Source organism: Sphaeramia orbicularis, chromosome 1 (genome assembly GCF_902148855.1).
Source record: "Sphaeramia orbicularis chromosome 1, fSphaOr1.1, whole genome shotgun sequence".
Lineage (NCBI taxonomy): Eukaryota > Metazoa > Chordata > Actinopteri > Kurtiformes > Apogonidae > Sphaeramia > Sphaeramia orbicularis.
Window position 1 is genome coordinate 52,534,268 of NC_043957.1, and position 55,054 is coordinate 52,589,321.

The 55,054-nt window shown below is 36.5% G+C and overlaps 2 protein-coding genes and 1 long non-coding RNA gene across 9 annotated transcripts; 1 reads left to right on the forward strand and 2 right to left on the reverse strand.

Annotated features, from left to right (window-relative positions):
• Positions 1 to 6,181: 6,181 nt before the first annotated feature.
• fgfbp2b (fibroblast growth factor binding protein 2b) lies at positions 6,182 to 7,568 on the reverse strand. Of its 2 annotated transcripts, none has more exons than XM_030141317.1 (2): positions 6,697 to 7,568; positions 6,182 to 6,535 (listed from the first exon to the last, which is right to left on the reverse strand). In XM_030141317.1, the coding sequence occupies exon 1, from the start codon at positions 7,462 to 7,464 to the stop codon at positions 6,718 to 6,720; it is 747 nt and encodes a 248-aa protein (XP_029997177.1). In that variant the 5' UTR covers positions 7,465 to 7,568; the 3' UTR covers positions 6,182 to 6,535; positions 6,697 to 6,717. The 2 variants fall into 2 exon arrangements, with proteins under 2 accessions (XP_029997177.1, XP_029997169.1); XM_030141309.1 differs by having other exon boundaries at positions 6,182 to 6,539; positions 6,697 to 7,559.
• A 3,652-nt stretch (positions 7,569 to 11,220) lies between these two features.
• Positions 11,221 to 54,794, reverse strand: prom1b (prominin 1 b). Of its 6 annotated transcripts, XR_003936058.1 has the most exons (29): positions 54,144 to 54,794; positions 45,668 to 45,729; positions 44,056 to 44,082; positions 43,749 to 43,954; positions 39,643 to 39,763; positions 38,972 to 39,035; positions 38,782 to 38,871; positions 36,637 to 36,660; positions 34,210 to 34,427; positions 34,018 to 34,092; positions 33,820 to 33,883; positions 33,627 to 33,635; positions 33,346 to 33,505; positions 33,051 to 33,203; positions 30,326 to 30,449; positions 30,056 to 30,159; positions 29,780 to 29,864; positions 28,168 to 28,314; positions 26,903 to 26,974; positions 26,606 to 26,698; positions 24,592 to 24,609; positions 23,807 to 23,860; positions 23,650 to 23,730; positions 22,538 to 22,606; positions 20,164 to 20,253; positions 15,859 to 15,974; positions 15,042 to 15,668; positions 12,200 to 12,233; positions 11,221 to 12,117 (listed from the first exon to the last, which is right to left on the reverse strand). XR_003936058.1 is itself a non-coding variant. In XM_030141270.1 (28 exons), exons 1-27 carry the CDS (start codon positions 54,412 to 54,414, stop codon positions 12,212 to 12,214), a joined length of 2,619 nt encoding a protein of 872 aa, XP_029997130.1. In that variant the 5' UTR covers positions 54,415 to 54,793; the 3' UTR covers positions 11,221 to 12,117; positions 12,200 to 12,211. The 6 variants fall into 6 exon arrangements, 2 of the variants coding, with proteins under 2 accessions (XP_029997130.1, XP_029997147.1); XR_003936062.1 differs by lacking the exon at positions 36,637 to 36,660 and having other exon boundaries at positions 54,144 to 54,793; XR_003936060.1 differs by lacking the exon at positions 24,592 to 24,609 and having other exon boundaries at positions 54,144 to 54,793.
• LOC115424219 (uncharacterized) lies at positions 12,241 to 21,613 on the forward strand. The gene is made up of 3 exons (XR_003936066.1): positions 12,241 to 12,556; positions 17,634 to 17,643; positions 21,601 to 21,613. It is a non-coding gene; the product is annotated as an uncharacterized LOC115424219 (long non-coding RNA).
• Positions 54,795 to 55,054: the final 260 nt, after the last annotated feature.

Sequence of the window (55,054 nt, forward strand, 5' to 3'; positions counted from 1 at the left end):
AAAAAGCAAATAGACCATTATTTCAACATTATGGTCTTTGCAATTTAAACGGCACCACATTGTTTTTCAATTCACAGTTTTATTTTCAAAAAACAATAGAAATCCATCATTTCTACATCCACATCTGGTTTTGTTCACATGCTCTTCCTGTAAAAACTACAGCTATATTTGATTTAATTGTTAATAATAATAATAATAATAATAATAATAATAATAATAATAATAATAATAATAATAATTTATTTGTAAAGCGCTTTCAGTCAAAGTGCTGTACAGATATAAAATCAATCACAATAAAACAATAAAACATAAAAGCTAAAAACATTAACAGTAAAAACACATCATGACTTATAACACCAAGTGAACAAGTGGGTCTTGAGCTTTGCTTTAAAAACATCCACAGAGCATGCCTGCCTTATGTCCAGAGGAAGACTGTTCCAGAGTGTTGGCGCACGGAAGGAAAAGGCTCGCTCACTGACAGTCTTTTTCCTGACTTTAGGCACCGTCAGGAGGCCAGATCCTTGAGAGCGAAGGGCACAAGAAGGTGCATATAGTGTAACCAGCTCTGTCAGGTATGAAGGTATAACACAAAAACCTTTTCAGATAAACAACTTTTCATTATATTGTCACTTACAGTTTTTTATGTTGCAATTTTACAACTTTTTGGTGTTAATTCTACAGTCATTTTTAGGCTATTTTTAGGCTTTTAAGCTATTGTCGTCATGCAGCGTCTGTCGTCGTCTGTTACAAAAATTTCAATCGTCTTCTTCTCCGAAACTACAATTCCAATTGACTTCAAACTTGGTATACAGCTTCTTTATGATGATGTCAACGAAAGTTAGTGAAATTATTTGGATTCGGATCTGATTCTGGATTTGGTGCGACTTTGAAAATTTCCCCATTATAAGAGATAGGAAGTGGATCTATGCAATAACTCAGTAAATATAAATGATATCCAGTGTAAATTTCTACAGTCCAGCCCTGATGGGGAGATGACCAAAACATAATGGCCACATGCTGATCAGGATCTTCTTCTGGATCTGGGAACTTACGGAAAATTTAACATGGGCTCTTATGGGGAAAAATTTTCAATCGTCTTTTTCTCCCGAACTCCAGTTCTGATTGACTTCAAACTTGGTATACAGCTTCTGTATGATGATGTCAACACAGGGTATTGAAATTATTTCCATCCGGATCTGATTCTGGATTTGGTGTGACTTTGAAAAAATGTTCCCATTATAAGAGATAGGAAGTAGATTGATCCAATAAATCAGTGAGTATCAATGATGTCAAGTTGGAATTAAAATTTTTTACAGATCTGATTGGAATATGACCAAAACATGGGCTATTTCTGTAATAGAATAAATAAACATAACTGGGTGATAATAAATGGCATCTGGATACATTTCCCAAAGCTTTTCATTTGGCCGGTAAGATACAGGGCCATTGGTCCTATTTTTTACAGTGTGGAGAAGAAGCCGTTTTATCAGTTTAGCAAGATTTTGAAAGTTCTAAGTGCTCTAGAAAAATGGGCAGAAGGATTCACTCACAGCATATTTTCTAACCATTTCATTGTCAAAAATAGAAAATAATTCTGGACAGACCATTTTAGGCTCAGGGTTTAAAAGAAAAAAGAAAAATATCCTTATCTTCTAGAAGCTGTATTTTATATATGCTCTCAGTTCTAAAATAATATGCCTTTATTTACCTTTGGAAACATCCCTTTATTTCTGATGTGCACATTTTAATAGAATATCTTATATTGTAGCAAAGGAATCCCCATTTTTAACCTGTCTCTTCTACATTGTTGTCCATAAACTTGTGACAGTTTTGTTTTCAGACACATTTTTTTTGTGTTTATTCTTGTTTATACACACCAGTATTGACCACGTGTAAGGTTTACATACTGAATCCCAGTTGCACTTTATTTATTGAGAATAAATCCCATTGTCACAATCATTTCATGAGAAGAGATGCAAATATTTTATTCCAGCTTTATGGGTAAATGGTTGTATTTTGCTGTAAACACAAATTGAACTTATTTAACTGCAATATTTACTCGCTGTCCTGATAAATTTTGAGAACATTTACCAACATTTCATCCTCTACTCACTGCTGTGTTGCTGTGAAGCTTCTTAAAGTTCTTTGTGTAAAACACGGTGCTAATATGACACCACTCTATTGTACTGATGGCGTGCAGTCTTATGAATCGCATATTAAAGGGACAATGCACATTTATCAACATTACTGTGAATATGCCAGTGTTTACAAAATGGCTAATATTCAACTCCTGTGGCCAGATGTTGAATTAGCTGTTAAAATAACAAGATAATGAAAAAAACAATGTTACATATAGATAAACCTCAGTGAAAGCCAAAAGAAGTCAAACAAACATTATGCACAGTACAACAATGCAAGCAAATTATATAATAAGTTGCAAAAATATGGACAAAAAACAGACCTGTTACGTATCAAAAGTGAGAAATATAAAACTTAAAGACACATATTTAAATAATACAGTAAATTCCATCTACACTGTTTGTCAAAACATCTATAAAATGTTCACTTTCAGTTTATTTAGGAAGTATTTATGTTATTTTAATATAAAAAAGTACTTGTGTTTTATACTTTTTCTAATACGAGTATTTTCTACTTCATGCATTTGTGCTCACGTCTCTGTCTTTTCCGTGTCTGACTCTGTCCTACATTGGATTGTCTTACTGCGATACTTAAGCAAGGCATCAATCATTAATGCTATCAATCACACGTGTCTTTTTCCTGCAAACTGTGTGTTCTTCATCTTTTCTCTCTGGTCTTTGTTCATCACTGCAGGTTTTCATCCTTTTTTCTTTGAAGCTTTGAACCTGCTGAGTCTTAGTAAAAGACAGTAAGCATCAGTCCAGTTTATGAGGACGTGTTGTATCCACAGAGTACCAATAAAAATGTTTTCTGTGAATTATAGCCCACAGGAAAATGGGTTAAAGTGTATGTTTACAGTGCAGTTCAAGGAGCGTCTGTGGTTTACATTATAGAAAAGCTGAATGTTAAATCTAACAAATTCAGCTTTCTTCAGTTCACCTTAAACTCGGCCTGTTATATTTTGGTGCAATACTTCATCAAGTCCGCTGACTCTGTGAAGTCAGGTTCATAAATCCGCCCCTCCCTGCTTTCCAGTTTCACGCCTGTAATGAAGAAGTGTCTGCAGGCATGAACAAAGAAGACGAACAAAGGACACCCATATAATGTTCACATGGGCACACGTCCAACAATCCAACCAGTTATAGGGTAATACAATCCTCTGCATTACATACGTTTACAGCTTCAGACTTCTGTGCTTCATTAGCACTACCTTGTGGTAAGTGCAGGTTCTGCATCTCAAACAGTTTTAGTCTCTGTCTATACAACAGTGGTTCTCAATGTTTTTCTGTCGGGCCCCCCTTTGGAGGATGAAAAATCTTTAGGCCCCCCTCAACCCCAACAACATTGTAACAGTGGTGCAATTATAACTTTTATTGAAAAAAACATCAATATTGTACCAATACTTTTTGCTTTTCCTTGAATAATTTGTTGTGCAAATTAAAAATAACTCAGATTTTTGCTTGAATAATGCAAATAAACTTAACCAGACTGCCCCGAGACAATATTTTTCCAAATAAAAATAAGAAATGTGCAATTATCTTACAACTATGATAATAAAGCTACTTTTTTTTTTTTTTTTAGAACAACAAACACATTTTGGTAACAAAGACAAACATTTTAATATTATGAGTGGCTGAAATGAGCCTGTTTCCATTGCACATCTCAAACTGTGCAAAAACACAAACATATCCCATTTTTCTTTTCCAGTCCAGTCCTTGTCCATTCTCCAAACCTGAACTCTTTGTTTAGTCTAGTCACAGATCACCATGGCAGTAGATTTGTTTGTTGTACGTCCCTAAAATGAGTCCGGGGTGCTCCTACGCTAAAACATTACTATGCTAATGTTTGTCTGCTACATGTTCTAACCTGAAGAAAAAAAACAAAAAAAACACCCAGGAGTGATCCCATGACCCCCCTGGCAAGCCTTCGCGCCCCCCCTAGGGGTCCCGCCCCACAGTTTGAGAAACACTGCTATATAATAAGATTTGGTGCAGATATCATGTTCCAAATGTCATTAAATTAAACGTGCCGAGTGGGAGGGAGCAAGACAGTGGTTTCTAACCTTTTTTGGCTCATGACCCCATTTTAACATCGCAAATTTCTGGCGACCCCGGATATTCAAAACAGGCCTTTTTTTGCTCAAATTAATTTGTTATTGATCATATAATAGTTTGCTATACTGTGTTGCAAATAAATATTATTTTAGATGACATTATAGGATATATAATGTATATTATTCTGGACGGAGGCAGAAAAGCCAGGTGTAGATTACTGCACAAAGTGAGAATTTTATTTTCCTTGGTCAGGATATGTACAGTCAGTCCATCTTGGATTTACAAGGCTGACAATTAATACTGAAAAAAAAAAAAAAAAACAATAACTCAAACTATGAATTATGAAAGAGCTGCAGAATCTCAATGAACATTAGAAAGATAAACAGAACCACAGTGCCTCAGTTTCAGCTTCAAAGTTTGTCATGTCGTTTATGTATTGGAATTGTCTCTATCACCTCACCATATATTTTTATCAGTAAGTTCTTATTTTTATTTTTACTTTTATTTGTATTTGTATTTGTATTTGTATTTTTATTTTTATTTTTATTTTTATTTTTATTTTTATTTTTATTTTTATTTTTATTTTTATTTTTATTTTTATTTTTATTTTTATCAATTGCTAGAAATTTCAGGCGACCCCACGTAGGGTCCCGACTCCAAGATTGAAAAACACTGGTCTAATTGCATGATGACTGAAATGAATCTTTTTTTTAACATATTAATTTTCAATATATTTGATGCATAAACCTCTGCAGCTATGGATAACATTGGCATCGTCTATTTGCCTGTTTTTTTATTCACTTTCTTCTTCTTTTGTAAATTATATTTTGAGTTGTAATGTTTGTTTTACATGTGAACTTGTTTTATATGTGAAACTGCTTGCTCCTGCCATTTTTCCTGAAATAACAGACCTTGTATATTAATAACAGCCTCCTGGATAAACAAAAGACAAAAAAATAAAATAAAATAAAATAAAATGTTTTATCTTAACCTCCTGAGATCCAGCGATGCATTTTTGTCCTCTGCAGTGGACAAAAGTTTCACAGCTTTACTTGAAAATAAATAAATGAATGAATGAATGAATGAATGAATAAAACACTATCCTGTGCAAAGGACATGCCATAAAGAAACATAAATAAATAAATAAATAAATAAAATTGCATCTGAAAAAACTGTTGCATTATGTTGTTTACAATCAAGACAATTATTTAATGTAAAAATGACAAAACTCTCAGGAGGTTAAAGTAGTTTTGATTGTAGTTTTTTACTTTATTAGTTTTGGATTTTTAGTTTTATATTCGTTTTAGTTTTTCTGATATTAAGAATAAACCCATGACTTATTGAAGCTGCACAGATGAAAGCACGGTTTTCCAAAAATTGCTCATCCAACAGCAGAGCTCGGTAAATTAAGAAGGGAAAGGACACATTAAATCTAAGTACAATTCTGTTTCATTTTACTTAGAGTCAACAATGTTTTATCCTCTCTAGTTCTAGTTTTAGTCATAGTTATTGTTATATAATGGAAATATTAAATAAAGTTCAGTATATTTGTTCGAGCGGCGTGAGTTTATTGTAAATAATTAGCTACATGTTGATAATGAATGGAGCAACTACACTCATGGTGGCTAATTTTAAAGTAGTCCAGCTTTCATCCCTCATTTCCACAGTGGGCAAAGGTGTGTGTTTATTTGCCTCGAGTCGTTCGTTTCCACTCGTCTCCGGCTGCCACACAGACCTCCTCTGTTCCTACATACGGTAGCTCTTAGGACTCAATTCATCAGGTCATACAAAGAAGTGTTTAGCTCTGCTCAGACACCTTCTCAGACTCTAGCTGTATTATCTTTACTGCAGTCTGACTTCACTTTGTGTCTGAGCCTTAATAGCTTCCTGCCATGTTGTTACAGCCAGCGATGAAAAGAAAACAAGGAGCTCTTTGAATGAATGTGTGTTAAAAAAAAAAAAAAAAAAAAAAAGGAGAAACTCAGTAACACTGGGAAGCAGAGTCACCGCTCTGACTTTATTTTTTCTTCACCATCATGTTTTCATTTCATTTTTGTGACAAAAAGAGAGAATATTACTTCATATACAAAGAGAATCGCATGCCTGCCACATTTTCTATGCCTTGCTGTGTTCAAAGTTACATTACCACCACAGAGACTTGACAACAGACTTGACAATCGGTCATCTTCATTAACTGTAGTCAGAGTATTTTGGGAGATGCTCAGCCTGTACGGAGTCAGATCTCATAAGGTGATGAATTGGCTCCAAACACTCCCATCCAGGATCCTCAAGGTGTCAAAGACAGACAGGTAGAGTTTTGACAGGTTCCACCGCTGTGTTTTCTACCTGAAATAGACAAGATTTGTTTCTACTGGCAGGTTGAAATGGAGATAAAAGTCATAATGAACCCAAACTTCAGGCAGAACAATTTCCAGCGTCACTTCTTTTGCATTTTATTCAAAGAAAAAGCCTCATTTAAAGTATTTGTGTTTTTTTTACTCACATGCGTCTGCGGTGTGTCCTCTCAGTTCTGGAACCAGCTGATGAAGTAGGTGCAGATGCCGTGGAAGCTCCTCCAGCAGTACTCTGACGCGATGCGGGAAGCCTTGGAGTCAGGCTGCTCTGTGGGACGAGTAGTGGTCTTCGCAGGCTTGGGGGTGGTTTTCTTGGTCTGGGGCCCCTTGCCTGGCTGGGGTCTGACTGGCTGGGGCTGGGGCTTACCAACCGGTTTAGGAGTAGAGACTGGCTTGGTCTGGGCCGGCACCACTGGTTTACGTGGCTCCTGAACGGGCTTGGAGGGCTTGGGGGTGGTCATCTTGGGGTAAGAAGAGAGGAAGGTCATCTGGGCCTCGTCGGGGTATTTCTTGCACATCTGAGGGCGGTAGAGTTTTTGTCCCTGGCAGGCGTTGTTTAGCTTCCTCAACTCCCACATCATCTGGGTGAAGAAGTGGCGAGGGTTGAGGTTGTAGGCGCGGCACAGGTTGGGTTTGCCCTGGAAGTCGCAGTAGTAAGACTGTGCTGGGTTCTGACCTTTGCAGGAGACACGCAGACGGGTGTAGTCTCCAGCTCCAGACACCACCATGGTACAGGAATCCTTCGCCTTGGTGTTGAACCTGATGGGCTCATCCCAGACGCTGCGTTGCTGCTGCTGCTGTTGCTGCTGCTGTTGCTGAGGCTGCTGCCTGTTATCATTGCTGTTGTTGTTAGTTTGCGCATGCGATACACAAAGCGTTGCCGCCAACAGCAGCGACAGCCTCACTCCGATTCTCATGGTGGAGGTGAAAGATGGATGTGGCTATAGAATAATGTGAGCGCACAGTCTCAGGCTCAAGGTGTGCAAGGGCAGAAAGCATGTGAGTGTGGCTTTATAAAGCTGAAGTCCACAAAGACGGTATTATTCAGGTGAGCTCCAACTTCTCCAGCTCTGACTCCTCCTTCACACCACACAAACACACACATATGACGACCACATGTGGCTTAGGCTCAGCCCTGTGTGGTAAACTGAAAACTAAAAGAAGTGATGGGCAAGATGAATGGGGGATGGGGGAGAACATAAACTTAGGGAGGAGGTGGAGGAGGAAGAGGGTCAATGGGTCTGTGGGAGCTGATGGGGGGAAGGAGAGTAACTAGGAGGCCTGAAGGACGGCACACACATAAGGCCAAATGTTGCGAGACATTATATAATCTTGCATAGGAGGTTCTTTGACTATTGATGAGGAGAGAGGACGAAGAGTGCAGAGCCAAAGTGCAGCCTGAAGTTATTTGCCAAAGAGTTAAATCTGATCTGTGAACCTGTGGTAAAAAAAAACAACGTAAAAACCTTATCATGTCCATCTTAAAAGGTAAAGTTTAACTTTCTACTGATTACTGAGGCATACAATTGTACATACATGAATCTAACCCACTTCAGTTCTTGTGAGATCCTACAGTCTCTTAACCCTTTCATGCACACTGGTCACTCCAGTGGACAGCTATTCTACAGCTGTTCTCTTGTATATTCATAGATTTTGTTGTTCTTTTCGTTGTTGTTGTTTTTTACACATATCTTTATTAAAGTTTTAAGACACTACATATCTTTTCTGGCATGAATTGGTAACATTATGTAGATCTCTCCTGAGCATAAAGCCCCAGAATCACAAGCCCTCTCCATAGTTTTAACACAGTTTATCAGTAAATACATGTTTCTGTGCGTCAAAAATTAACGTGTGGTGTCCAGCTGAGTGGACATTTTTGCAACTTTATGAAAAATAGGTTCATAAGATTTTTTTATTTTATTTTTTTTCATTATTTTTGTTATGTATTTTTTAAAAATGTTTAAATTATTATTGTTATTTTAAAAATTATTATTAATTATTTTTCAGAAGAAAATTTTTCATCGCATTATTTTTTTTCATGCCTAAAGAGGAATAAAAACACTCAGGAAAAAGTTTTGATTAAGGTTCTCATAATTCGTGCATGAAAGGGTTAAATCAATTATGTTTGGCTGTATGAATTTATACAAATTTCTTTCACATTCAAACAAACAAAAATATTCTGTATGGATACCAATCAAAAATAAAGTTGAAGTTTAAATACACATAAAATATGCAGTGTATACAGTATATTCTATACATGACGTACAATAAATGATCGTATAATGACACTTTGTCATAATAGTAAGGGAAATCAAATATTGTAATTACTGTTTATTGACAGTTAATAAGGAAGCTGGATATAAATTATAGTCTTTGTATAGTTTACCCTATCAGTACAGTTAGATAAAAGCCTAGTATTAGTAAGGTTCCTTTTCCCAAACTTAGAGTCAGAACTGAAATTAGGTCGTGGAGGTTTTTTTGTTTTTGATTGGATAAAATATATTATAAAATGGGTGACACGGTGGTGCAGTGGTTAGCACTCGGGCCTCACAGCGAGAAGGTCCTGGGTTCGATTCCAACACCAGTCGATGGGGGGTGGGACCTTTCTGTGTGGAGTTTGCATGTTCTCCCCGTGTCTGCGTGGGTTCTCTCCAGGTACTCTGGCTTCCTCCCACCATCCAAACACATGCACTGATAGGTTAATTGGTTAATCTAAATTGCCCATAGGTGTGAATGTGAGAGTGATTGTTTGTCTTGATATGTTCAGCCCTGAGATGAACTGGCAACATGTCCAGGGTGTACCCCGCCTTCGCCCCTATGTAGCTGGGATAGGCTCCAAGCGACCCCCGTGACCCTAGTGAGAATGAAGTGGGTTCAGAAAATGAATGAATGAAGAATAGAATAGAATAGAATAGAATAGAATAGAATAGAATAGAATAGAATAGAATAGAATAGAATAGAATAGAATAGAATAGGCTGTATTGTCATTACACCAGTCATGCAACGAAATTGCAGGTGATCACTACCTGTGACAGTGCACTTAAATCTAAATAAATGGTAAATGGGCTGAACTTATATAGTGCATTTTCTACACCTTCATGGCGCCCAAAGTGCTTTTACAATTCCTCACATTCACCCATTCACACACACTCATACACCAGCGGGCGACTACTGCTGTGCAAGGCGCTGCCAGGCCCTACTGGGAGCAATTTAGGGGTCAGTGTCTTGCCTAAGGACACTTCGACATGTGGACAGTCGGAGCCAGGATTCGAAACGCCAACCCTTTGGTGATTGGACGACCCGCTCTACCAACTGAGCCACAGCCACGCAAATAACAACACAAAACTAATAAAAAACCAAAAGGTTGCAAATAAGTATGTCACTAAGCAACTAAGGGTGAATAAGTATCTTAAAAGTAAGTGTTCCTAATGTTTAATTAGACTCATAGAATGCTTAAATGTTGCAGAAGAGTAAAAGAAATAAACTATAATAGGTTAAACATAGCGTGCTGCGCACTTTTAATGCCCCTCGGACAAATAGTGTATGATTCTGTTGAAAGTGACTCTATAATTTAGACTAGATTGTCTTTATGTAAAAACTATTACATACATATTTATATTTGAAAGTACTCAGATATTATAACTGCACAAGGCTGTTTGACCTTGAAAAAGAAGGTCAAGGTCACCTGTTTTCAATAGGCTTTTGCTCCATGCCAAGATGCATCCAGTTTAAATTTGGTGCAGAAATGTCAATGCATTCTTCAGATAAGGTGATTATGTTGTTGAATGGACAGACAGACAGACAGAGGACAAAACGATTACAATACCCCTTCAGCCAGAAGTGGGCTAAGGGGTAAAAACCAGGCTAAATCCTAAAATAGAGTCTGAAGTAGAAAAAGGGCCTTAGTAAAGTGTGTTTGTTGTGTTATTTATATATATTACTGGTGGTCTAAAGTTCTGAAGTTCAAAAACATGTTTCTACTTCTGAAACTGATCAGAAAAACAGATGTTGTGTTTAAACACACCGATATCGTAGATGAAGTGAAAGTACACAGAGTGTTTATAGTCTGCTGATGTGTACAAAGTCACACATGTTGGTATAAATGCACATATGCCCACAGTGCATTCAGGGAGGGTGATTTTTATAGTCATTAAAGTGGTAAAGCAGAGATGAGCGCCTCCTGTAAGTGACAAGCGGAATGCAAAAACAAACAAACAAAAAAATCTGTGTATGTTGTCAAGAAAACATGTTCTTTTAAATTCAGTTAGTGTAATCGGCCTCTGATAGGATACGGCAGTGTCACGCCACCCTAACCTGCCACATCACTCCCCACTCATATCCACTGTGAACCTGTCAACCCCTCAAAAACAGTCAGATGTGTGTGTGTGCATGGATTCAGCTCTGCATATGTTACATGAATGTTCCCAGTGCTTCCGGGTTTGCTGTGTGTTTTGGCAGCTGTTGTCAGAGTTTACGTAGTGTTGCAGGGCATGAATGAAAATACACGCTTAAGTACATGCTTTAAAGAATATTAGGGTGATTGATGACCCTCGAAAGCCATGAAAAAGCAATCAGGATTTCCGCAGGGGGTGTATGTTTTTGCTATATGATACACAAGCCAGAGAACAGCAGTTTTATCAGCCGAGTGCAGCCAAGAAAAACACAACGCACACTTGTTGGACTCAAGTTTTTATTCACAGATTTGTCACCACAAACTCCAGCAGGACAGTTTTTGTGTATGTGTTCCTTATCCTGGTCTGTAAGACCACAGAGGCTTCTGGGAGTTTTTTCATACCACAGGATGGCAGAAAAAAAAAACTTACAACACAAGCAGCTAGGCCCTCACTAATGGTCTGGCGAGAAATGCCTAAGACACAATATTTTGTTAGCTGTCGTAAAACCTCAAATGTGTGTGTGTGTGTGTGTGTGTGTGTATGCATTTTGCCTCTTGCAGTAGCATGGACCAGGAAAAACAATGTACTCACTGTACAACTATACAAATGTCTTACGAAGAGCCAAAATTGAAGTGTAAAACCTACCTGGTCAGTGCAACTGTTGAGCCAAAACTGCACTAGTTATATTCAAAATATCCACAGGAAAGAGAAAAGAAAAGAAAAGAAAAGAAAAGAAAAGAAAAGAAAAGAAAAGAAAAAGGAGGGAAATAACTACCAGTACTACTATAAAAACTACTTACAATTTATAAAACAAACATTAATAAAAATATATAAAACTTTCAAAAGTTTTGAAAGCGTAAAAAATGTACACTTGTGTCACCGTGTTAAAACGGATGAAGTCGGTACAAACGTACTGTCTACAGATAAAACTATCTATGCAGGGACAGACGATCCTGGACATTATTATGACACACTACAAAGACTGACTGCCGTGGTTCTGCTGTGATGGGATGCTGGTGTGTAGAGAAAACACTTGATGAATTACAGTTGGCTGGTACCAGAGGTCCTTGTTGAATGGCCTGAAGGGGGGACTGGGGGGTCGGGGTGCCCTCACTGCACAGTGTTTCATAGTTGGTCTTCCCTTTTGTCCTTGCAAGTGTTAAGAATTCCGTGATCCTGCAAAGTCGAACACATGTGGTGTCAAATGTGTGGTGAAATTGACCAATAATGATTGAACAAAGATGAGAACTGTTCTTACCACAATGGGAGGTCAGTTCCAGCTCTCCTGTCCGCTGTGGAAATAGAAGAAAAGTCAGTCATTCTGTCCCAGGTCTACTGTGGTCAAACTTTTCAGAAAATCTACTGTGTTAGTAAGAACAAAGAAAAATGAAACAGAATCCTGGAGTTCCTCGACCTCTGTCTAGACTGAATAAAAGACTACACAGAAGGAGTATTAGGACCGTTTCATACGGTAAAAGTAAACAGTAAAGGTAATTCAGTTCTTGGTGTTAACACAGTTCAGCTAATACCAAACTCCACTGACTCAACAGCAGCATTTTTGTTTTCTGTTTTTCTGCTTTTTACAAACATTATTATTCTTCATTTTATTTTTCATGTAGATTTGATCATTTTTCATTAGAAATAGAACAGTAAGTGTCATCTCAGTAAAATAAGACAGGGTTATGCTTTTGATATGTTTGTACATACGTTTTATGTTTTTAAACGTATTATTGTGTATTATCTTTAAAGTTATGGGAAAGTATGAAAGTTTAGTCATCCAGTGTCTTATGTAATAATCAACCAAAAGGCATATTTTCAAATATACACGTTATATTTTTAACTTTTTATATTAAATTAAAATTACAGCAGAAAAAACCTAGATTAGACTGATGATATACTGTAGATGATCCTTGTCTAAGGAGGTTTTGTTGTGCAGTCATGTTTTGTGTACTTCTGTATAGAATTTGCACAGTCCTCATTTCTTAATGCCAGAGCTATGTCTGCATGCATAGGAATATTTATGTCTTTCTTCTGAAATTTGCATGTACGTAGGAGTTTGTGTAAGAATACTATTCAGTTTTCTGTATTTCTATGAAAACTTCAGAACAGTCTCTATTAAGTTAAGGAATATAGTGATATTTGATGCAGGTTTGACCAGTGAAAGATTTGACAAATCTTCTGCATTAACTGTATAAAATATATTTTTAGTAAATGTGATTCATGTTGAACTGCACAGTCTTTAGGACATTATACTAGATTTTTTAAAATAACATCCATTTTGGTTGATTTTTACAAAATACAGCATATTATTAAATTTTCAACCCACTGAAAGCAATAATCTCTGCAATACTTATTACAAAATGTAGGTTTTGTTGTGTAATTAAGAGAAAGTTTTGTTGCACATCATCATTATAAGTACCATTTCCTTTCTTGATTCCCAGTATTTTAACTGCTGTGTGGATAAAGGAGTGATATTTAGCTTTTTTTTTTTTTTTTTTTTACATGGAATTATGCATTTTAAAACATTTCCCTGTGGTCTACATAAACTGTAAATTCTTCATTAATTCAACTCCACAGGTCCATCTTCAACCCTATTTCTGAGTAATGACACAAGAAAGGTCATTTTGAGCACTGGCCCTTTAAATGCACATGAGCCACTTCACCACCCCACCCCCCAGGTTGACTGTGCTGCTCTGTCCTGTTCAACCAACAACTGAACATTTTAGGTAATTGGACAAAATTTCAGTTTTTACTGCAACCGCTGCTGCTGACAAACAATTATGGCATACTCGGAGAAATGTTCATCGGAATATATAATATTAATGGATTGGATTTCTATAGCGCTTTTCTAGGCACCCAAAGCGCTTCACATTATTCACCCATTATTCATTCGCCCTCACATTCCCCCTCTGGTGGTGGTAAACCACACCTGTAACCACAGCTGCCCTGGGGCAGACTGACAGAAGTGTGGCTGCCAATTCATGCCTATAGCCCCTCCCACCACCACTGAACATTCATTCATACACCAGTGTGAGGGTGAAGTGTCTTGCCCGAGGACACAATGGACTGACTAGGACAGACCGGGATTCGAACCACCGACCCTTCGGGTATTGGATGACCCCCTCCACTTCCTGAACCATGGTCGCCTCAAATTTATATGTGCAAATGACGTGATGTAACTAGTTATACAGGGTGGGGAAGCAAAATTTACAATATTTTGAGGCAGGGATTGAAAGACAGTGTATGAGCAATTAGTTTACTGAAAGTCATGAGAATTTATTTGCCACAAGAAAATTGACATAATAGAAAATGTTTTTATTCTTTGTGTCCTCCTTCTTTCTCAATAACTGCCTTCACACGCTTCCTGAAACTTGCGCAAGTGTTCCTCAAATATTCGGGTGACAACTTCTCCCATTCTTCTTTAATATTATCTTCCAGACTTTCTCATAATAGTTTTGCTCATAGTCATTCTCTTCTTTACATTATAAACAGTCTTTATGGACACTCCAACTATTTTTGAAATCTCCTTTGGTGTGACGAGTGCATTCAGCAAATCACACTCTTTGACGTTTGCTTTCCTGATTACTCATATGGGCAAAAGTGTCTGAAAAGGTATGGATAATAGTGTTAGGTATGATTATGACATCAATATATGTTTGGTTTCAAAACAATTGACGTAGTGCCTGCTGAGAAAAAACAACTAAATGTTCATTGTAAATTTTGCTTCCCCACCCTGTAGATATAACAAATTAAGCAGGAATTACAACAGGTTGTAGAAATCCACTCGATTTTTGCCGGAATGAATATAAAGATAGCTTTGCAGCACCTGGAGGGTTCAAATTCAAACTTTATGAACTATTAGAGTCCAAATATACAAATAAATGAACCAAAGACAACTAAAAGTGGGTTTAGCAAAATATGGCCCCTTTAGAACAGACAAGGGCGACAGATGAAGGATGAAGAAGATGAATGAGATGATGACAAATCAGCAAAGTGGATTAAGAATCAGTCTTCAGGGTGGTTTTGGATGTTGTGTCTCAGATGATGACAGTGGTTTGTCACATGGTCATTAGTCGATGGTAGATGAGGATGACCGATACCTTACTGCTGAAGGAGACTGTTCCTTTGGGTCACCAGTCGGCGTAAGTCGGGGGAGCAGAGGCCCGAGGAAACCGGGTCAGAGTGTCACAATAGGGGGAGCTACACATGTAAACACACACACACACGCACATACATATGGGGATTTTTTATCAATATGTACAAATGTGGAGCGAAGAAAGCTGAACTTGAAGTCACATGGACAGGAAAATCCCTCCACCAATTAACACCATGGCATGCAAGCAGTGAGTCTGCTCATACCTGACAACAGTGAGGTTTCCATGGATATCACACACCTGTTCACCATGGTTACCTGTATTACCCATACTGCAACACAAGAGCAAGGGCGGACACAGGTCAGGTGGGAACGAGAAAGAGAATGGGAAGAGTCTGAAAGTGATCAGGGTGCAACGATCCTCGGAAATAGATGCTCAAGTCGGAAGAACCACGACCAAAGGGACAATGAGCGAGTGAGAGAAAGACCATGCTTATGATTTCAGATGAAAATGATGTACAAAGATGGAAAAGAGATCCAGATTCAGAATGTCGCATTCCGACTAAGAAAAGGAGATGAAGATGTGTGAAGAACAGACAGATATCAAAGTGAAACGAGCCATGGGTACGAGGAGCTGAAGAAGGAGCGGAAATAACATGAGGACAATCGGCCAGTGATGATAGAAAAAAAGGAGAAAAAGAGAAGAATTCATTATATTTTCATCTACAATAGAAACGATTCAGAACAACTAGGAGTAAAATGAAGGTAACGTCTGTCTGTGTGAAGCCTGCATTTGTAAAAACCTGTGTCTGTGTGATACTCACTCCTCAAAGACATCCTCTGTGTCCATCCTCCTGTAATACTTGGCCAGTTTGACAGAGAAGATGATACTGGGAATGAGCAAGATGGAGCAGCACCCCAGGCCGAACCAGAATGTGTTCTGGAAAACAGGTTTAACAAACACAAACAGTGAACATTCACAGGTTTCAGCTTCTTACATTAACTCTTTCGGTGCCAGACAGTTAAGGGGCTAATAAGCCTTAAAAGTGCCACAGAATTTGGCCGTTTTTCAGTATTTCGCGTCGTTTTTATAATATTTGAAGAATCCTGCAGGAAACCGCTCGGTAACATCCGACCGATTGCTAATTAGACTCAAAACACACCGGACGCAGCCGATTCATTATTGATCGTAATTTGCATAATTCATAATAATAATAATAATAATAATTATTATTATTATTATAACAATAATAATAATAATAATAATAATCTTTATTTATATAGCACTTTTCATACATTAAAAACTGTAGCACAAAGTGCTTTACATATCAGTATAAAAATCAGTACCGCCCCCCACCCACACCCACACACACACACACACACACACACACACACACACACACACACACACATATACATGCAAACCCACAAGCTCACACATACTTAAGAAGACTGACTGAGCACGGGTAGACCAGAACAAAAATGTACAAGTAAAAGTAAAGCATCAATTTAGGAGGCGCTGTCTCAGGGAGCCAACCGCACCAGGAGGCAGCCGCCGACCCCGGCAACCAGGCACCAGCAACACAGCCCCGCATCCCAACTAGTGGGAGAGGGCCAACTGGGACCCCCACCCACCAGAAAGGAGCGGACCCCAGTGAGAGAAGGCGCCACAGCCCCCGGAGTCCACAGCCGCCCCCCGGCATGGAGGGCTCCCTCTGATGAAACACCGGAGAATAAGAAACATTAAAAAGATATAAAAATATTATTCGGTCGCGTGACCTCAAATTCCCGTCTGATTGGTCTCAAAAGGGGGACACAGAAAGAACGTCATTGAAATGTGAGAAAGAAATGGGGGTGGATGGTTTGTTTGTACACAAATGTGGCGTGTTCTCCAAAGCCGATCTGATCGGCCCGTGGCACTTTAAAGGTTGTTTTTGTAAAGCCGATTTAATCGGCCCATGGCACTGAAAGAGTTAAAGCAACTGGACACTTTCTCCTTCATTACTCACTCAAAATCATGTACAAATAACTGAATGAACATTTAACCCTATAATGCTGAACGCATTGTATTTGATACATGAGTTTTGAAGCCCTCTACATCAGGGGTCTCAAACATGCAGCCCAGGGGCCAAATGTGGCCCACCAAACGTTACAATCTGGCCCCTGGGATGTTTTTGGAAAGTCAAAAACTTCACAGTCTTGAATTGAATTAAGCAAAATAAATAAATAAATATAAATTAGCTTGAATTAAGGAAAAAATGTTGAATTAGGCAAAAAAAAAAAAAAAAATCTTGAATTAAGTAAAAAAAAAAAATCTTGAATTAAGTCAAAAAAAATCTTGAATTAAGCAAAAAATCTTGAATTAACAACTTCTATTTTTTTCTTTGTTTTAGTGCAAAAAATAACATTAAATTATGAAAATATTTACATTTACAAACTATTCTGTAACAATAAAATGTGAATAATGTGAACAAATATGAACAACCTGAAATGTCTAAAGAAAATTAAGCACAATTTTAACTGTTTTCTGCCCGTTACTAAGTGTTTAGTGTCTTTGTACATCTGATCCATAATGCACATGTAGAAATGATAAGTTGAGGCTGAATATTGTTAAATTTGCACTTATTTTTCTTAAGAATTATCAGTTTTTTCAGGTTATTCACATCTTTTTTGTCTGGATAGTTTTAATGTTTTTTTATTTATCCTAAAACAAAGACAAAAATTTGCAGTTGTCATTATTTATAGGTTATTATATAATTATTCTACTGGTCTGGCCCACTGGACATCAAATCAGGCTGAAAGTAGTCCTTGAAGGAAAATGAGTTTGAGACCCCTGCTCTACATGATCAGTGCGATATTTTATGTCTTGAAAAACCTAATTAGATACATGCAATACATGAATAATCCACCAGGGGGGAGGCATTCGTTCACCAGAGGCCTTTCCAGTGACAATACAAGCAAGTAAGTAGATTATTTGTCCATTTAACAAAACATGATATATGCATACATACAGTTTGGATTTCTATATTAAACATGGGCAAAAAGGTGTGGGCAGAAGTAACAGCTTATTTATGCCCACCCTATTTACAAAAGGGAAAGTTGCAGAAACAAAACAAGATAACAAGACGGTGCAGTTTTAAACAATAATATAGATAAAGAAATAATATAATCTAAGCAAAATCTTGGATTCATACTGATAATTGGCTTAGTTTATACAGATATTTTATATTCATTGAATACCTTAGTTTTAAACACCCTTTTAAATGTGGTGACTGATGTGCATGTCTTTAATTCTCTATCAAGGTTGTTCCATAATTTTACTCCAGTTACAGATATAATTTGCCTTCTGTGTTGGTCCTTGCCTTTGTTTTCTTGAACATACAGGTCCCCCTAAGGTTGTATTTGGACTCTCTGGCTGAGAACACAAGATTAAATAATGAGGAAGGAGGTAGAACTTTGCCAATTTAGAAAAGAAATGACCGATTTGTTGGACATGTTTGTGTTATATTATGTTTTTGTTTGTTCAAAAATAATATTTGAGCATTGAGACCCGATGTATCAAATATGATACAAAATTTGAACTCATACATGGAAATTGATATTTGAAAAAAAAAAAAAAAAGCTTTGGTTGTTCAGAGGGACCAATAAAGGCTCCAGTTTCAAAGAACTAGAATTTTCTGTCAGTGAGTTAATGGTTCAGGCTTTACAGGGTTAAAGGCCAATTCTAGTCAAATGCACCAGCCTGCAGATGAAACTAACTCTATACTGGGCATTTATATCACATTAATCAGACGTTTTTACACTGTCTAAAATAGCTGCAGCCATATTTAGTAGAGAATGCTCTGGTAACATTTGAAACAATAAAACAAACTAAATGTGAATGTGTTCATTTTCACTGTGATGAAATGGAAGTAATACATGAAAGGCTAAATTTGTATGAAAATAGAAAATTAAATGCCGTGTAAACCGCATAATCTAGTAAGGATGTAAATAAAAGCTGTGAAATCTGGGAAAAACCAGGACATTTTGTTGCAGTGAATTCAAATGATATTTTACAGATGCAAAGATGAATCAAAAAAGTTACCCATTGTTTTTTGGTTACATTTGATTTGTGGTGGAAGAAGTGTTCAGATCCTTTACTTATGTTAAAATACAAGAAAAAAACTAAACAACAAGTAAAGGTCCTAATATTTAAAACGTAAAATATTAGTAAACTGTACTTGAAGTATAAAAGTATGTAATGTTTTTTTTTTTTATCCATTTTACTACAGCATTAATGTGTATGGTGCATGTTTCTGTTGTATATATTGTGCTTATTTGAATCCTTTATATACTGCAGTATAATGTAACATACAGCATACATCCCATTCTATAAGATCATTATGTGATTGTTTTTGGCTACATATGTGAAGATATGTGCTTTTCACTGGACAGGAAAGGTACGAAAAATCTGCACAGTAAAAAGTACAATATTTGTCTGTGATGTAGTGGAGTAGAGGTATGAATAATTCTCAAGTTACTCAAATTTTCACAATACATGAATTCAGTATAAATGATTTACATTCCATCGCTGCATCTGACACAAAGATATGAGAGGATACATGCAGGCACGTGTAGGTAATATATGGCAAATGGCACAAATACAGCAAATACAGAGTGTACTGTGTTACATAAAGTACGTATACACAGACACATGTGTGTACATGTACAGTGGCTACAGATGCAGCTGCTGTAGCCCTGATATAAAAGATTCTCTGTTTATATAGACCACAGTCTGTGGCTTGTTTGAGCTCTCAATAAACTCTGACAAACTCACATACCTGATATACAGCTGATATATAAATATAAAACTTTACAACTCCTCTGAGCCCAGAGCTGAAAACACTGTAGAATCAGTGTGTATGTAGCTCCTCATCCTGCCGCAAAACACACTCTGTTTTATCTCAGTGGATGCAGGAGGCTCGAGAACATACTGTTCTCATACATACGGTCCCTTCCTCACTCCTCAAACGCCTGTCAAAGAGGTGTTTATGTTTCAGGTTGAAATCCAGCGACATGTAGGGAGCATTTACTGTATGAATGAGGAAACACACACATACACACACAAGCTCAGTTTTCTAGTGTCTTACCACTGAATCGATTATAAAGCTGCAGGCTACTATCTCCATGCTGTCCACAATGTTACTGATGGGTTTACACTGGGCCACCTCTGCAGTCAGCTGTAGGCAAAAACCACACACATGCAAAAATCTGAAAAATGCAGCTGTGAAAGAAGTGTGTGTGCATGGCATCAGCTGTGGAGTGGGAAGACTTTTTACTTAAGTCCATTCTGATCTCTATTCTCAGTGTCCTTATGCCTTTAAATACAAATCTCCAAAACAATACGTGTTCATGGGAGACATTTGAATAAATTAAAGCTGTTCATCAAATTATTAATAACTCGGACTTCTTCACAGGTATGCCAACAGACTCAATAAGGTGATTCACAAGGCCTCAATAAGTAATGTTGTGGGGATGGAGTTGGACTCTCTGACAGAGGTGTCAGAGAGGCGGATGTTGTCCAAAATCAGGACAATATTAGACAACTCCACTCACCCACTCCATTACGTGCTGGTCAGTCACCGGAGGATGTTCAGTGTGAGACTGATTCCACCTAAATGCACCACTGAACGACAGGAAATCATTCCTGCCTGCGGCCATCAGACTGTTTAACCCCACCTTATCCTCCTGAGACCCAGGAACATAAATATTTTAGCTTTTTTCCATTAAAACGGTTGTCTGATTGGAAACTGCATAATGCAACAGTTTGTTTGTTTTTTCCAGATACATTTTAAAATTATTTTTATTTATTTTTTTCATAGAATGTCCTTTGCAATGGACAGCATTTTTTAAGTAAAACTGTCAAACTTTTGTCCCCTACAGAGGACAAAAATGCATTGCTGGGTCTCAGGAGGATATAACCACATAATTATAATCATACACAATGATATTTTGCACACTTATTATGTACATTTCTATTAATATCATATTGATAATACATTGTCTAGTACATATTGTACAAATTGCTGTTCTAATTTTGTGTCTGAATAGAGTGTATTAATATGTATATTCAAAGTTATATATGTCTATGTTTGAATGTTTAAAGCTTTTCATATGTATATATTTGTATATTTTTCCTTATGTTTTTCTGTTGTATTAATCATTTCTTTTCTGCTACTTTATTATACTTGAATGGAGTGACTGTAACACCCACTAAGTTCCCCCTTGGATAAATAAAGTATTCTGAGTCTGATACTCTGGACTCTTTGGGCTCTTTGCCTTCAATAAACACCAATAAGGCCAAACAGTGATCGTCAACTCTACTCTTTACTCACAGAGGGATGTGTTACTCAGACATAACCACATTTACATCTGTCCCACACAAACAATAGGAGGTAAGAAAGAAAATGCACTCTTAAGGAGCTGTAAATAAGTTACTTAAAGTGTAACTGTATCCCTGTTCTGTGTCAGTCCATCATCATTCACTGCACCCATTGAATGATTCTGAAACTGCCCCTAATGTGCAGGTGTAGATGTGAGGCAGGAGTTCTACAGGTTCATCCATGTGACAGAGAATCACAGCACACTTATACAAAACCTTATAAAGGCCCACCTTAGAAATCAATATCCATTTAAGGATGCATTTTCATTTGGACTATTTTCACAACCATCATAGGGTCTTACCTATACTGAAGCCCTGAAGCATCTAAACCAACTAACATGTTCTGAAGATAGAGCAATTCCGTAGCATGTGTTGTGCCACTATTGTGTTTTAGTATGTTACTTTGGATTCAAACCAACAAACAAAATAACTGATCGAGGCAGCAGTTTTACAGAGCCAAACTAAGTCTGGTGGTTCTGAACAGACTGATAAAGAGGCTTCAGTTCAACCTGTCAGAAAATGAATAAAGTTTGGCATAATCTGCCTGCAAAATATTACAACCTAACACCTGTGATTAGAGGTGGGAATGTTTCAGATTTCATAAAGTACAGTCGTACTTAATGTTTGACTCTGCCTCATCACTAAGGTGGTAAGGTTAGAGAAGATTTTAAAACAGTGGCAATTTGAGCTTTTTTCACCTGTCAAACAGATTTCTTTTCACATTTTTACGTATTTGTCGATTATGTGTACTTATACCAGTATTGAAGAGTTTCATCACAATTAAGCCATTTAACTCCATTTACAGCTCATGTTTTAGCGATTAGCAATATTTTAAATGATACACATAAATATAGATATAGTATAAAATACAATAAACACAAACATTACTTAATGAGCAAAATTAATTATAGAAAACTTGCAATGCAATGTGTAAAATAACTAATCAGGTATCATGCTTCATTTAGTTAACATTGCCATGTTCAATACACTGCATGTAGCTCAATAATATTATCTTTTTTAGGGGTTTAATGTTTGTTTCAAAAAGTCCACAACATCACATGAAAAATACTCCTCATACTCACAGAGTTTTTAACCCATTCTGTGTACTGTTTGAAGTATCCCACCAGGCTCTCTATGTAGCCCTTTGTTTCCTAAACGCCAAGAGAGGGGGGAAAAAAAAAGTTAGGAAATGCGTGACTGCAGTTTTTATACACACTGATTGATGGCATTAGTACCTTTGTTGTATAAACATTTAAGTAAAGCACTGAATTATGTGTCTCAGTGCAGCAGAAGACCACAAAGTTGGCTTTGTTCTTGCTCAGTGGGATCACTGCACACATCCATTCAATCCAAGTAATACTGGGATGTCAAAGATGCAGCTTGCGGGCCAAAACTGGCCCGCAAAAGGGTCCGATCTAACCCATGGGATGAATTTGCAAAGTGCAAAAATTAAACTGAATGTATTAATAGTCTCATTTCAGTTCAGGGGCCACATACAGATCAATTAAAATAATATAAATAAAATAATAATATAGTAAAAAAATATATATATCCTAATAATAACTCAAAATTTTCCTCTTGGTTTAAATGTGAAAAAATATTACATTATGCCTCTAAACAAAGACAGCTTCAAATTTTTCTCTTTGTTTTAGTGCAAAAACCCCCATTAAGTTATGAGAATATTTCCATTAATAAACTATCCTTTAACAATAAAATGTGAATAACCTCAACAAGTATGAACAATCTGAAATGTCTACAGAAAATTAAGTGAAATTTTAACAATCTTCTGCCCTTTACTAAATGTTTTGTACCTTTGTAGATCCAGTTCGTAATGCACATGGAAAAATGATAAGTTGATATTGTTAAAATCACTTATTTTTCTTAAGAAATTTAATTTTTTTCAGATTATTCACATCTTTTCTGTTTGGATAGTTTGCAAATGTAAATATTTTCCTAATTCAATGTTATTTGCAATATAACAAAGAAGAAAATTTGGAGTTGTCATTATTTACAGGCTATTACGCTATTATTTGACTGGTCTGGTCCACTTCAGATGAAATGGGTTGAATGGAAACTAAAGTAAAATGAGTTTGACATCCCGTCAGAGTTTCACATTCAGTGTCACTTTCAGAGTTTCACATTCAGGTCATATGTGCAGTTACACCTTCCATGCTGTACATCAGTGTTTATTTACCTGCTTCACTACATGGGAGGCGTTGTGAGTGATGAGGTACTCGGCTGCATCGATGGCACTCAGGATATTAGTGACTTTGACCTGAAATCACAATCAGACACGTTGTTTTTTGTGTTTTGTTAACATTATTCTGCAGATGCCTTCAGTGTTTTCCTACCGGCAGGTCGCTGGACGTCCTCTGCAGCTGTTTTATACTCTGGCTTAATGTACTCTGTATGAGAAAAACAACACACACTGTCATCAAATACAACAGATACCTACAAATAAAACAAACACCTATTTTAGTACTCCTTTAACCCATAAAGACCCAGTGCTATTTATGTGGCAGTTTCCAAATGAATTTTTATCTGCCGTTAACAATTCTAAAGTGATTTATCACAATTTCTTCAAATATTATCCTCTATATTTTGCATTTTTCACTGTAAACATGTATTTTCCTATACTTTATTTTCTCTATTTGATTTATATGTTAATGAAAACTCAGAGTTTATTTAAAGGTTATTATATCAAAACAGAGAAAACTGAAGAAAAGGGGATTTTTTTCAGCAAAGATATCATTAACTGAACATAAAACAAGTGTGTCCATCCACTGTCATTGATCCAACTCCATGGGTTTTACTGATGAATCAATGTTGTAGAAGATGACGGTGTTTCCACGTTCACCACGGAGCCTCTGAACGTCCAAATGGGTCATATCTGATGACCATGAAAAGATGACAAACAGCATTTACACCAATTATTTACATGTATTGATAGGATTAGTGGATCAACAGGTATTAAATATTTTAGATCAGTAGATGCCTTTGGTCACTGGTGGAGGTTTGGGTCTTTATGGGTTAATAAATATACCCATCATGGCACAGCACAGTACGGCACAGCTGAACCACACAGCTACAACAAATGTACATAACCACTCAATACCAGGGCCAGACATTAACTTACCCGTGCTTTGACATATTTCTGTCACCAAATAATAAATTAAAAGAAGGAAGGAAGAGGAAGTAAAGTTGAGGTCAAATCAAATAAACATATGTCCTTTCACAGGCAAAACATTAGTCTGTGCTGTCTGGTTTGTTTCAACAGCTTGTCATATAATCATGTTATAATTAGCTGATTTTGTGCAATATATTATAGAAAATGATGGAGGTTTGTAATTATTAAAGGAGTGATATTTGATATTTTGCTTTTTTTTAAATGGAATTATGCATTTTAAAACATTTCCCTGTGGTCTACATAAACTGTAAATGCTATACTTGGGTCTGAATTCTTTATTAATTCAACTCCACAGGTCCATCTTCAACAATATTTCTGAGTAATGACGCCAGAAAGGTCATTTTGAGCACTGGCCCTTTAAATGCACATGAGCAACCTCACGCCCCACCCCCTCCAGGTTGGTGACTGCACTGCTCTGTCTCATTCAGCCACTTGTGTTCGTTAATACAACTAACAACTGAACATTTTCGGTAATCGGCTCAAAGTTTGGACATATTTTCAGTTTTTACTACAACCGCTGCTGCTGACAAACATTTATGTCGTACTCAGAGAAATGTTCATCGGAAGTCTTGACCTTATACAGGGGTTGGACAAAATAATGGAAACACCTTAAAAAGTCAACAAAATATAATTTAATATGGTGTAGATCCACCTTTTGCGGCAATTACAGCCTCAATTCTCCGAGGTACTGATTCATACAACTTATGAATTGTTTCCAAAGGAATTTTAAGCCATTCTTCAGTTAGAATACCCTCCAACTCTTTTAGAGACGATGGCGGTGGAAATCGACGTCTTACTTGAATCTCTAAAAGTGACCATAAATGCTCAACAATGTTGAGGTCTGGGGACTGTCCCGGCCATACGAGATGCTCAACTTCATTAGAATGTTCCTCATGCCATTCTTTAACAATTCTAGCTGTATGGATTGGGGCATTATCATCTTGAGGTGAAGGTGTTTCCATTATTTTGTCCAACCCCTGTATGCGCAAATGTTGTGATGTAACTAGTTATACAAGATTTCTGCAGGTATCAGCTAATCTATTTTAATGCTTTTCAATGCCCTTTTTAATGCCACTTTAAACAAATTTAATGCCCATGTCCAACTGCAGATACAGTTTTATACATAGTTTTATGACAGTTTACCGTCGACAGGTTTTAACCAGGTTCTGAATAGTTCCTCCTCCAATCACTTCTGCTGAAACTTGCATTTTCCTATTTTTCTGACATTTGCTGATATTCCCTCCACTCTTTCACCACAGCATGTTGCATTCCGAGCATCCGGTGCTGTGACTTCGTGCATCGGCCATAAACAATAGCCAACTAAAGGGTTCCACCTGTCAATCACCACACTATACTTCCGATCAAAATTATTAAATGTTTATAGAATCAAAATAAATTGGGAATAACAATGCTTTTTTTCCATCAAGTGTACTGAAATTTTTAATGCCTCTGGACATCAAATCTAATGCTTTTTAATGCCATTTAAGGCCTTAATTTTCACATAATCTATTTAATGACTTTTGATGCTTTTTAACAACCCGTAGAAACCCTGTTATAGACATAACAAATTAAGAAGGAATTAAAACTGTTTGTAGAAATCCACTTGATTTTTGCCAAAATGAATATAAAGATAGCTTTGCAGCACCTGGAGGGTTCAAATTCAAACTTTTTGAACTATTAGGGTCCCCAAATACCCAAATAAATGTACCAAAGACTAATAAAAGTGGGTTTAGCAAAATATGACCTCTTTAATGTTAGAATGAGCCTGAAAAGTAAATACAGGTTGCAGCTACCTAAAGAAGACACTGCTTCTGCTGCTTGCTGAATACATGTGCTTTGTTATTGCGTAGTGTAGTTAGTGAATGAAGTAGATGAAGTATTTTTTTGTTGGGAGATGTCATGTGGGTTGTAGTTTCCATGACGTTTCGGTGTGTAAATGTGTGTTTGTGAGACAGATCCTTACCATTGCTTGCTCCAGTGGAACCACCTGTTCTCTATGAATCTGTCGGATGCTGCTGGCGTGTCCCTTCAGGGCATTTTCAAGAGCACCTCGGGGCTGAAAAACAAGCAAACAGTAAAATACATAGATAAAAAACACACATGTATGTACAGACACTCCTGCAGCAACAAGTATTTTAGCCTCTATGGTTGTCAAATAAATCGTATTAGTCCAGCTAATGATTACGCATTAAATCATAATTCAACGCATTATTATTAACCTGAGTATCATCGATGTGATAAAAATAACAATGAGACTTACCAGTTGATCAGCTTGAGCCTCCAGATCAGTAGAGAATGACAAGAGATCTACAGTAGTGACGCCCCTGTTTACCTAAAATGAGAATTGAAGAGATGGAGAATTATTATTATTATTTTTTTGTCATTGTTAAATTTAAAGTTATAGATTTTACCTACGTTTGTTTAGGATTTATGAATTTGCTTATATGTAGAAGTACAAATAATTTTCATTTAATTTAGCTATAGACGTAATAACCATACAAATATGCAAAGAAAAACTTTTCTCAAGTTGTTGTTCTTGTGACTAGTGAGGAAAACGTACGCATTGACACTGTTCTTCCAGACACCGACAAAGTATAATCCTAATTTTGACTGAAGTTATTTTAAGTTAAAATAAACCTTTACCTGATATAATGTTATACAGAATGAAAAATCCAACAACCTGTGACTACAAACATACAATTATAAGCCCACACGTGTTATGTTTAATGTGCTGATCCATTTGGAGCTCATGCCATAAAGCCACAGAGCCAAAATATGCTGCAGGAGATTCATTTTTGGTCACTCAATAAATTTGTATTTCAGGGATTTCAAAAATGTCAAAGAGAGTTTGTTAATTTTTGTAATGATTGAATGAATGGCTGTGTGTGTTTGTTTTTATAATCATTTATTTACTAATGTGATGTTTGTGTCTGTGTTGTTTTTATTATGCACTGACTGGTTGACACTTCTTTAAATTTCGTTGTACATGTTTCAGGTTACAATGACAATAAAGACTATTCTATTCTATTCTATTCTATTCTATTCTATTCTATTCTATTCTATTCTATTCTATTCTATTCTATTCTATTCTATTCTAATTTTGCCTAAATGCATTTATTTTGTTTCATTTCTAAGTATTTAAAATGTGTAAATGTTTTCTATCACATGCATAAAACAAAGATGTGATATTTAAAACAATTCTCTTCTAAATCTTTTCCAAGATAATATTATAACGTGATGAAGAGATAGTAGTAAAACGTGTTAACTGCTTTCATTTATACATAAATCTGGCCTTTTAATGATTTATAGAATATTGGGAGATGAGTTGACATGATTTGGCTTTTTTTTTCCTTGTTTTTTTTTTTTTTTTTAAATGGAGCCTCAGAAGAAAAAGCTTGGTAAACACTTCATTGACTTCTATTAATTTCCTGGAGAGTTAATATATGCTTAACCACCATAATATGCGTAAACCTAACCGTCATTTTCCTGATAGGGGCTGCATTTGTCCATACGCAGTAGTTTTACCTCTGCCATGTACGCTTCATAATCAATGTGTCCAACTCCAGAGTTGGCAAAGTTGATGAGGTTGTCTCTGCCTGCCTGCTCCAGGAGAGTGATGTCCTGCAGATCCACCTGCACACTGTCAAAGACTTTGGACAGATCCTTGTTGTACTGTAAAGAAACACACAGATAAACTCACAGGCTGTCATGCACATCTGTCAAATGGTTACACAGACCTTTATAATGTAAATTTAAATGTAAAAGCAACAGAAATTCTTCATTTCACCATATTTTACAGTTAACTCTTCTTGTTATTTTATCTACTGATTCACTTATTTTATGTTTTAATTTGTTTCATTATTTCATTGAGTTGCTTTCCATTGTTTTTTGTCATCATTGTTTATGCTGGTTTCTGATTGCAGTTTTTATTGTTTACCGACTTTCTTTCTTCTTTTCACCACTGATTCCTGTGCTTCTTCTCAATTAAACTAGAAAAGGGGCTGGCCAAGGGAAAGTTAACATCTAGATCAATAAATGAATTTAAAATCACCTTGTGAAGACTTATATTTTGAAAGTACATTACTTATAGCGTCTTGCACAAGTTTTATTTTTTTAGAAAATGTTTTAAAAATACTTAGATGGCAATATATTCAGCATAAATTGATGTTTGCATTCTTTGTCTGTCGGCGCAATTCAAAGCATAAGTGTGATCCTCTTCTATTGGACCTATATTATACTTATGATCAATTATGTCAATGTAAAAACCTTTCGCTACTCTTTTTACAGTGGTTACAAATATCTAATGAACTGAGAAAAATATATGTTAAAATGTATTAAATTAATGTATTAAGGTATTTGACTTTGTAGATATTATATATGCAATGTATATACTAATAAACATGCTGAATAAACAATTGAAACTTGTAATTATGCCCTCTTGACCATCCGTTACCGTAACACTTAGCAAAATTCTTGCTATTTTATGCAATTATATACTGAAAAAATTCAAACTGTTTACTGTTTTGTAAAATACACACCCTAGGGGACCAACAGTAAATAAAGATTTTACAGTTTTATGAAAATTGGAACCGCACTTTAAGGCAGGTTTTATAAAGTGGTCCAAAAGAGGGACATATATTATTAATAATATTGTAGGGAGAGGGGGTGGGATTAAATAAGTTATACTTCTTCCCACCCCTTTTTGGGCATGTAAATGGAATTATTGTGCTTTTCTTCTGACTAAGATTGTTATGATTCTTGATATTTGTATTATTATGTATGTTTTGCAAGTGCATATATGTTAAATTTCATTGCATGTTTGGAATAAATCACTAAATCAAAACAGATGCTCATTATCTGTCCATCTGTTACCAAGGGGTTTTTACTATTTTTAAGCCAGAAAAGTAGGTTAAAACATCTTTTCCAATCACACATCTAAAAGTGCTCATTATTCCCTGCAAAATGATGTTGTATCATTCATCTTTCTACCATAAATAGTTGTGAAAGGGGCAAACAAAACTGTAGTAAGGCTGACCATCTGTTACCACTTGGCAAGCCCCAAATGAGGCTTTTACTGCAGTATATTCTGAGATGAAATTAATGTTGAATGACTAGTAAATGGTAAACAGACACTTACCACAGTTCTGTTGAGGAAGGAGTTAATGTTGAACATTGTCTCCAGTTGCAGAGCGTGGTACAGGCCGTTGTTCTCGTAGCACTCTCTACAACACAAACACAGCACATTCACACTGGTTGATTATCATTATTTAAGCAAAATATAAAACATAAACACACAAAAATATGCAGTTTCTGGGACATTAATTTCAATGTAATTTAATATGCTTCTATTAAAAAATCGTGGTGAAAATCTGTTCAAATCAAAAATAGGTCAGTAAATGTGTATTATTGTTACCTGTACATGCCTCCCAAAGTCAAGTCAATGTTTGGATTCTGGAACAGCATCCCAGGAAGGAAGTTCTTCTTATTAGGATGAACCAGGAAAGGAGTGTCGATGATCTACATGAACCACACACGGATATTTATGAGCACAGAGCGGCGGTGTTGTCCGTTACGTAACGCTATTCCGCACAGATAAAAGCTTCTCCAAGGAAAACTCACTGAGAGGCAGAGTGGAGAGTAAAAATAAACAGGATTAGGAAGGAAGACAGTTTGTGTTCAGTACCTTGAATAGCTGTCGGTTGGCCAGTGGCTCACACATGAGCTTCTCCACGTTACCACCGACAACAAACAGGGTGGTCACGATGGCCATCAGCACCCAGGCGAAGATAAACGTGAAGCCCACGCCGCTGAGAGAGAAAGCACAGGAGTTTCATTACCTGCTGCAACAGACTTTTTTAAAAAGTCTAATTTAGATGTATGTTACTGTGACGCGGAGATAATTTGTTGTATCTGAGTTTTTGTTAAAATTAAAAGGCTTCAATAAACAGAAATTAGAAGCACACATCCCTCTTTTGGAGCAGCAGGTCTACAATGTCTAGTTTTAGTGGATAAGAGACAAGAAACTAGTGGCAAAAACATGACTTAACTATTAATCCTTTAACGGGCAAGTGACTATTTTTGGTCACTTCCGTATATATTACAAGACAGTGACTGCACCAGTTCAAATGAGGACAGTGAGTTGACTATCTTAGGTCAAATCAGGGTCTGTAAGGTCCACCTCTGCATGAACAGTGAGTGTACCTGCTTTGTTAGGTAACATGAAGTAATGGTACTAATGTAAGGAATGATGTTCAAAGGGAGAATGTGGATGTGGACAGGGGTCTGGATCAGCACTTATGTTGGTCTAATGTTAGAAAAGTGATGTTCTAATGTTCTAAAATACATGTTCCTGTCACTTTACATGTGTTTTTCATGTATTTTTATATATATATATATATATATACTTCTTGTATTTTTATACTTTTTTGCCACTCATGGTAAGGACCCAAACATGTAACATCATTAACCTTGATTTTCTACAAAATGAAAATTAAAAAAAAAAAAAAAAAGTCTCAAAAATAATAAAGTCTTGTTATGTCCTCCAATAACACACAAAGGTTGAAATTTAGAATTTCAGAGTATTTCTATGAGTGCCCTATAAAGGGTTAAGATTTCATAACAAATACTCAAACGTGCATAACCAGTGTTTTTCATAAATATATAATATAGTGCAGAAAATAAAATGGAATCTTCTGTGTATTCTGTGTTGTATCATGTATTTTAGTCATTATTGAGAAAACAAATATTCCACTCAACATTGCATAATACCAACAAAATCTATATCGTGTCATATTTTAAAATGTAAATGTAAATTTAATTATATCAAAATCATATTTAGACATTTTAAAGGTTCAGTATGATATTTAGTGCCTGTCAGTGTCCGACTGCAACTAACTTAATCCCCCTGACTGCAAAAATGTGTTGTGTTCTCTGCTCTTGGCTTTTTACTTAAGGGAATAACCATATTATGTGACAATAATGCACCTTGATGCTGGATACCATCTGCTTTAAAAGAAGAAGAGGAAGCTCATTTTGAGCTACTACAGAAACATGGAAGCACAAAGATTAACTGCTCCATATGTGGGTATACAGTATCTGGCTTATTATAAGGCATTTTTTGTGGTGATTGCACACTATTCATTCATTCATTTTCTGAACCCGCTTTATCCTCACTAGGGTCACGGGGGTCGCTTGGAGCCTATCCCAGCTACATAGGGGCGAAGGCGGGGTATACCCTGGACAAGTCGCCAGTTCATCGCAGGGCTGACATAGTTATGTTTTCGTTAGTGATTACACACTAACGAAAACATAACTATGACATTAACCTTCCATTTCTATAACTAGATCCTCTTAAATTGCACACACTGAATGCTTTCCTGAGGCAACAGTCAACAAAAACACCAAAGCCAAATAGAAACTACAATGAACAATACAGGACAGAGAAAACAATACATTTCTGCAATCAAATGAGGGCTGCAGTCATATTAAACTAGCGTAAAAATACAAAAAAACCCTAAAAAATGTAAGAGCTTAAAAATGTGTTGTGCACAGTCCCTCCCTATAGATAGTGTTATCAAATCTAAAACATCATCATACAGCAGAGGATGTCTTTATTGTTTAACATTTCTGCTATTAGATTGTCCTAAATACTCCTAAATCTGGGCATTTAAATTACCATTAACCCTGTAAAGCCTGAACCATTAAATCATTGACAGAAAATTCCAGTCCTTTGAGACTGGAGCCTTTATTACCTCTGCCAAGTGTAACAGCAGAGGTTATGTTTTCATCAGGGTTTGTCTGTCTGTTTGTTTGTCTGTTAGCAAGATAACTCAAAAAGTTATGGATGGATTTTGATGAAATTTTCAGGAAATGTTGATACTAGCACAAGGAAGAAAAGATTACATTTTGGTGGTGATCGGGGTGGGGGGGGACTGATATGCCTTGGTGGAGGTTGGTCCTTCTGAACAACCAAAAAAAATGTTTTCAAATATCAATTTCCATGTATGATTTTCAATTTCATATTTAATACATCAGGTCTCAATGCTCAAATATTATTATTTTTGAACAAACAAAAACATAATATAACACACGTATCAAACAAATTGGTAATTCCTTTTCAAATCTGGCAAAGTTCTGCCTCCTGACAATCTTGTAGTGTCACTGGAAAGGCCTCTGGTGAACAAATTCCTCCCCCCTGGTGGATTATCTGTGTATTGCATGTATCTAATTGTATACGTCAGGTTTTTCAAGTAAAAAAATATCACACTGATCATGTAGAGGGCTTCAAAACTCATATCTCAAATATGATACTTTCGGTGCTATAGGGTTAAATCCCCCTAAATCTTTTAATTTTGCCTTAAGGTGTAAAATGATTCAAGTTTAGACTTGTTAAGACATCAGTGACCTACGCCATTAGTAAGTTGCCACCAGTGTTCGACAGGCAGCCACGGGTGGTGGGAGTGGCCTGTTTGTCGTAACCACAGGTGCCACACAGCAGGCCAAGGATGTTGAAAGCCAGGATCAAGACAACCATGCAGAGCACCGCCACACAACCGATCCACCTGCAGCACAGACACTTAGATGCTTATACTCTACGAAGCAGAAACATTACATGTCTATTCACTAAAATTAACTTAAAATTGGCCAGACAGATAATCTTGTGAGGCCTAGAATGTGCACACAAATATTAACACACACACAAACCTGTAAAAATCCATTTGGTCTATCTGTGGGTAGTAAGCTTCAATCTTCTTCTGTCCATCATTGAGGAAAATAGTGAAATTGGCCAAAGAGGCTTCCACTGGGAACATCTTGGAGAAGCTGGTAATCTCTGTGCCAATTTTATCCAGCATGCCTTTCACTCCTGCACACACAGAAAGACGAACAGAAAATTAAAAACGAAACCAGGTGCATAACGTGTCAATTCAGAGAAGACAGAATTTATTTTAAAAAGTTGCTCTAACACAAAGTGAAAAAGGACTTACGAGGAAGAGCTGTGGTTTCATCATCCACAAGAATACAAGAGAAAGTAAAAGAAGAAAGAATATACACGTGAAAAACTAAAATGTCTGACATAATCTAATGCCATTACTCACTAAAAAGATTTTGAAAACAGTTTTATCTCATTTATTTTTACTACACACACATACAAATTTACATACACACATTGTTGTGTACCTGAGACAATATTTTTAGTTTGCTCTTTAACCAGTTTTGGTGTGTCATTAAAGGAGGAGTAACCCTGGAAGTGAACAGAAGGAGAGAAAAGGTGATAAAGATAAAGATGTTTTTGACCCAGGGTGAGTTTGGTATGAAACAGTCAAAGAGTCAAAAGGTGAACAAGAGGATGAAACTGAGCTGGAAACACAAACTCACCTTTTGTACAATGTTGCTGAGGTCTGTTTTCAAGACGATGTTGACATTTTCTAAGGCATGAGAGACATCTGGGAGCTGAAGGAGGCAGATAACATCAATATATATACATACACGGAAGATATGGCCAATTAGAATGTTAGTTTTTGTTAATTTCATCTCATTTGGTTGCACAGTAGTAAATTCTTGCGCTACCTTGGAGTAGTCGGCACTGACTCCCAGCTGGGATAGTGTGGAGCGGATGGTGTTGCATGTGTGGGATACAGCTCCGTTGGTGCAGGCCGGGTCAGACAGCGTGTTGGACAGAGACGCCCGTTCTCCGGACAAAGAGGCCTGAAGTTTCCCAGTCCCCTCCTGAAGCACCTCCAGGGACGAGCTCACATTCTCCAGAGCCTCTTTGGTCTCTCGCATTGCTGCAAAAAAAAAAAAAAAAAAAAAAGACAATGGATGAAACTGAATCAGAATTTGTAAACTTGATACATAAGCCCAATAATTTTAATACAATACATACATTTGTGTATATAAATGCACCAAAAAACTACTAATATGACAGAATTATCTCCAGTGGTGGAATGAAACTTTACTGTAACTGTACTTGAGCTCAAGTTTAAAGTCTATGTACTTGACTTTAGTATTTTGTGGAGTTTTAGTGTCGTGGCACGTCAAAACTTGTTTTTTGTTCCTATGTTAATATGCAACAAACTACATAATGGTATAAATATTTATTTTGACCAAATAAACAATTAAAGTACATATTGTTGATGAACAACGACAAAAACCACAACATTCACCCAAGATTTGAGAAAATAGGCGACTGGAGTGTTATCTGTCATAGAATGGCTCATCCATTCACCTGACCTGAATCCTGTTGAACTGATCTAAGATGAAGTGGAGTGAAATGATATATCCTCCTGGCCAAGAAAATATTTGGCCAGCTTTACACGAGACAAGGCAAAGTATTTTAAGAGGTCGTTCATTCCCACCGCTGTCAGACTGTACAACACAACAGTGTAACCCTGTCCCGTTTGTGTGTCATTTGTACTGTCTGACTTTTTGCATCTTGCAATTTTACTGTAATATTCCAATATGCTGTAAATATACATAGTCTGTATAGTTCTCATTACTATTATTATTGTAAATAGCTTTTTTGCACTATCGTATGCATGCACACTTTTTCTTGTACTTTATTCTGTTGCTGCCTTGACCGTTGAATTTCCCCGTTGTCGTCTAATTGAATCGAATCAAATTTAATCTAATCTAATCTAATCTAAGGTTGAAGTTTAAGGTTTAAGTTTATTCAGTCATTTTCCATAATACAGAACATACAATCAATGTGGTTGATTTTAAGTCAACCGAACTTAACAGGCTTAGGCAGAAGCTAAATGTTTATATACGTCTCTCCTACATTCAAACCCAAATCAGTTTTAGGATACCAATCAATACACCCAAAATCATTCTTGCTTGTATCCCTCAAAAATATCTTTACAAACCAATGTTTTGAAAACCATTGTTGACCATTACTGAATGGCACATGTTTAAATGTATATTAATGTATATTAATCTAATCTAATCTAATCTAATCTGAACATGTGGAGAAATGAACTGTCCAGATGCCAGTTCGCATGGTCAAAGGGTTAGAGCTGCTAAGCGAGGATTCTTACACCAGAGTAAAGTTTAATTTATTACATTTTTCTAAACAAAAGCAGACGGTTCGAGCAAAACTTCATCTACTTCCAGATTGCATGGAGGAGAAAAGAATTATTAATATAACAATGATGATAATAATAATAATAATAATAATAATAATTTCTTACAGGATGACCCTGATAAAGACCACAAGCTGAAATATCCTGTTATTAAAGTTTTTATACATTAGTTTATTTGTTTGGTCAAAATAAATACTTTCTTTGATGCAAATAAAGAACATGCTCTCAAAAACCATAAAAAAACAACATAAAAAGTCTGGGCTTTAGTCACTTCTCAAATGACTGTTTTTCATCCCCTTTCTGACCAAACCAAATGAAAATCAAATATCTCCAAATGTGTTGGTTTTGAATGTGTATGATAAACTGAAGGATTAAGTGTTTCTTTAAGGGCTGAGGTTAAAGCTTTCCTCCTTCTTAAGCCAAGTAAACTCTGTAAAATCCTCTCAGATTTGAGCTCATGAAGAGTAAATGTGTTCAACCTTAAAGATCCACAGCAGTAAAATACAACCTACACATTAATGCAGCATTACAATGAATCTAAAAACATCATACATAACAGAAAAACACTGGCATTGACCATGTTATTGCACAGTGACTGCATTAAGGTTTCATACATTTGACTGATACTGCATACATTTATTTAACTCTAGTAAGGTTTTCAATGCAGTCCTTTTACTTGTAGTGGAGTATTTTCCCATTGTGTACTTTTTTAGGAACTGAATACTTCTTCCACCACTGAAAAAGGCTGAGTCAACTCATCACAGGTCCACATCACAAAGCCAAAACCACAACAGATGAGTGTTTACAGGGTTCAACAGCAGTTCAGGATCAGGATCTACAGGATGTGGAACAGGTGGGATCCACTGACACTGGGTCACGAGCACTTGAACACTGAATCCTGATCGGCTCTGATTACCTTTGATGGCACTCTCAACTTTTGCTTTAGATGAAAAGAGTCAGGGAGTGAGAGAGGAAAATGAGACTTTAAAAGGAAAGTGAACGCTCTTTAAACGGTGCCTTCAGCATTCAGCAGAAACAACCGCACAACAGAGAAAGCCGCATACACAAGAAAATCATGAGCTGCTGTAAAGTCCCATCTCTTATACAGTCGTGGAAAAAATTATTAGACCACCCCTTGTTCTCTTGAATTTCTTGTTCATTTTAATGCCTGGTACAACTAAAGGTACATTTGTTTGGACAAATATAATGATAACAAAAACAGCTCATAAGAGTTTAATTTCAGAGCTGAAATCTAGCCATTTTCCATGTTTTCTTGATAATAACCAATATCACTTCGGTTCTTACATCAATATCTATGGCATTGTACTGACAAAAACAGTGCTTTTAGGCATTCCATGTTTTCTTTTCTGTCTGTTTTAGTCACATGATACACACAGGAGTTAGTACTTGATTGCATAACCATTGTTTTCGATGGTCTAATAATTTTTTCCATGACTGTATGAAGTAACACTTGATGAACATCCTCAGGAATTCACGATGCAGCAAATTATAGAACTGTGTGTTATGATAATATACTGTATGTGTATTATTTGATGGTAGAAAAACATCTATTATTGCACATTATACTAAATTATTCATTATTATAATTATAAATAAAGTCTTATTTTATCTTGTTTGTTCCATTTGGTCATGACTCACTCTTTATAACAATATTTTCTTCATTTGGGTGATACCTTATATTCTTCTATGTGGCACAAATGCAGCAGCTCTATGATTTCAGGTATGGTTAACCATCCAAACTGCCCAATGACAAAGCTCTACTAGCATTTAAATAATTCAATAACATTACATAGGCTATAATACATACGGAGAGGAAACACAGAATATGTCATGCTTCAAAACTTTCCATCACAAAAATCAAGCATCCCATATATCAGCGTAAATAGATATTTAACTTTTCAGTGATAATAATAATAATAATAATAATAATAATAATAATAATACATTAAAAACATACTGCTGATTAGAATGCATGAGGGAAAATGTGTCAGGTGTATGTAAACATACAAAAAGTTTCTTTGGAGGAGAAGGGGAGTAGTTAAATCACCTCCTCTTCTTGGAAGTTTTACAAGTTTGATGCAAATGTATCATATTCAAATTTTATACCTTCATTTAGTTTGTTCACAACTATGACTTGAAAGTGTTTTACACATTCAGTATATTTTCTTACGTTCTTAATTGTCAATAAAAGTCCTAAATAAAAGGAGAAAAATAATAAAATATGAGTAAGCACCTTATTATTTACTTAGGACAGTGTTGTGCTAAGACCAAGACCATGACTTTATGTATTTACTACTACTCAACCTACTTTTTTGGTTGAGATTGTTGTGTGTAGTAGAAAAGTTAATTTTAATGAATATATGAATGAATGAATGAATGAATGCATTATTCACAGTAAATTATGTTTTACTGACAGAAATATTTTCAAAACATATGAAAATCACAAAAGTGCATGGATATCACACAAACAAGTTTTACTAGAATCATTCCAGTATTGACCGGTTAGTGAAATCATATCCTTTTTTTTTTTTATAAGTTTTCCACATGTATTTCTCATCTTACAAGATTATGTGACTTTGAGCATACTCTAAAGTTCAACTATGACAGAAACTTTTTTCCATACTTTATTAAGACTTTTACACAAAATTCCAGACTTTTCAAGGTCTGGAAAACAGTGTTTCAAAATTCCTTAAGTCTTTCAAGACCTGTGCAAGCACCCTGTTATACAAAGATATCAGACTTTTTGTGTGTTGCGCACATTCCTCCATTTTTGTTACTTAATAAAGCATAAATATGTATGCTGTGTGCAACCCTGCAAAAATAACAGAGCTAAAAGTGGCCCAAGACTTTTGCACAGTATTTTCGATAAACCAAACCAAACAAGAAAATATGTCCCATTATTTTTTGTCATACCACAGAGCCTTAACAAAGGCATTAAGCAATGTCGACTTATTCTAACATTTGATTCCATGCATACATTTCTGAAATCTTTGGCATAAAATACTGTGTGTGTGCTATTTTAAGTTAGAGTGTGCATTACCTCCTGCCATGCGCAGAGCAGTGTCTAATGAAGGAACCACCTGTTTCTCCAGCTGACTGTGGATCCTCCCGCCCAACAAAGGTCCAATGTCTGTCAGGAAACACAAACAGACAGATTGATGGTAACGCGTCATAGTCACACATATGGCACACAAAACATGAGAACTACTTTATTTTGAGGTTGTGCTTACTGTCCAGATCTGACAGGACTTTGTTCTTGGCTGTGGCGTACTGTGCTGTCAAGTATTCGATTTGCTGTAACAGGAAAGGAAACATAAACATTAAAGCAACAGAAGATTATTATTATTTCTATTATATTAGAGATTACATGTTGACGGTTTACAACCAAAGAAGTAGAATTGGTAGTTTCATATAGTTTGATTTGACTTTGTGGACTTAAAATGTTATGCATTTATTCCAAAAAATGTGTCTTGCATCTTTTGATATTAACATTTAACTCTATTTAGAATACAAAGCGGGCATATGGAGTTTAACAGTTTAAAAGAAATGGTTCACTGGGATAAAATTAGTATCCTTACATCAGATTCTTCACTGAATGTTATTAATTTGGTAAAAATACAGATCTGAGCTACTTAACCATCTAGGTGAAAGGACATTATAGATGTAATGGACTTTGTAATAATAGCCAGTGAGATAATAACAGTTATTCATCATAACTTAAGAACTGACAAAAGTATGTGCAGTTACGCCCTTTCGCTGATTGAATTCGGTATTGATCAATAACTCAATCTTGATTAATAACTCATTGTGTGTCCTTTCCTTTTTACCTAAAAATGTCTCCTATGCTTGTTAGAAGTGTGTTTGTATCTTTTCTGTGTTGTTTGTGTTTGTAAATACATACTGAAGGTGTGTTGTTAGCAAAGGTCCTCAGGTCTCTCATGTTGGTATTGATGAAACGTCGCGTGCTCTTGATCTGGGCGCTGACGTTATGGTTGGCAGCATAAGCAATGAACACACCCACACTGGAACACACAAACACAATCAAGATCAGTAAAAACTTAGACACAGTAGCCACTGGTGACCAGCAGAGGGCAGCAGCACTATATACTTAGATTGATGTTGCTCCCTGATGTGGTGAAACTCACTGAATGCACATATTATTTGAGGATAATTTAGGAATTCTATGAGAGGAACTAAACCAAAACTATTCTGTTTGTGTTTTGAGGCTCAAAAATGGAGAAAACATGAATATCTGAAGTGTCACATTTCAATAACACAGCCGGACCGAGAGAGGAAGCCTGTTCTGTAACACGATGGAAAGGAATAAGAATTACAAATGTTGATCAGATAATATCTCCAAACTGTCACTTTGTGTGTGTGTTTTTGAGTGTGTGAGCATGCATGTTTGTGATGTGAAAGCACTCAGTCAGACAGAGGGCCCTCTCACAGTCAGCCAAGTGATATCACTAACACCGAACTGTCCTGCACAGTTTGGATCAGATTTCTCCGACCCTGCACCTGTCCCCAGGTACACTGGACTGCACAACATGTCCTGCTCTGTATGTGCATATGTCTCACAAATATAAAATTAAATCTAAATGCACAAAACATATCTGTGAGTACAACAAAGGTATTCACAAATTCACAAAATGACAGATGTTTTGATATATGAACAGTATTATGCATTATTGATTGGTAACAAAACAAAATCAGTAATATTTTTGATAAAAAAATAAATGATATATGATTTAATAATAATAATAATACATCGGTTTTATATAGCGCTTTTCTAAGTACTCAAAGATGCTTTGATGTGAAATGATGTAAGAGAGGGACAGATATACAATATATAGAATAAATACATGTTTTTTGTTTTTTTTAAATGTCTTTCATATATTTAAAAAGTTAATAGAACGTTACATTACACAATATGTATTTTTCCCACCTGGACTTTAGAATAAACACCAAATGTTGTGTCACAGGTTTATATAGGGGCATGGTCATGCAGTTAAAGGTAAAAAAATTGTTCAGATGATAACGAGTCGGCCTACATTTACCTGGCACATAAGTGTAATACATGGATGCAAAGGGTATTTCTAGTATGTTGAGGCCATGCAAAGACATTTGTCAATTTCACCTATTGTCACTGAAATCTTTGTGAAAATCATCTCTTTTATGTAGGGTAAAAAAACACTACATCAAAAATTGACAAGTTTTTTCAGCATATCAAAAGTTGCTGTTTTCATTTGAAGTTGCCAAAATTAACATTACCATAGTTTCAAGTATATTGTTGAAGGCAACCCCTGCAATTGTGGTGTAAAAAAATTAATTGGTCTTAGATTGGGGGATATCAATATGAAGCGAAGTCTGCTTACGTAGGGTAAAGTGATTATGGTTATGTAGGGTAAATTCTCAAGTCCTCGAGGCTAGTAATCAAAATTATCTGTCAAGCACAATTGATTTAATATTATCCCAATATCATGCTTGGAGGGAATAAGTATAAACAGTTTAAAACCTATAATCATTAAGGGTGACATATAAACCAATACTCTCTTGGGCAAGTAAAGTATGAGACAAAAAACATAAATGTGGACGTCAAATATAGTCTTTTAAAACAATGAAAATCAATCAGCTCTCTTTTTTTGCAGACCTGATTTAGAAACAGTAAAGTTGGTTTTAGGACTCACAAACAGTTATGTATCAGCTACAACTGACAAAATAAGTCTATGTTAAAGGTTTTTTTGTCACCCAACATGTTCATAGTCCCCTGAGTGTGCCCATAGCGGTGGACTAGAGTCCAACGCCTCCAGTGAAAACTCCAAAAGTTTTGAAAGTGACAAAAAAAAAAATTCGCAAGCTGCTTCATTTTTTTTCCAATTTTTATGCAAAGAGTCAGTTTATGTCACTGCCATAACCTGTGATGAAGCTGTATTTCAGTTTTTAGTTTAAGAGAAGCACTAGTGTATTGGTTTTTATATCATTTTAGTGTATTGGTCTTAGCCTAGAACTTTATCAAGGCAGATATGTAAATAATGTGTATCATAGTAATTTTCATTCACACCCAGAGTCTTCTTCATTTTGGAGTTTCACAGTTGCAGTTGTCGCTACAACCTCTAGTACAAGTGTCTTCATTCTAGATGATTCCTTTAAGACTCTCTTATTAGACTTCTTATATTGTTATGTTAACTTCACCAAGGAGAAAACAAGCATGTTGCACAGAGATCTGCCACAGACCAAAGCATTTATAGCCAAAGATAATCTGCAATGCCTGGAGGTTATGTTTTTACCAGTGTTTCTCTGTTGACAGCCACAGTTTTGGACAAATAGTCCTGATAGTTCCTGAACATACTGACTAAAGATGATTAATTTTAGTTTTCAAAGGTTTGACATCATATCACAGTCAAAACCAATCTGCTTTAATTGTTTTACCAAATACATCTATAGTCACAAGATCTATTGCCACAAAATGTTTGGTATTTGACAGAGGCAGTCTAGTTAGATCTTTCTACTAGCCAAAAAATGTTGTACCACATACAGTGTGAATTGAGGGGAAAACAAAACAAAGACGACTTTACATGCAATTTCTTTTATTTTTAGTTTGTGCTGCGTCTACTTAGATTTAGTGGTTTTGGAGGCTGTTATTTCAGTTATTGTGCAGGATTTAGCAGGATCTAATTGCAGAAATGGAACATGATAATCATATTTATGTTTTCATTTTAATGTAAAATACAATGCATTTTTGTTACTTTAGTATGAGCTGTTTATATCTACAGAGGGGGTGGGTCATGTTCCTCAGAATCATCATGTTGGAGCATCATAATTCTGAACAGACTTCTTTTTCTGTTTTAATGCAGGGGACAAACTCAAACAACACACAAACCCCGCCTTGGTTCTAATGATGGCCTCTAGTGTTTTTAGCGACCACCATAAAGAAGGGTGAGGTGAGGGGGATTGAAAAGGTTATAGTTTGAAACTTCACCTCTAGAAGCCGCTATAAATTACACACTGAACTGCCGAACTGTTAAAAAGTCTTAGTTTTCATTAGCTATAAAAATCTTGCTTCAACTTTTAAAATCTTTGTCTGTCAACTGGGGTACCGCCACCAATTATGGACCCCATGAAAGGTTAAATGTTGTGGGCCCTCCACAAAATAAATTATGTATAAATGTGTCCAACTCCCAGCCTCTATGCCTCGCTTTTACTCCGGAGCTTACATGAAATTTTCACAACTTCTAACCTATATCCACTGGGCCCCCTGGAGATGCTGGACCCCATAAATTTGTCATGTTTACCCCCCCTTTACGGCGCCCCAGTCTGTCAATAACCTGCGGAGGTGGATGAGTCCACTTCAGAAGTTTTAATAACCAACAACTGCAGCCTTTAAGACAGTGGTTCCCAACCTTATTTGGCTCGTGACCCTATTTTAACATCACAAATTTCTGGCGACCCCAGACATTCAAAACAGAGACTTTTCTTTGCTAAAACTAATTTGTTTTCGATCATGTAATAGTTTGCTATACTATGTTGCAAATAAACGTTCATTTAAGATGACATTTAGTCTATATAATATATATTATTATGGACGGAGGCAGAAAAGCCAGGTTTAGATTACAGCACAAAGTGAGAATTTTATTTTCCTTGGTCAGGATATGTACAGTCAGTCCAGCTTGTATTTACGAGGCTGACAATTGATACTGAACAAACAATAACTCAAACTATAAATTATGAAAGAGCTGCAGCATCTGAAACCGACCACAATGAACATTTGACAGATAAACAGTACCACAGTGCTTCAGTTTCAGCTTCACACTTTGTCATGTCTTTTATGTATTGTGATTGTCTCTCTCAACTCAACATATATTTTTTATTAGTAAGTTTTTTAATTTTTTCAATTAGCTACCCAGAAATTTCAGGCGACACCATTTGAATTCCAGGCGACCCCACATGGGGTCCTGACCCCAAGGTTGAAAAACACTGCTTTAAGATGAAGACGAGATGATAACTCACATAATGAAGATGGAAGTAGTGATGAGTGAGGCAGTGTAGAAGCCTCTCTGACAGTCTGTGTTCTTCCTCTGTCTCTGGTGCATCTCCCCTCCACAGTTCTCACAGCATCGACACACACAGAAACATGTTCCAACGATAGGGATCAGGACAATGAACACGATCCCGACGGTTGCACATATGAGGAACCCGGCCTCGTAGTAGATCCACTGCAGAGAAACAACTCATACCATCAACCTTCACGACTCTGTGTGATCTTTTAAGCAAAACTGTAGCTTGAATGTAAAGTGATTTGTGGAGAGGGGTTTACCTGTAGTAACAGGACAACGTTTTCTGGCTATAACACATCATCACATGTACACAGACGTTTGTGGAAGCCATGACAAGAGAAACACAAACAAACAGAACACAGTCAGTGTGAGATTAAAACAAAGCCAAAACCCAATTTTACAGAGGTAAGTGAAGGCAGCATTGTGAGTTAAGGCGGACAAAAGAAAATAATGGTTAGATTACTGCTAACAAAACAGAGCATATTCAAATGTGATACTATAAAGTCCTTTCAACATTTTATTCAGTTATCAACATAGTTCTTAGTTTCATGCGTCTCAAGTACAGTCTTAAAGTTTTAATATGGAAAAATTCTGTCACATTAGGCCGTGAAATGATTAGAAATGTATGACTGGTTGGATGCTGTTTACTTGTAGCAAGGATATTATCTTTACATCACATTAAACTACAAGATGTCTGCATTACACAAACATAGCCTATACAGAACTGTGCAAAGGTTTTAGGTGGCCTTTAGATTTGTTTTTGCAGCAATGAAATGAACATGCATATTTATTTCTCAGTCTTTTTTCTTCAGATGCCGTACAACAAGAAAATAGAGGAAATATGCGCACTGAAACTTTTGTTTTTACTGCTGTACATACTTTACAGCAGTAAAAACAGAAGTTTCAGTGAAAAAAATAGCATCTGTAAACCAAAGTGGTCGTATTTAGTGTGACCTTCTTTTTACACTTAACATATCTTTAATCCTTTTGTTCAGACAATATGAAATTTTTGGCATTCACTTTCTGATTTTTTATTCCAGGTGTCAACATGTTCTTTTGTTGGAAGCTCCAAGAATAAGTCTGGATTCTTTTAGGTCTCATTTTTATACATTTATTATTGACTTGATCTGATCACAAACAAAATATAACTCAGCTGAGGATCCACACCCCAAGCAGGGAAATGGATCCAGAAATTCCAATCCACATCACTTTTATAATCCTTGTAAACTGATCTCCAAACTATGGGCTGACCCCCTTGTGCTAGGTGGGCTGGGGTCACAGAAAATGGACTGGTGTCATCTGACTCTAACGTCAAGTAGATGTGAAAACTCAGCTCTATGTAAAACTCCCTATTTAGTGTTTACCTCTTAATCTCTAGTTGTTTACGATCATCTGTGGGCATGTGTATTTAAAAGTGTGCCTAAGGTAAAGTCCTGTGATCATTAATCCGTCAGTTTAGTCTGACCAAGATGTGACCTATTCTAACAACTTTAACACTAACCAGTGACACAAAAGAATCCTAACTAATACTGACTAATACTAATACTGACTAATATGTGATTAAACTTAAGAATTCATCTAAATTAAAATAATATTTCACAGGTTTCATTCAACACATGTCAGTTTTTGCTGCTTTATGTCATGGGGTCAGGGGTCACACTAGATGATGACTTTAACTTTTAGAACCCTTTTAAGGCTGTGCACATATTTCCTGTATTTTCTTGTTGTATCTGTAGAAAAGAGACTGAGAAATAAATATGCATGTTTATTTCAACACTGCAAAAACAACAAATCTAAAGGCCGCCTAAAACTTTTGCACAGTAGTGTACATCAGTCTTTAATAGCTGCAGGATCATTTTTCAGTTTACATACCTTTCTCCATTCCTCAATTTTGATTCCCCCCATGTTTTGCTGGATAACCTTTACAATGAGATCTGAAAACAAACAAAAACAGAACACATAGTTAAGAATTTAAAGAAAACCCTCTCAATTCACCATTTATTACAAGTGTAATTCCAGAGGTGGAAGCAAAGGACGACTACCACCCTAAAAATACTGTTACAAAAAGCCCCAAAACTTTACTTAAGTAAAAGTATACAAGTATTATCAGCAAATATACTTGAAGAATGAAAAGCAGAAAAAGGAAAGTAGTCACTGAGCTGTAAAAGGGCTCCTATCAGTGTTTTATTATTAGACTGTATATGATTCTATATACTGTTGGGTAGTTCACTCTGCAGAAAGGCATGTGTATGATGATCATGTTTCTGTAGCATCACTGTCCCATGAGCTATGACTCTAAACAGTCAACTTTTCATGATATTACAATAAAAAAATGAGAAGAATTGAAAACTAAATCCATAAATGAACATCTCATTATTCAGTTTAGAGCTGGGTGATCTGGCCAAAATATTGCATCTTGATTTTTTTATTTTATTTTATTTATTTATTTTCAGTTCATGATTTTAGTCTAACTCACAACAAAAAATGGTGAAAAATGAATTCGAAAACTATGCATATGTCATATATAAGTAGCTTCATAACAGATTTGTTTTTTGGGGGTTTTTTTTGGCCAAATTGTGATATCTGTGTAAATTCACTCTTCTAACACTGCTGCTTCATTTCATGCAGAAATCACAATTTGGCCAAAAATATGACTTCGGCAATTATGCTATGAGGCTAACAATGTTCACAATCAATGTATGACAAGAAGTAAAGAGGTTGTACTTTGATTTTTTTTGGTTGAGCAAGAAATTTCTCAAAAGATCATTGTCATCATTATCATTTCACAAAGCAAAAACTTTGATTAATAAAATGAAACATACATAATAATGATAGAATTATTAGAACGGCTAATATAATAATGATAGTTTAAAACAGGAAATAGTACTCAGGCTTTTTAACAAAGTTTTAAAATCAACATATTTTGAGATGCATGGTTTTACTACACAGGAAGACAAAAGGAACTAAAGCTGTCAGACAAATGCAAGAGAGAAAAATTACAATATTTGCCTCTTAGATGTCGTGGAGTACAGGTATACAGGGGCAAAAAATAGAAATACTCATGTAAAGTACACAGTAAATTTGTACTGTGCACTGTTGTCTAATCCAGTGTAAAACATGATGATGGAGCTGACTAATTACAGACACAGACATACACTTCAGATACAACATAAAACACAGGTTATGAGGAACACTGTGAATAATAGTGTCACTGTTTCCTCGTGAAGAGCATTGAACATTTGTGTGTTTTTCTGGAAGTGAACAGTGAGGCTTGAAGACTCCATTTGGGTCCAGCTGCCTGCGTGCTTACAGTATGTAGGTCAGCCAGCTAAGCTACCTGCACAGTGACTCGCCCAAACTGTTACTCAGCAGGTATACACTGATACACACACACATGCTGGTGTTCACCTGAGAAGTGAGGTGGGGGAGAAAAACCTACAATAAATACACTTTCATTAAATAACTGTATATAGGTTTTGTCTCTTCTCAAGTCTTATTTTCTCTACTTGCTACTTATTTAGTAGTAGTGTAGTTTTATTTCGAGCACATAGAATCATCAGATAACAAAGAACTATACAACATGGTCAAACAAAATTTTTCTGCACTCGAAAAGGAGTGGGAAGAAGTATAACTTATTGACTCCTACCCCGTTTTACAAACTAATAATTAAATTAAATCTGCTTCCTTTGCTTTGTTAACACACCTTTTCTTCCGTATATTTTTACAATAACACAAAACATCCATACAAACCACTCACCTCACACACAATCAAATTTGCATAATCAACCGTTTTTTTTATATACACTATAATATTTATATGCACTTTAAATATTATATATTTACTGAGAAGATTCAATTCTTATCAACAAGGTCCCAACTTATTTAGATTCATTATTAAAATCAATTAATTCTGGGATATTTTAGGTAAAATACCAATATATATACACAATACATTCACAGACAAATACAGCTGTACATTGGGTTATTCTAACCTTGTGCATTTACAATAAGAAAGCTCAGAATAAATTAAAAGCTTACTGTATCAAAACTGATTAAAGAGTGACAACATGTTTTTTTTTTGGTTTTTTTTTTGCTGAATTAATATTGTAGAGGATGACGGTGTTTCCATGTTCCCTACTGAGCCTTTGAACGTCCAAATGGGTCATATTTGATGCCTGAGAAACCTGAATGGGCTCTATGCACAGCCCCACTACTCCTTTCTTTCATTATTGGACACACTGATTAATCCAGATGTGCCTGATCACAGTAGTCACAACAATTAGCTGACACACCTGGATTAATCAGTGTATCTAATAATGAAAGACAGGGAATAAAGGAGCTGCCTGAAGTTAAGGAAGTAGTGGGGCTGTGCACAGGGCCCCTTAAGTCAATATATTGATAGGATTAAATGTTCAGAAGTTATTAAACATTTCAGAAAATGTATGCTATTTAGGGTTCTGAAGGTTAAGTAGTTGTAGGAAACACAGACTGCCTAGAAATCATCAGTTTTGAGTCTCGCACCACTGAAAGGGAAAATGTGTTTGCCTCTCTGGTCAGTAAAAGGAGTCATCTGGGGATCTTTTGTAGCCATATGAGTAATCCTCTCAACAGCAGCTTCATCTTGTCTGTAAGTATCTGTCTTAGTTTGAGATCTTTGTTATTGTACACAACTGATTAAAGACCTGGTGGCCCATTGCAGGAGGCGTCAGGCCGTCATGTAAGGTGAAAATCTGTTATCTTTGCAGATGCAGCATATGAGCACATCTGAGTCGTGTTGATGCCACCTGTTGTTTCTCAGCTACTTAGTTAGCATTAGCCAGTAGGGCAGTTAAGCTTAGACAGCTTAGATCAGTGACCCAGAATAAGAGGAAGGTACCGCAAACGAAAGGAGCAAGGGGGGGATAAGCATGACATGAAACATGAAATGCAAAAGTCCACTGCAGTAGCCAGACACTGAAATTGATTGTTTACACAGAGAAAACGTGATTCTTTTAATCCTTTTTAATAAGCAGAATTTAGTGAAAGTTGAGTTAATTCCATTTAATCTGTAACAAAGAGGAGTAAACATTACATTTAGATTAAATAAATGAAACCATCTGAATGCTAAAAATAATCAACCAATCAAACTATGCTTCCGCTAACTGCAAGAAAACAACCCTCTAATGTAACATGTAATATATAGGCAAACACAATCCTCTACAGTGATCTGCTCTGAGAGATTACTGAAAAGATCTTATGCAACCGAACAATCAAAAACAATTAAGACCAGAACAAACAGTTACAGCACAAATGTGTATGTTTGTTTATGTGCATTTTGAAGTATTGCATCAAAAACTACTTATGGAAACTGCAAAATTTACATTTTTTTTTTACTGACATTTCAATAGTTTGCTTCAAATTTCCTTCACTTTGTACAGAAACTCAGCAACTGACATGGTTAGTAAGTTTAGTAGTCAGTTCTAAAACACCAAGAATGACTCACAGGTAAAATACTGAACTTTATAAGCCATGATAACTGTTTTAAAATACCAAAAATCACATAGTAACATGCCATGTCACTACAAAGGAGGTTTTTGATGATGTAGAGATTGTGGTGAATTTCCACTGGATATTATGAGCTCAACTACAGAAATATTTACACGTCAGACTGTTTCTAATCTTTGAACTGTGAATCAAACAATCTGCTCTAATAGTTGACAAATACAGAAAATAAATATTAAATAGACATCTGTCCCTGAAACATGCTCTTCCCTCTTTCCTATGAAGTGAATCATTCTGTAAACCTGTACAGACAAAATACATTTTCTGTCTAAATGTTTTGAAACAATTATGATTTTCATTAAAATCCATGACATACTGTGAACATATAATGATGTTGTGGACCGCTGTTACGCAAATGATGTCAGCATTACAACATGAGAGGTTTGTCAATGTGTAGTTATGCAGCGTCTCAAATCCTATAACTGTACAGTAAGTTTAACTCAGTGTTATACAATACTACAAGGATTCATTTTCAACACAGCAGAAGCTAAAATAAGTATAACTGCATACTGTGACCTGGTGCAAAACACCTAAAGAGGATTATGTGGGGTGTCTTTTCTATATTCTTTGACTATATTTAAGGATTGGTCTGACGTCTCAGTTCTTGTTCTCAACTTTTTCCCAGATTGTTGAGAATTCAAGTGAAATAAGGACAGATGTAAGGGTATTTTTACATAACATGCAGATATGTAAAGATTTATGCCTCCTGAATTGGGTTACTTAGGCAAATCTAAAGCACAAACAAATAAAGTAAGCCTTTTGGAGGAGTAATTCCAGATAACTCATCTGTGTTTGTCTTGAGGATCTGACTTAAGAAACTTGATTCCTGATAAACAACCTGTCTACTACCAATCATAGTAATTAAGGCAAACAGACGAATACTAGGACTATGACCCACTTTTGGTGTGTGTGTGTGTGAGTGTGAGTGTGAGTGTGTGTGTGTGTGTGCGTGTGTGTGTGTGTGTGTGAGACAATACCATCTGTAGTAGTGTTAGCAGCAGTGCAATGTTAGCATTAGCCCTGTGGATGCTAATCCTCTAATCTACCCTGTGTGTATCAGAGGGATAAGACACTGCCTCCTCACTCACTGAAAATGCTTCTTCACCATAAATGCAGCCTTCGCATAGATCGGTGAGTCAGGAGGAAACAAAGTGCATCGGTGAAGAATATGTAAATAATGTCTTCTGTACAGTTACTGAACTGACAAATACTGTACATTACGACTCTATTTTCCAACTTCCTTTCTAATGTCATTCGGTGTATAGGTATGTATTATGTCTTTTTTCAGCATCATGTTAGCCTCCTTTTCACCATTACTTAACCTCAACCTGGACTTTTAGCCCTAAACTCAACCTTTCACCTCTGAGACAGCCAACTACGAATTATCTACGCATTAACCCTGACCATTGACTGTAGTACTACAGGATACACTAATAGAAACAATAATCTGACTGATATCAAACTGACATTTAACATAAAACCAAGAAAATATATCCACTTTGCAGATCCTACACTTTAATGTAGCATCTTTTATAGACAGGTTATCTTTATTTTAAACATTCAGTTAGTATTCTTTTAGCCAAGTAGAAGTAACACACCAAAAAAATCTACTTCCTTTGTGTTGTGTCAGCTATCTCTGATGGTGGCAGATGTTGTTGAGGTGATGGACCAGAACCGTTTTACCCTCAGTATCAGTAGAACTTGGCTCTGATCACAACTGGAAAATCAATAAAAAATTCTGTCTAGAGTTCTCTAAACTTTTACTGCTGGTTTGATCCTCATTTCCAAATTCATTATTCATTAATTTAATATTTATTAGGTTAAATTCGACTTAAGGCTTGATTTCTTCAGTTATCTACATGTTCATTCAGGATGGTGTAGAAAAAAAAACAAAAAAACAAAAACAATTTCCAGAAAGTTAAACGCCCTTTTCCTGCTCCAAACTCCCTCCATTATATTGACCTGAAAAACCCTCTTAGTCAACCTTTTCTTTGTTCTTATGTTTTGAAGTTGATAATGTTTCAGGTGCCCAATGTGGGATTTTTTTTTGTCTCCACATCATCATAAATTGAGCATGATTTAAAAAAAAAAAAGTTTGTGTAAGCCACACTTGAATCCATAATGCCTTTAAGTGACAAATGGAAAATCTTCAGTGTCCGATTACATGGTTCAATGCTGTGATGGAAATATAATTAAAGAAACTAACTGATGGTTATCTTAGCCTGTATCTGATTGGACAAATAGTGTTAATGGATGGCTTGTGTACATAAAATTATTTTTTCATATTCATCACCTTTCTGGCAGTCTTTTGTGATCTGTTTATCATACATGCTAATATCATGATGGCAATGAAAATGTCAGCTTTACCTTTAGGTTATTCCAATATGTTCTAACCTAAATAATGAAGACCTATTAGGAATTATAAGTTTAAACACTAGTGATGAATGACCTTATTAATTATCAACTGCAGGAAAAGCAGTAAATGATGAATAATGAAAAAAATATTTTATGTACACAATCCATCAATTAAGACTTATTTCTAAGTGGCAAGAATGAGTGAAGTACAAGAATAATGTAGTATTTTATAGTACCATTTGACCAAAGCTATTTTGTTTGGCCTAATGGCTTTTTATGTAGTTGTTTAATTTAGCTACTACCTGCTTAACATGGCTTTATTTCTAACTATTTTTAACTGTACACAAACTTTTCTTTTTTTAGAGTACAGGGTGTGTAAATAGATAGGAGATAATGTGGGCTAAATGCAGTCTTAAAGTGAAAGTTTACCTTAAAATAAGGCACACTTGTTTTATTATATTAAAGTAGAAGACTTATGATTTTGCATGACCTTGGTATGTGCTGTTGGAATGTTTGACATCTGGGTGGTCTACCTGTGTGTGACAGTGAATCATACTGGAAAGTCCCTGGCAGTAGCAGCATATGGTCCATTGGATTAAGGTATTACGCAGTGATGCAGGTGACTGAGAAAGCCTCCTCTAATCGCTGATCTGCTAATTGATTACCCAGCCAGTGGCTCTAACCCTGGACACCAAAATGGCAGCAACTTAAAACCTCCAATCCTATTGCAGCGTGTCATCCTCCAACGTGACCACTCACAGTTGTATATACAACACACAAACAAACCTCTTTGAGTTGGATGTAGCTCTACATCCATCACTGGGTTACTGGACTACATCACTAGGGCAAGAGACCAGAGCTCATTATGAATTATTAAGAGAGCTCATTATGAATTATTAATCATGTGTATTAGTCACCTCCTTAATGTTGCAGTGCTTATAAGCAATAACTGGTATTGATCCGATGCTTGCCCCATTAATCAGCTCATATCAGTGGTTTATGGGCTCAACACACACACACACACACACACACACACAGCCCACCTGTGCATCCTACTTGATGTTTTGACCAAATGTCATTTTAATCAAAGGTTGGACCCTGAAGTCTGACAGTACAGGTATAACACACATTTACCTCTAAGAGTAGGACTTCAGAAACAGCACCCATGAGCAAATAACTTCCCCTGCCAGATCTCTGAATTTTTCGGACTTTGTTGTTTACTTTTTTTCTGTGAGGTGCAGGTGCAGGATGGAAACATTAACCGGGCACTTTAAAGTAAATGGTAAATGCACATATATAGCACTTTTCCACACCTTCATGGTGCCCAAAGCGCTTCACAAAGCCTCACATTCAACCATTCGCACACACACCAATGAGCAGCTGCCGCTATGCAAGGCACTGCCAGGCCCTACTGGGAGCAATTTAGGCTTCAGTGTCTTGCCCAAGGACACTCCGACATGTGGACAGTGTGAGCCAGGATTCGAACCGCCGACGCTTCAGTCATTGGACTCTACCACAGCCACCCACATAAAGAATGAAGTGTCCACTTTGAGAGAGCCATTAAATCAGTTCAGGGTTCCTATTCAATGTTGTGCATCACATAGTTCATTTCCTTGTGAGTTTGTGCACCTTTACAGTATCAGTTTCATGTGGAAATGTCTTTGTCAAGAAAAACACAAAACAGACACATGTTGGCAATTCAAAATATAACAGAATATCAATGACATTAATACATGCTAAACTGCCTTCAGATATTAACTGTCCTATAGATTTTCTTATTTAATATTACAATGGTCGACATCCAGAATAAAAATAGTGGAACTTCACTATATGTTTGTGACAGCACCAAGTAAAGTTAAGTCTTAGCGTGACCCTGTGACACAGCTTATGTTCCCAGTGTGGAAAAGATCAGTGACCAGTTCATTCAAGAGTCTCACATTTGGAGACTCACAAATCTGACATTAAAATGTTTTTTTCTTCTTTTCATGTACTGTATAAAATGTGTATTTATTATATATATTATATATGCTGCATAAAATTAACTGTCACAATATTTCCGCTCAGGATTAATACATTCACGTTTTTTTTTAACAACATCTCACCTAAATGTCTGATTTAATCTCTATGTGGCACAGTTAAAAACACCTGTTGGAGCTAGAATTCCTTATTACCCGTCAGAGCTAAATAAGTAAATAAAGAAGGGGCTGAGATGGAAATGGGTAGAGTAGTGCCTCAGGAAGAAGACAATTAGGAGCTGTTAAAGAAATTAATTTGGTAATTAAATGTGACCACTGGAGCTGTATTTTGATGTCATGTCACCCTATGAGGCTCAGGTACTTTGAGTGCATGGCAAATAAGATATTAAATAGATAAAAGAATCAACTAATAGGGAGGGAGAGTGTGTGTGGGTGTGTGTGGGGAGGAGGGGGAGGAGGGGGGGTAGTAATCTCACCTTTGGGGAATGGGTTCGGTTGAATCACGTAGAGAAACGCATGTACCATATGGAAGAGGATCCCTACGGGCCCCGGCTCGTAGTAGGCATGGGTGTCATAAACGGCAGCTGGTACAAAACCAAAGTCCAGCGGCTCCACCGGTGGAGGGGTTCTCTGCCTGCGGGAGTCCGCCCGGACCTCCGCCGGGGCTCCGCTCCTCTCATCCGCCTGCAGCTCGTCGCCTGTCGCCGCCCAGCAGAGCAGCAGGACGAGCCAACTCGTCCACAACATGGCTCAGAAAAAAAGTCAAAGTTTGTACAAAAACCACTCAGAGGTAAACACGGTTCTAAAGGGAAACTCCTCAGCCCGGTCGTCCGACAGCCTCGCGGGGTGTGGAGGGGGGGGGGGGGGGGGCGGGCGGTGACGTGAGCGGACACCTGTCTCTGTCGGTGCTTATCCCCGCAGCAGAGGTGAACACGGGTCCGTGGGGGGGAAAGTTGAAGAGTTACCATCCACAGGTGGAGGCTCAGGCCGCCCTAGCTCCTGCCGGTTCCCCCGTACAGACACTCCACACACATCCTCAGGTGGGCTCCGTCGACGCTCTGCCGGGATGTCAGCTTTCTCTCGTGCACTCACTCTCACCGGCTGGCCGCGACGCGAGGAGCCTAATCTCGCGGGCACGGAAAGCTCAAGAACGCTCGTGCACGCTGAAAGCCTGCCTGGCGCATCTGCGGCGCGCGGCGGACCTGACCCAATCCCATGTCACCTCAGAGCGTGGCATGACATGATGGACCGCTGCGTGGATAAATACTGTTTTTTTTTTGTTTTTGTTTTTTTTGCCAGTTTTACAAAGATGAAGATCTTCAGCAAATAATGACAAACTGTGTAAAGTATGTAAAATTACCAGTATTAACCCTTTCATGCATGAATT

Coding starts and splice junctions, on each gene's coding strand:
- fgfbp2b (XM_030141317.1), bottom strand. CDS start 7,464: ATGAGAATCGGAGTGAGGCTGTCGCTGCTGTTGGCGGCAACGCTTTGT.
- prom1b (XM_030141270.1), bottom strand. CDS start 54,414: ATGTTGTGGACGAGTTGGCTCGTCCTGCTGCTCTGCTGGGCGGCGACA. Junction 29,865..30,055: donor ACTTTGGGAGGCATGTACAG/GTAACAATAATA, acceptor TTTGTGTTGTAG/AGAGTGCTACGAGAACAACG. Junction 20,254..22,537: donor CAGAATGGGTTAAAAACTCT/GTGAGTATGAGG, acceptor TTTTGCCTACAG/CTGACTGCAGAGGTGGCCCA.